The following is a 55,021-nucleotide window of genomic DNA, read 5'->3' on the forward strand; positions in this document are numbered from 1 at the left end:
TGAGAACAAACACATAACCAAGTAGTCAATATATATAGACTCAGATATTTCCTTAGAAATGAGTCATTAATTCATTTTGTGATTTTGGGGAAATTTTTCCTTCTGTCTCAAACCTAAAATCATTTGATATTAGTGTAAAATAATAAATGCTCAATTTACAAATTTATAAAATGGATCTGTATAACATTTTATACATTTCAAATTAACTTTATTTTGGTTTTGAATATTTGTTTCCTTTTTTTTAAGATAATTTTTATTGTGAACTTGACAATCATCAGCAGACAGGAAATATAAGTATAGAAACAGTATTTTATATGAAACTGAGTCTATTCACTCTGAAATAAAAACTCACTTGTTAAATAATAAGTACAGTCAAGTAAAGTAGATTTGTGTAGTACTGTTTATACTGGATAATGTATAACTTATTTTGCACCTTCAATTTTGCACCTTCTCTGACAATCAGTGGGAAGCATGTGCTATCATCAGTCTTTTGAAACTATGATTTGTCATTTCATTGATCATAGTTTTTAAGTTTTAACTGCAATCTTTTAGTCATTGTGCTAATCCTTTCTATAGAACTTTGTATATATGGTGCATTATCACTGGAAGACTAGAAAGTGGAGCAAAAACTTGTCCCAAAGACTATTTTTAAAGACTCAGAATTTCCAACTGATGTATTTCCCACCAGCTGCTCTGTTTAGTTAGCATCCCATGGGTCAGATACCCTCTGGCATCCATTCCTAACTCATTTTTGGCTTCCTTTTATGTACTGTCTTCCCCCATTAGATTTTAAGCTCCTTGAGAGACAGAGACTATCTTTTTCTTATTTGTAACCCTTGCACTTAGCACAATACTTGACATATAGTAGATAATAAATGTTTATTAATTATTGACTAATAGATGAATGTTTATTGAATATTACCTATGTGGCCAAGATTGCTAAGTGTTTTTAAAAGGTGATTTAAAAAAGTATAAGCAGTGATTCCTATCCTCATGAAGTTTATTGTCTAGTTGAGGCAATAAGACATAAAATGAGGGAAAAAGTGCTAAAAATCATGATAGTGATTATGAAATTTAACGAGTTTATTACTGAAGATATTAAAGTCAGGGAATTCTTGCTTATAGGACTTGAAGTGGGTGCTGAAAGATGGGTAAGAGGAGGGAGGAATGAATTTCAGAGAGGGCATATATAATATGCACAAAGTCAAGGAAGAAAGAATGAACATAGACAGTAAAAACAGTAATGTAAGGCTGTAAAGGGTGGGTGAGGGAGATTATCCACATGTAGTATGACTATGCCTTATAGTCCAGGCCTGAATCAGGCTGGCTCAGTGGTTTATGTTTGGGATTATAATGAATGAAGCCCCATTTTAGTTCTCCCATTTATTACTTGTGTGATGCATAAATTAATCTTTTTGGTACTCAGTTTCCTCATTTATGAAACAAGGGAACTGGATTAGATGGATTTCATGATCTCTTCTAGATTTAAATCTGTGATACTGTACATGTAAAATGGAGATAACCAAAGGACTTCCTTCATTCTTTTAAGACTAATTAGGAGAGATCAGGTGAGTCAGAGAGATGCTGAACACTAGCATCAGTATGATAGTCACTAGCATCATGCTGTTCTGCTCCCCACATTTGGGGATTAATTATTTTTAGGTTAATTATATGTATCATATAAAACCTTTTAATATTTTACAATACAAACCACATTATTATTTTGAAGTTTTCAATAAATTATTTTTGATGAAAATGCCATGTAACAAAGTAATAGTGATACAGGAAAATAAATGTCTCATCACTCATACTGCATTTTTCTAATTCTAAAGGTCATAGCTAGAAGGTGTTATGATTAAAAATATGAGTCTGGCCATAGGTTTTAATATTTTATTAATCAGAAAGGAGAAAATGATTTCCAAAGAAAGGGTATAGCCTCCATTTTGCTGACTAAGGTCTAAACCTTTTACCCCAGCAAGTGCCTAGTGCAGTGATGCTTTTTAGAGATGGAGTGTTGGGTCTGCCCCCACCCCAAAGACCAAGTACTGTGCCACTGGGCACTCCCTCCCCCTTACCTCACACAGGGGAGGGAGAAAATGCTCCCACTGAGCTGTTGGGCAGAGGCATGGGGCATGTGAAACTATGTCATCAGGCATGGTGGATATGGAGAGGGGAGCAGTTCCACTTGAGTCCTTCTGCCTTTCTAGTAAGGAACTCTGGTAGGGGAGAGAGCATTCTTCATGCCATCTTTGGCACCTGTGCTATAGGTTCATCATCACTGGCCTAGTGCATCCAATCTCTGTCCTGGAAACCCAGAGACTCAAATCCAGTCAGGCCTCAGTTTGTCACTTTATCTCTCTGCCCACTGACTCTCACATGTCACATCTCATTAGCCAATAGTTGTCCTTTCTTCTTTGCCTAGGCTGCCCAGGGAACTGCCCTGTGTCCTGCCTCGTTGTCCCCTACCTCAATTGCTGTTTTTTCCTACTGGCTACAGAGGGCACCAAAGTTTTGATACTATCCTTGTAATCAAAGTCCCCTCAATAACTTCCTTCATACAAAGGGATCTTATAGATCTCATCTATTTTCTCATTTTATAGATGAGGAAACGAGCTAACCAGAGAGAAAAATGACACTTGCTCAAGATAAACAGTAAGTGGAAAGACAGGGACACAAATCAAGGACCCCTATCTAAGTCAATCAACAGGAATTTATTTGCTTACTATATATCAGAGTTTGTGGTGGGCTTTGAGGAAACATGCAAAAAATGAAAACAGACCTTGCTGTCAACAACACATTCAAATAGGGGGAGATAACACATATATGATAAATGCCAAGAAATTTTGAAGGGGAGGGAGATTTCTTAGTAGCTGGGGGATCAGGAAAAACCTCAAACAAGAGGTGGAGTTTTAAATAAGCTTTAAAGAAAAGTCGAGATTTAAAGAGACCTAGGTAAGAAGGGAGGCTTCAAATGTTCTTTAAAAACCTCCATATCAATTAGCATTTATTGAAAAGGGATCAACAACAGAAGGGAGGAAAAAAGAATTGTTTTGAAACACTATGACTTTTTGAACAGTTAGATGAATCAAGATAAAAAGTTAAAAAAAACAGTTCTAAGCATTTAGATGGCATTTAGATGCTGCTTTGTATTTTGCATTTGTATACATGCTTTATCAATCCATTATCTAGGAATGCTGATAATTATCACCTTAGAGAACTTATAAAGGAATGTTGATTTTCAACTTGGATTCCATTGCAACTCTAACAAAAACTTGTCTTCTTGGAGTATCAGTTCCTGGAAGACTGTCCAAATGTGTTTACCAGGTATACCTGACCTACCCTGAGGAAACTGGATAAATACTTGGTCACCAAACCTTTTCCATTACTTCCTGAGTTTCTTAATTAAAGGTACTTAGATGGCTGTTCCATAATGGGCAGAAAACAATCTGGCTTTAAAGTCAGTCAATAAACATTGGGCCTACTATGCCAGGCACTGTGTTGTGCTTGGGGACAACTAAAGACAAAATACAGTCATTGTGCTAAAGACAAAATATAGTCATTTCCTTCTAGGAGCTCACAATCTAATGAAGGTTGAGAAACAAACAACTATATACAAATATGGCATAGTGAAATAAAAGATAATCAACAAAGAGGGAAGGCACTAGAATTAAGAGGGATTAGGAAAGACTTCCTGTAGCAAGTAGGATTTTAGTCAGAATATGAAGGAAAACAGAGAAGCCAGGACATGGAGTTGAGCAGGAAGAGCAGTCCAGGGGCAGCTGGGTGGCTCAGTGGATTGAGAGCCAGGCAAATTTGGCCCCAGACACTTCCGAGCTGTGTGACCCTGGGCAAGTCACTTAATCCCCATTGCCTTGCCCTTACTGCTCTTTTTCCTTAGAACCAACACAGTATTGATTCTAAAATGGAAGGGTTTAAAAAAAAAGGCAGAGCATTCGAGATATAAGGGACAGCCAAGTGAAATGCTTGCCTAGACGTGGAGTATTTTGAGGAACAGCAAAGAAGGCATGTATCACTGGGTCACTGGAGAGCAGAGTACGTGGGGAGGAGGGGAGAACTCTAAGATGAGTAGAAAGAAGTATGTATGTTTATGAAGGGCTCTGAATACCAAACTGAAGATTTTATTTTTCATGGTGGTCATAGGGAACTACTGGAGTTTATTGAGGGGGGTGACATGGCCAGAGTGCTTTAGGAAGATCACTTTGACAGCTTTGAATTGAGAATGCTAAGATGCTTAGATTGTGAGTGGAGGATGGACTGGAGTAGAGAGAGACTTGTGGCAGTCAGACCAACAGCAAGTTTTTGTAATAATCTAGACATGAAGTGATGAGGATTTGCACCAAGGTGGCGACAGTGTTAGAGGAAAGAAAGGGGGCATATTTGAGAGATATTGAGGGTAAAATTGAGAGGCCTTGGCAAGGGGTGAAAATAAGAATATCTAGATTTCAAATTGGGGGGTTGGGAAGATGGTATCACAATAGTAATAAGGAAGTTTGGAAGGGGATAGGAAAGAATGAGTTTAGTTTTGAAAATGTTGAATTTAAGATGTGTATGGGACTTTCAGTTCAAGATGTCTAATAGGAAGGTGGAGATAAAAGATTAAAGGTCAGCAGGAAAGTTAGGACTAAATAAGTAGATCTGAATACTGAATTTATTATATTGAATACAGCATAGAGATAATATAATTAAATTCTTAGAACTGATGAGATCACCAAATAAAATAGTGCTCTAGAGGGAGAAGAGAAGAGGGCCATGACAGAGCCTTTGTAAAATACATATTAATGATTGGATGAAGATTCAGCAAAAGAAATGGAAAAGGATACAGATGACCAAGCTGGGGAAAGGAAAAAAAACGCTAGTGCTAGTGTAATCTTAAGAGAGAACTGAGAAGTCAAGGTCAAAGTGGAATGTGAATAGATTGTGACAGAAAAGGGAATTTCAGAATTCATGAATGAAAGCTGTTCATTTGTGGGTGATGACCATTTTTATGGTAAGGTGGGGTAGAGTGTAAATCATGGGAACTGAGTAAGTTGAGACAGAGATATCTAAGTGAAGCTCAGTATATATTTTCAAGTTCCCTAGTATGACAGCAAGAGCTTCAAGAATTTGAGATTCTTGAACCAGGTACTGAATTGATTGAGATAGAGGAATGTCCTGGAAATCTGACAACAGCTGTCAGAATTTTCATTAGATAGCACACATGAACCGAGTGAATCTCTAAGAAGAAAAGGTTACTACTAACTGATGGTGGTAAAGGGGAGGACTTGGAAGTGTCAAGTATTGCAAATTCCTCCGCTAGAATCAGTGAGTGAATGGGGGCGAAATGACTGAAAGGAAGGTCAGGGAGGTTGTCAAATTTCAATGACCAGATGGAAGGAGTGAGAAAGGAAAAGATTTAAGATGAAAGAAAGCTCTTAGTTGGGAGCTTCAGTTGCGCGTTCTCCCTATTATCATATCTCAAACTATCCTGTCGCATGACAGTAATATGGGATCTCAAAACACCAAAACAAAGGGTGAGGCTCATGATCCGGACAACGAACCCCATTCGGATGAACACAATCATTCAGGTACAGCTCCAGACCCAGGTCGGAGAATCAACCCAGACCAACACCTATATTACCCCTTCTCCTCCTAATGACTTGTTTCCCTTGTAATTACGAGGTCCCTGGTCCCAAGCAAAAGGACGGTTCTCAAGGCGTCCTCCCCGAACCCTGGCATTCAATTTTCTACCCTACAGGAGGCCGTCAGCGTCAACAGGCTTCTATGGAGACAGGGTGAGAGAGAGGAATACCCTAGCACAGTGGGGGTCGGTAAAATAGAAGAGGTGACTCCAAGCACTCAGTCGGACGTCGCTTACTCCTAGCTACAGCAACACCTTTACCGTCAGCCTTTAAGAGCCGTACCTCTGCCCCGCCAGTGCCCGTCTACGCGCTCTCCCACAGAGCATGCGCGCGGGTCTTGGACGCCCTGGTTTCTCAGGGTATTGGGGGTGGGGGATGACCGGGAGGAGGTCTCGGAACTGAGAGGGAGTTCGCGCGGGCGCAGCCCGCCAGCCTTTGGCCTAAGTTGTCCTCAGCCAATCAGATGACAAGAAAGGAAGGGAGCTATTGTGACCTGAGAGGTGGGGTAGTCTGACAGAGGGGGATGAAGGCGGGATGTAGGAGGGGTGGGAAATGGGCGTCCCTCACTACCTCAGAGCTCGCGCCATGGACCTGCCGGAAGGGGGGGCCACCACCACCGCCCCTGTCCCGGCCGCCGGCGCCGCGCGCTCTCGATCCTGGGCGCGCGCGCCTGGTCGAGGGAGGGTCCGGGAAACGATCCTCGCATGCCCTCTGTAACAAGGCCGCCCTCCCCCATTCCCTTCCGGTTCCGAAGCTGGTTGTCGGTTGAACCCGGTGTATGTGTGGTAACAACATGTCGGCGCCGCTCCCTGCCATAGTCCCTGCAGCTAGGAAGGCAACTGCAGCGGTAAGTGTCTGGGTAGGTGAGGTGCGCGGCGCCGGGACGGCGGCGAGGAATTGGAGTTCCTGATCTGGGGTCTCATCTTTTGCCAAGTCTTGTGGGGAAGCTTCCCCTGGGGCGCCCCAGCCGCCGGACTTGGCCCGCTCCGACTGGAGCTGGCTCCAACCCCCGGTGTCTTCTGCATTGCGGAGGCGGGCGGGACTCGGTCCCCCCCCTTCCGACTAGCTTTGCTTTTTATTTTCTCGGGCTCTTTAGGGCGTGGGTGGCGGGGAAGGGGATTTTATTGATTTCTTATTTAATTGAACTCCCTTGGGCTTCTTCGAGTGGACTCTGGAGTGCAGTTTGTTCCCAGAACGAAGTCTCCCTCCCCTCTCCTGAGATTTTCACCAAAGTTCCCGGTAATAGCTGCCCGCCTCATCCCCAAGGGATAAATCAGCCCTCATTCAGGCTCTTCTTTCTCAACAAATCAAGAGGATTCTGGAAAGGAAATGCACTGAGTGAGACGAAGGAGTGCTGATTTGGCGAATTTTGTCTGTTTCTGAGAGTTTAAAACGCAAGTTGCCTTGAAGGAATGTGTGGAGGAAAATTCTACAGTTTGATGCGGAGATCTTTGACTGATAACTGTGGTTAATAGTTTATGTATGTATCTAAGTTGATATAGAAGCCAGAGATTTTTCTCCGTATAAATAGGGTGTTTTGCACTCAGGTGTTTTTTTTTTCTCATTGTGGGAAGATTTATCGCACTTTACAAACATAAATTAATTCTTAGTACTCCAGGGAATAAAGTAGACCAGAAGTATTAAGGGCATTTTAGAATGAGGCCCATGGAGCTTAATTAATATGCTGAAGATAATACAGTAAATTTTCAGGGGAGCTGGGAATAGGATTTGCAAGTCCTGGTTTTATACTCTAATCTTTGAAACAAAAAGAAAATGTGTTGTAATGATTCTTTGTGGTTTATTTAGGTGGTGCTTAATTTTAATTTTTGCTGTTTTGGTCTAGGTTATTTTTCTTCATGGATTAGGAGACACGGGGTAAGTACAAGGAATAATAATGAGTAATAAAACTGTAGCATACAAACTAGCTTGTTGCTTTTTAAATGTATAAGAAGTCTTAATATTCAGTGATTGTAATATCACATAGAATTTGTTGCAGACATTTTAAATGAGTAAAATAACATAAATATTTCTTTGAAGCAGTTGGTGGTGGAGTGGATAGTGCTGAATCTGGAATCAGGGACAACAGTTCAAAAGTGGCCCTAGACACTTCCTAGATGTGTGACCCAGGGCAAGTCACTTGAACTTTTTTTGCCTGAGTTTCCTCACCCCTGAAATGGGGAGAATAATGACACCTACTTGGGTTCTGAGGATAAAATGGGATAAAGTTTGTCAAGCTTTTAGCACTGTGCCTGGAACATTGAAAGCATTTAATAAATACTTATTTCCTTCCTGTCCCTTCCCTTTGTTAGTAATCATTTAATTCAGCAAACATTCATTAAATCCTTGAGATAAGCACATAGGAGCCATTCAGACTCTAGTCACCAGAAGTTTGTAATTTAGTAGAAAGAAGGGGCAAGCTCATAAAATAAGCCATGGAGAGGGGATGGAAGTACAGGATAAAAGTTCTATGAGAAATTTGATTAGGAAGTGATCCTTTGAAAGAAAGCATTATTGAGATTTGAAGGAAGAGACATTAAAAGATTGGTGGTGGTGGTTTCATGCCCTTTGCAGGCATGAGAACTTGTACTTAGAAGAAAAAAGAACTGAAGCTAGTCTAGTTAGGCTGGAATGTAGTTTATATAAAGGGAAGATGAGATAAGACTGGAACCAGATTGAAGAATGTCTTAAATGCTAAAATCAGGAGTTCAGCAGGAAAATGGGAAAGCTTCTTAACATTTCGAGCAGAGAAGTGGCATGATGTTGATACATTTAACAAGGTTACTAAGGTTACTTGAGTGTGGATGGTGGCTAGAAAGACCAACTAGGAGATCAATAAAAGTTTAAGTGAAAGTTGAGAGCATTAACTGTGGTGGTTACAGTGGATAAGGAGAAAAGGGGTTGAACAGGAGAGTTTGCAAAGGTAAGAAAGAAATGAATTTGGCAACTAACTGAATCTGTAGGGTGAAAGAGAGATAGAAAAGGATAAGATGAATCCAAGGTTACCAAACTGAGTAAGGAGGACAGTGCCATTAAGAGAAATGGGGAAAGAGAGAGGAGAATGTTACCAGAGAGTACTTTACTTTTAGACATTTGAGATACTTGTAGGAAATCCATGTAGAAATATATATATATATATATATAGCAGCTAACTCTGGGGAAGAGGTTGGGATTTGGGAGTCATCTCTACCAGAAGTGATAATTAAAACCCAGACAATAGAAAAACTCAATAAAAAGAAAAGAGTAAAAGATATACAACTGGGGCCTAGGATGGAAGCTTGGGGATATTTCCACACATAAGAGGCAGAATAAGGAGTAGTCAGAAGAAAACTTTGAGACTACAGAGCCATGGAAGCCAAGGGAAGAGAGTATTAAAAAGGAGAGAGGTGGTTTACTGTTAGTACTTCAGACAGATTAAGAGAAAGAAAGTCTCTTGGATTTCATGATAAAAGAGGTTATTAATGACTTCTAAGATAATTTTTTCAGTAGACTGATATGGAGAGAAGACAGGTTGGAACATTTATTCTCCAGCTGCATGTTTAACTTTTCATTCTTTTTTATCTATGAGGCATTCAGACTTTGAAAAAATTATTTTCCTGAAAGACATTGGCATATTGGAAGTAGTGTTTAGAAGAAAAGGCAGTTCTTTTTTTTTTTTTTTTTTTTTTTTTTTTTACACCCTTGTACTTCGGTGTATTGTCTCATAGGTGGAAGATTGGTAAGGGTGGGCAATGGGGGTCAAGTGACTTGCCCAGGGTCACACAGCTGGGAAGTGGCTGAGGCCGGGTTTGAACCTAGGACCTCCTGTCTCTAGGCCTGGCTCTCACTCCACTGAGCTACCCAGCTGCCCCTGAAGAGGCAGTTCTTATCTTGCATAGATGGAATTTCTGAGCAGATAAGAATGAAGGTAGTTATAGTAATGGTATGGGTCGAGGAAGATAAAGAGTGGTAGATTTGGAGAAGGAAAGGTTAGAGGCTATGTGTGACCCAGGATAATCCTAGAGATATTAGAAATAATGTTCTGATCTCAGGAAATAAAGAAGGCTTGTTTTAAAGAGTAGGAGAGGCAAACTCCAAATGTTATAACACTTAACATTATTGAGACAAAATTTCAGAGGTAGGAAGGATGAGACTACCTATGTATTGCAGTACAACCTTATTTTACAAATCAGGAAACACTATGAGAGTAACTTGAGGCCCACACAATCCATTGAGTCTTAGCTAACTAACTCTACTAGTTTTACCATTATTTGGATTTTCTGTTGTTGCTTAATTTATAATAGTAATAAGTAACATTTATACATAACCCATTAATATTTGCAGAAGAGTTAATATATATTATTTTATTAGATCCCTCACATCAGCTCTGTGGAAATATGTGATTATTATGTCCCCATTTTACAGATGAGGAAACTGAGGCTGTGAGAGTTTAAGAGCTAGTAAATGGAAGCATATTAAGAATAAACAAGGATAAGACTAACAAAACTGCGATCACAGAACAAAACCTTAGAAGAAAAAAAAATTAATAAAATTTGAAACAAAACAGCCCCTTAATCTTAATGCCTAAAGTGAATGGATTGAACTTGGTTAAGTTCATTAAGTTGATTGAACTTAAGGAACTTTCCAGGTTGAAAAAATTGTGTGTTTCCAAATATTCTGATGTGGCTACAAGAGTTAGGATTTACATAACCTTTAAATTGTCCTTTGCTTTGTTTTGGTAAAAGGACTGCCAGCTTTCTCCCAGTAGCCAGGTACTGTTGTGAAAGTGACAGGCTGCTTTTGTCAGAGAAGACCTCATGAAAAAACTAGTATAACTAAACTTTTATAATCAAAACCACAGGGTTTTGGGTTTTTTTTTTTTTTTAAACCTCTTGCCTTCCATCTTAGACTCGATACTGTGTATTGGATCCAAGGCCGAAGAGTGATAAGGTCTTAGGTAATGGAGGTTAAGTGACTTTCCCAGGGCCACACAGTGAAAAAGTATCTGAGACCAGATTTGAACCTGGGACCTCATGTCTCTAGGTCTGGCTCTCAATCCACCGAGCCATCCAGCTGCCCCTGAAACCACAGGGGTTTTAAAAAAATGGGAGGAATTTGTGATGAAAGGATAAGATTTGGCAGCTAATTGGGTTTGTTGGATAAAGGGGGAAGAGTCAAAGATGATTCAAAGGTTATATTCCTGGGTGAGGATGGTGGTGTTATTAATAAGAAGTAGGGGGAATTAAAATTTCTAGACCTTATGCATTGCTTTAAGCAACTTTATAAGACCATTCATAGTGAACAGAAGCAAGAACCTCTACTAAACTACTAACAGTTGTATGAGTGAACAAAATTTAGTTAGAGGCATAAAGAAGCTGGAAAAATAAGATGAGTCTACCTTTGGGTAAAACTAGTATGTTTCAGTGTCATGCAGTAGACAATATCCTGCCAACCCCCTTTCTTTGTTATTACTAGAGCAAAGCAGAGGGCAGAGAAAAGTGCATGTAGCCAGATACTGAAAAGGAAATAGTGACATGTTAATTGGTTTTTTAAAGTCTCTCACTAGTTCTATAATCTAAGTATAACCTTGTGATTTTGGAAGAGGCATCAGACATTCAAATTAGAAAAGGCCAGACTCAGCAATTTTGTAAGTCTGAAACAAAATATTCATGCTGAGTTAATATACTGTAACTTCATTTATTAGACTAAGTGGTACTGGTGGACCTGTTCTTGCTTATAATTTAATGTAAGATTTTAGGGGAGAGTACATAGTTTAAAATTTTAAATAAATGTAGTATATATCTTATTATATCAACTCTTTAAAATGAAGCATAATTTTAAAGATACATTTAACTTCACATGGGCTTTCTGTATAGCTGATTACCCATACATGTAAAATAAGGATAATGATAGCACCTACCTCCCAAGGTTGTTTTGAGAATGAAATTAGATAATTGTAAAGTGCTTTGCAAACTTTAAAGTGCTGTATAAATGCTATTATAATTAATCCTGGAGACATTTTCAGAAAGTAAAGCTTATCCATTGACTTAGTTAGGATTAAATCTTGCAAAAATCCTAGTATCATCACAGTTACTAATAAAGCAAACTTTGTTTCTGGAGGTCATAAGAAACCAGACCTAGTTGATGGTAATGCTAAATAAAAGTAATACTAGCCAGCATTTATATAATTCTGTAAGGTTTGCACATAACTTTAACAAATGTCTCATTTTATCCTTTCAACAACCCTGGGAGTGTTATCATCTCTACTTTTTACAGATGAGGAAACTTAAGGCTAAGGCAAACATGTTAAGTGACTTGCCTAGGGACATAGGGGAAGTGTGTATTAGTTGGGATTTGCATTTGGGTCTTCTTAACTCCGAATATAGCCTAATATTTGGTGTGCTATCTTTATGCTACCTAATAATACAAATATAGTTAATGCTGTACCAGCTCTTGCTTATTTTGTTTTTTTTGGAAAAAAAAATGTTCTTCAAGCTAAATCTTCAGTGCTGTGCCAGAGAAACAATTTCTATTTTCAGGAGTTATGCAATGTGTTGAATGGTGAAATTGTTAGTTATGTTTGATCAGCAGGGTAAGGCAAAATATTTGAAGGAAAAAAGGCAGCAAATAGTTTAGTATTTAAGTATACTAATTAAAGTACAGTTAACTGAGATTTTAAAAAAATTAACTTATTTATTTTGAATATTTTTCCATGATTCCATGATTAATGATCTTTCCCATTCCTTTTCCCTCTCCCCTCCTGGAGCTGACAAGCAATTCTACTGGGTTATACATGTATCATTGTTCAAAATGTATTTACATATTACTTATGTTTGCAATAAAGAGTGATCCTTTAAAGCCAAAACCTCGATCATATCCCCACTGAACTATATGATCAATCATGTGTTTTTCTTCTGCGTTTCTAATCTCACAGTTCTTTCTCTGGATGTGGATAGCGTTCTTTCTCATTAGTTCCTCTGGATTGTCCTGGATCATTGCATTGCTGCTAGTAGAGAAGTCTGTTACATTTGATTTTGCCAAAATGTTTAACTTTCTGTATACAGTGTTCTCCTGGTTCTGCTCTTTTCACTCTGCCTCAGTTCCTGGAGGTCTTTCCTGGACTTCACATAGAAATCCTCCAGTTCATCATTCCTTTCACCCCAATAATATTCTATCACCATCAGATACCACAATTTATTCAGCCATTCCCCAGTCGAGGGACACCCCCTCATTTTCCAGTTTTTTTGCCACTACAAAGAGCATGGCTATAAATATTTTTGTAGAGACTTTTTTTTAGTCTCTTTGGGGTACAAACCCAGCAGTGGTATTGCTGGATCAAAGGGCAGGAACTCTTTTAAAGCCCTTTGGGCATAGTTTCAAATTGCCTTTCAGAATGGTTGGATCAATTGAGAACTCTACCAGCATTAGTGTCCCAATTTTGCCACCTTCCTTCCAACATTTATTATTTTCCTTTGCTGTCATAGTGGCCAGTCTGCTAGGTGTGAGGTGATACCTCAGAGTTGTCTTGATTGCATTTCTCTAATCAGGAGGGATTTAGAACATTTTTTTCATGTGATTATTGATAGTGTTGATTTCTTCATCTGAAAACTGCCTATTCATATCCCTTGACCATTTATTGTTTGGGGAATGGCTTGATTTTCTGTAAATTTGACTTATTAACTGAGATGTTTTAAGGAATAGTTTGTTACAGATAATTGAATATTCTAATTCATTTGGCGCTTACTAGAAAAAACTTTATTTCAACCCATTTTTTTTGCAAATATTTCTATAAAAATATTAGTTACTATAGTAACATTATTACTTAGTATAATACCACAAAGTATTAGTTTTATGGTAGTTAATGTAAATGACCCTTCAGTGCTTCAAGGTCTTAATTTTGAAGATGAATACTTGTTCGAAACTGTAGATGAGAAGAATTAGGGGTTTTTACTGGTTATCTACTGACATTGTGCTCTCTTCCATAGAATATACACTGGAGGTTGACTAAATAATCAAAGTGAATTTGTTTTCTTAATGTTTCTTTTTCCTAGAAGGGGGGAAGTGAGAAAAAATTTTTGGATAGCAAGGAACCTTTTTGGTTTGGTTTTGGTTTTTTTATTTTTTGTTGGGGTTTCAATGTTTTAAACATCCTGCATTTCTATATTAAGCAGTCACTAAGAGTCATAAGTTAACCATATTTTGCCTATATAGTTGACACATTATATTTAGACATTCAGAACGAGAAGCAAAGTATCTTTTAATTAAATCTTGTGGACAACTCATGCTAAATTCAGAGCTTGTAGTTAATATTAACTTGTTTATGGTCCATTGGTAGTATAGTATAGTATAAAGAAGACTGGATTTATAATCTGAGGATCTGAGTTGAATCCCTTCTCTGTACTACTATCTCTAGGACCTTGAGTAAATTGCATTACACCTCTAGGCCTATTTCCTCATCTGCAAAATATGAGGAGTTTGTAGTGAATGATCTCTTAAGATTTCTTGTAACTCAAAATCTTATCATAACATGAATGTTTTTTGTTGTTAGCTACTAGAGCCTAGAAAGATTTGCTATCTGATAAGTAGTAATATTCAAGTAATTATTGTTATATAACATTTTTTGTTATTTTGATGCAGAACATAAGTTGACTGCAGATTGCTTCCACATTTATAATATATGAAGACAAGACTATAGAGTTGAAACCCCAACAAAAATTATTAAGGGTGATATAGTTGTTGACTACCCATAACAAAAATTTGACTATAATTTTTTTAGTTTAGGTTGATGGTACATATTTACAATGCAACCTTTTCAAATGAATGATAACTGTTTCAGGCACTTGATTTTGAAAGGAGAAGTGTTAGGTTTCTTATGAAGACAATAGAAGATACTGAGATGATTCAAAGACTAGCTTTTTAGACTTGTTTGGAATTAATAAGAGGAGTTTCCTATTAGTAATTCTGTAATGAGAAATTTTATCTTAATGTACATCTTAAGCAAGTTCATTTGAGATATCAAAGTTGGTTTAAGTTGCCCATGTTTAATGATAAGATTGCATTCGGGTGAAGGGCAGGAGGAAGGGAAAGGAATAAATATTTTTATATAACACCTACTATGTGCCAGGCACTGTGCTAAGTATTTTTAACAGATATCTCATTTGATCCTCACAACAACCTTCAAAGTAGATCCTATTATTGTCCTCGTTTTACATTTGATGAAACAAAGGCAAACAAATTTAAGTGATCTGCTCAGATTTGTACAGCTAGTAAGTATCTGAAGACACATTTGAACTTGAGTCTTCATGACGGCAGGCCCAGAAATCTATCCCCTATTGCCATCAGCGCTAGCTCTATAAGAATATGCTAGAATACTTTTACCAAGGCTAGATGAAATTTAGGTAGGTAGAGAATATTTTGCTTCTATTAAAAATTGTATATACAATAGAGAAGAAAGTTTAAGAATTAATTACTTAAAGAAGTAAAATTACTTAAATAATACAAATATGTTTAATTTTCAACCGAAAAAACATTTTAAGTTCAACTAGTATAATAACTGTAGCTAACATTACAAAGCATACTTACATATATTATTTGATTTGATCTTTGCAACACCACAATGAAATGGATATTATCTTCATCTCCATTTTATAGATGAGGAAGCTGAGGTCAGGAGAGGTTATATGACTTAACCACCGTCACACAGTAAATGTCTGAAATCATGTTTTCTTGATTCCAAGTCCAGCACTTTCTTGTACTTTGGCATGTAGCTGCCTAATAATTTTAGAACACTTAAAAAATAGCCAAACTTTCTTCGTATTCTTAGAGTGAACTATCTAAAAGATCCTGTGCTGTTTCTGAATAAGTTGGTGATTCTGGTGGCTCTTCTGATCTGTAAAATAAGTGAATTAGAATCTCAAGAGTTGAAGGGATTTCACAGCCCCTCCAGCTCTGCCTGAAAAAGAATTCCCTATTGGGAAATTTTATAACTGGTTATCTGGCCTTTACTTGAAGATTTCCAGTAAAGGGAAATTCTTTCATTTTTGGATAACTATGATTGTTAGCACTTTTTTTCTTTAAGCCTAAATTAGCCTCTGAAATTTCTGCCCACTTTTCCTGGTTCTGTTTTCCATAGTCAAGCAAAATAAGTCTCATCAATCTTCAGTGTGACAGTCCATCAAATACTTAAAGACATCTATCATGATTTTTCCTGTCTCCTTTTCTCCAGGCTAAAGGTCCCTTGTTCTTTCAGCTTCTTCTCATCTTAAAGCCGTTTTTTAATATTCTGGTTTTCTTCTTCAGATTATCAATTCATTCCTAAAATGATGTCCAGATGATATCATTTCCCTTCTAAAGCTCCAGTTCTTTAACTCTGTTAATTTCATTTTGGATAAAATTTGAAGTATGACAAAAATTCTGACTTGAAACCTCTTATTTATAAATCTTTGGAGTACCAAAAGCTGCTACTTTGACTTCAGTTTAAAATCTTTTTGCTGTAGAGCTGTTACCTTATTAAAAAAAAAAAAGAACAATGTGCTTTTATGGAAGGAAAGCTGTGAAAGGGAAACACATGGTTGATGGTTAAAAATGGCAACAGTAGTTAAAATAAATTGGACAGGATCAGATTAGGATAGGGGGTCAGAAAGGAGTGAAAGATATAAATGGGTTTTGGTTCTGCTTATACAAGTAATATATTTGTGAGAAATTCATCTTCTTAACCATGTCACAGAATATTGGTAAATATTTTAATGGACTAGTCATTGGGGAAGAAAAGAGTGTACATTTAGAGATAAAGGAAAAAAACAGGTATATTCATCAACCAATATGTTTTTTCTTTTTTAACATTGCTTCTTTCAGTCCTTTAAAGAATTAGCAGAGTGCTAATAGTTCGTTATAATTTAACAAATGCTCTATCTTTGTTGAACTCTTTGTAGGGAAACAATTATCTCAGCTTATGGAGAAATTTGGTTTCTGTAATTTACTACTATTTTTATGTGATCTCCATGCCCCCCCATACTTTTTCCTTTCTTGAAAATTATTGAACTGAAACTTGGAAGTATTACAGCGCTGTTAGATATTTTATAATACTATAATCTTGTTTTGTTACAGAGGTTATATTTCTAATAGTACTACTACAACAAGTGAAGTTTATAGGTGAAACAGAAAATATGATAATTTGGAAGGAAAACAATAGAATTTTTAACATTGATTTTTTTTCCATTTCTCCAGTATGGACAGAGACATGCACACATGTGCACGTGCTCACACACAAACACAAACACACACACACACACACACACACACACACTCTTTTATTTCTTCTATTCCCATCTCTGGTAACAGAATAGCTAGCCTGACCAGAACTGTGTCTTACCTACATATTTAGTCTGTTATTTCTTTGTCAGAAGATAGCATAGCTCCTTTGGAATTATGGTTAATCATTACATTGATCACAATTCTTTGAGAGTTGTTCAATTTCATAGTGGTGATGTGGTTATAGTATAAATCGCTCTGGTTCTTCTCATTTCACTGCACATCAGTTGATGTAAGTTTTTCCAGATATCTCTGAAAACCATACCTTTTATTCTCATGACATAGTTGTGATCTTTATATTCATAATTTGTTCAACTATTTTCCAGTAGATTGACACCCTCTTAATTTCCAGTTCTTTGCCACTACAAAGAAAGCTGCTATAATTTCTTTTTTTTATATCCTTTTCTGTTAAAATTAGGGATATTGACCAAGTAATATTATCACTGGATCAAAGGATCTGCACAATTTAGTAACTTTTTGGGAAAAGTTTCAAATTGCTTTCTAAGTTTTCTTTTGCTTGTGACTATATTTTGTTGTTTCTCTTCATTATCAGTAAAATAATAAAAAATAAGCAGTGTTTAAAGGTTTGTAAAATGCTCTGCAAATATCTATTCTCTTCAACACATTTCAAAAATCACTAATATGCTTTGAAATGAAACTCATTGAGTTTTGCAGGGACTAGCTAAGAGGTAAATAATGAGTAATTATCAGTGGTGTAACTAAAGCTGTGGCATTAAAGTAGATATTCAGTTTGTGGATGGGTGAGGATAAACATGAAGGATTGAGAAGAGATTAATCTCTTCTCAGGTGAAGTAAATAATGTATAGTGATGTTGAAAGGATAAGGGATGAGTTTAGAAAGTCTATATTTCTTCAAATGGTGAAGCTCTAAGATAACCTTGAGGCACTGACTATAGCAAAAGAATGAATTTGGCACTACCACATAGTAGGCCAAGATTAGCACCTCAGTGTTTGTTAACGCCTTGGTTGTTGTGTGCCTTGGCAGTTAGAAAAATAAATAGGTCAGGTTCTAGCTTTGCCTAAATACTATGTTAATTTTTTTTAAAAAACCCTTACCTTCCATCTTAGAATCCATAATATATATTGGTTCTATGGCAGAAGAGTGATAAGGGCTAGGCAAATGGGGGCCAGGGTCACATAGCTAGTAAGTGTCTTGAGGTCAGAGTTGAACCTGTGACCTACCATCTCCTGGCCTGGCTCTCTATCCAATGAAGTACCTAGGTATCCCTCACTTTAACTTTTAAGGAAACATTCTTGCTTATTATTTGATATTTAGTAACAAATGTTTATAGAATACCTGCTATATTTATTGTATGGTGATTTTAATGAAACTTTCTAGGAAACTTTTTTTAATTTAAAAATTTTTATTTTAATTAATTAAATTTGAGCATTTTTCCATGGTTATAGGATTCATGTTCTACCCCTCCCCACCTCCCATCCCCTCCCATAGCCGACACACAATTCCAAAGGGTTTTACATGTGTCATCGATCAAGACCTATTTCCATATTAATTATATTTGTGCTAGGGTGCTCATTTTGAGTCAGTATCCCTAATTATATTCCCATCTTCCCATGTGATCAAGCAGTTGTTTTTCTCCCATAGTTCTTCCTCTGAATGTGGACAGCATTCTTTCTCATAGGTCCCTCATAGTGGGTCCTGGATCATTGTATTGTTGCTAGTAGAGAAGTCCATTATATTTGATTTTACCACAGTGTATCTGTCTCTGTGTAATGTTCTCCTGGTTGTGCTCCTTTCACTCTGCATCAATTCCTGGAGGTCATTCCAGTTCACCTAGAATTCCTCCAGTTCATTATTCCTTTGAGCACAATAGTATTCCATCACCAACAGATACTATTTGTTCAGCCATTCCCCAATTGAAGGGCATCCCCTCATTTTCCAGTTTTTTTTGTATTCGACTATAAACATTTTTGTACAAGTCTTTTTAAACTCTCATCTCTTTGGGGTATAAACCCAGCAGTGATATGGCTGGATCACAAAGGGCAGGCAGTCTTTTAGCGCTCTTTGGGCATAGTTCCAAATTGCCATCCAGAATGGTTGGATCAATTCACAATTCCACCAGCAATGCCTTAATGTCCCAATTTTGCCACATCCCCTCCAACATTTATTACTTTCCTTTGCTGTCATTTTAGCCAATCTGCTAGGTGTGAGGTGATACCTCAGAGTTGTTTTGATTTGCTTTTCTCTAATTATTAGAGATTTAGAGCACTTTTTCATGTGCTTATTCATAGTTTTGATTTCTTTATCTGAAAATTGCCCATTCATGTTTGTTTTTTTTGTACAATTGATTTAGCTCCTTATAAATTTGAGTAACTAGACCTTTGTCAGGTTAACAAAAATCTTTGTTATAAAGATTTTTTCCCCATTTGTTGCTTCCCTTCTATTTTGGTTGCATTGGTTTTGTTTGTACAAAACCTTTTTAATTTAATGTAATCAAAATTATTTATTGTACATTGTGTAATTTTTTCTAACTCTTGCTTGGTCTTAAAATCTTTCCCAAAGATCTGACAAATATACTATTCTGTGTTCACCTAATTTGCTTATAGTTTCCTTTTTTATATTTAAGTCATTCACCCATTCTGAGTTTATCTTGGAGTAGGATGTGAGATGTTGATTTTAAAACCTAATCTCTCCCATACTGTTTTCCAATTTTAGGACACTTTTAAAGTGCCATTTAGACTTATTTATATAGACCAAGACCAGTATAGTTTGACCATGACATACTTGTATCATATTTGCCACTTTCATTTGTTCCTACAAACTTTTTATATAGTATATTCAGTAAAATGAATAACTCATAATTCAGAGATCCAAAGCATATCAGGTGCCTCATATATGTCAGATATTATGCTAAAAAGAAAGACAATAATCCCTAGTCTTGGAGCCCAATCACAGAATTTCAGAGTGAAACAAGCTTTACTGAGTCTTGTAGTTTAACCCATAATTTAAAAAGAGTTCTTTGTGCAGGTGGGACAGCTATTCACCTTTACTTAAAGGCCTCCCCTGAGGAGAAACTTAGTCTCCCAAAATAGCCCATTCAACTTTCTGATGACCTTGAGTAGTTAGGAACTTTTCCCTGCCCAAGAAACATTCCCAGAAACATTCCCCAAATGTTTCTCTTTGCAACTTCATCTGGAGGCAAGTAGAGATGAAGTTTCATTCCTTTTCCACATGATAACCTTTCAAATTTAATCAGGACAGCTCTCCTGTTTTCCCTAAGATCCAAGCCTTTTCTTTTTCAAACTCAATATCCCCAAACTCAAAGATGATGTAGTGAAATAGCCTTATAATTTCATATATCATTTTAAAAGCTTTTTATGAAACAGTTAAATGTCAGCCATTCAGAATCATTTTGGAAGAGTTGATCTAGATAAGCTGACCTTTTTATACCCTTTTAATAGAATTTTCTTAACTTTTTTTGTATCAGATCATTTTGTCAGTTTGCAAAGCCTATAGATAGACTCTAATCAGAATAATTTTTTAAAATTTCAGATAGAAGTTAGTGAAATTTTTATTTTTTCTATCCAAGTTCTTGGACCTTCTGAAATTTATCCATGTATTTATTGCCTCAGGTTAAGAATCACTATTTTAGGAGCAACTGCAAAGAGAGACAGACCTGGAGACAGGAGGCCCTAGGCTCAAATCTAGTCTCATACTTCATAGCTTTGTGAACCCTAGAGTCACTTAATCCCAATTGCCTTGTTCTTACCACTCTTCTTCCTTGGAAACAGGTACTTACTATTGATTCTAAAACAGAAAGTAAGGGTTTTTTTGAAAAAAGAGAGTATCACAATAAATTTACAGTTTGTCCAGGAGAGGTAAGGAGTAGAAGGATGTTCTTTTAAAAACAAAGGAGAAAGGGGCAGCAAAGTGGTTGACAGAACGCCAGGCCTGGAGACCAGAGAATCCTAGATTCAAAATGACTTCAGGTACTTGGGACCCTGAGTCAGTCACTTAACCCCCATTGCCTCGCCATTACCACTCTTCTGCCTTAGACCCAATACTTAGTATCGATTCTAAGACAGAAGGTAAGGGTTTAGAAAAAAAGAGAAGGGTTTAATTCTTTTTTTTTTTCTGACTGAATTATGTATAATAGTGTTAAGCGAATTGTGCTCATGTTTTCTCTTGATAAAGGAGATCACATGAGGTGAAACATGTATAGTAAGAGAATGTTAGATTTGGCAATCTTTCTCTCTGATTTGGCAAGTTAAACTCTTTGAGCCTCATTTTTCTAAAATAAGAGTAATAATTTTTTTCTTAACCCTTATTTAACTAGGTTACTGAGAATGAAATAAAAAATGCCCCTTTCCTGTGTTCTTTAGGTTGCCCCCTGCTGTTCTAGCTTTAAAAATAAACTCCTATGCCTGGCTTTTTATAATTGGTTCCAACCTACCTTTCCAGTTTTCTTTTATATTATTCCTTTTTATAAACTTTACCGCCTAGCCAGACTATAATAGTAATTATTCCCTAAGATGACATTGACTTATTTGAGTTCATGCATTTGCACAAAATTATCTTTCATTCTTGGAAAATACTTTATCTTCATTTCTGCTTTTCAGATTCTTATGTATCACTAATTTAAAGAAATTTAGGTTTGACTCACTCCTCCCACTAATGCTAATGATATTTTTCCTAAAGTTACCTTGAATTAAAAGTTTTGTCTTTCTAATGCCTAGCACAATGTTGTACACATAAATTTTTGTTTGAATGGAATTGAATTAATCTGTGAATATATTTTGGAAAATGGTAAAGCTGTAAGAATGTAAGGCATTTGTACATAATGATGATGTTTTGGATGCTATAATCCTTTTGAAGTGTTCTGTTGCTTTACCAAAAAAAAAAAAAAAAAAGACATTGTATAATCCTTTTGGTGACAGGATGGTGTTTCCCCTGACTGATGACAAAATTGGATATGTAATTGTGTACAAGTCATTTAACCTCTCCGTGCCCCAAGCATCTTTATGACTAGAAACAACACAAAAGTTGGTAAACTGCATTGATAAATGGGGTTTCCTCATTGGGAGTTCCACCTATCAATAGAGTTATAAGTTTGGGTAAACAGAATCTTTATAATTCTTATAGTAGTGAACTTGTTTTTAATGCTGAAATTTTTTTTTAGTTTTGGAAGTTTTTTTTAAGTTAAAAGTATATTTTGAAAGGTTTTTTAAAAGAATAAACACTTGTTCTTAAGACTGTTTTTAAAAGTATTGTTCTTGACATTTAACATAAAACATTGTTTATCAAATGACTTTAAAATAATTTGAAATTTTCTCCATCAGGCATGGTTGGGCAGAAGCTTTTGCAGGTATCAGAAGTTCACATGTCAAATATATTTGTCCTCATGCGTAAGTATTTTTACTTAAGCTTTTTTTGTTAATAAGTCTGGGAAAGGTTGGAATAGTTTGACCAGGAAAAAAACCAAAACAAAAACTAGAGTGTTTTCTCTATCATTACCCTGAGACTTCAGATTCATCTCACTGCCAGAATCAAAGGTTTGAACTGTGATGAAATTGATACTTTTCCAAAAATGTATTTTGAAGGAAAATTTTATCTCAAAGGAATTAAGCATAACACTAATACTTTGATTGTGTCTTTATAATATTTTGTTACTATACAAGAGAATATTTTAAAAGCTGAAATATTGCTTTTTTTTTTTTAAACCCTTAACTTCTGTGTATATTAGCTCCTAGGCAGAAGAATGGTAAGGGTAGGCAATGGGTGTCAAGTGACTTGCCCAGGGTCACACAGCCATGAAGTGTCTGAGGTCAGATTTGAACCTAGGACCTCCCATCTCTAGGCCTGACTCTTGCTTTCTTAATATGAAATAAAAAACCCTCATTAGATTGGGAAAAAAATTCAGCAATAACCACTTAGGCTCACAACTTGAGAATTCATTAGTAATAATATCTAGATTGTAAGTTTCATGCTGGCAGGGACAGTGTAATAATTATCTTTATATCTTTTCCTCCTGTTGGCATTTTAAGATTGAATATGCAGAAGTTGAAAGATATCCACAACTCCTTTTTTTTTTTAACCCTTACCTTCCATCTTAGAATCAATACTGTTTATTGGTTCCAATGCAGAAGAGTGATAAAGGGGTAGGAAATGTGGATAAAGTGACTTGCTTAGGGTCACACAGGTAGAAATTGTCTGAGACCAAATTTGAGCCCAGGATCTCCAGTATCTAGGCCTGGCTCTTTGCTGAGCCACCTTTCTGCCCCTACAATTCATTTTGACCTGATTTACAAAGTTAAGTTTCTTACAATAAAAGTATATCTATAAAAGATTATTGTCAAGATCACCTATATATTTAAAATAATCTAACCAAAGAATTTACGTAGGTCCATAGTGTCTCATTATAATGAGATTTGAAATGTACAGAAAACCTGATTATCTGACTATTTGGAAGGAAGGCAAATTTGAACTTCTAAATCAAAAGAGGTAGCATGGTATAGAGGAAAAAGCCCCAAGTTTAAAGGTAGAGGACCTGAGTTGAAATTCTAGCTCTTTAATTTACTGCTTGTGTGACCCTGAGCAGTCAGTCACTTCACCAGATCTTGGCTTCCTTGTGTGTATAGATTAAATAGGTTCCTTTTAGCTCTCCATCTATATACCCTTATTAATTTTTGTGATTTTTATTTCATTGAAATATAAATAGTAATGATTAGGGTGTTAACATATTGTTGCTTAGTATAATTCCTTCGTAAAAGTCCTCTCTATAAGCCTACGGGACTTGCTGTAGAAAATAAAGAATGATTTGCAGCTAGTGAATCATTGTAAGCTGTATGAAAATTTATTCTGAACTATATTAAACATTTCCTATAATTGTTTACATTTTTATTACATTAGGCAAACTATAAATTTAGCTTATCTTTCATTTGAATTATCTCCGATTTAGGATTAATGGAGATGGAATCAATTAACTTTCAACTATATTTTGTGTATATTTGAAAGATATTTGTTGAGTGAAGGATGATTTGTTCGTCAGTTGGTTTCTATGGTAATCCTAGTTCTTAGAGATATCTAAAAATAAAAATTCCCTCACATTTCAGCCAAAATCATTTCCCTTTTACAAGACATTTTATTAATATTTAGTGATGGTGCTTATGTAGTTTTAAGCCTTTTTTGGTATAGGTATACTTTAAAGCCAAGATTCTCAACTTTGTGTTATAGACCACTTTGCAGTCTTGTGAGACTTATGACCTCAGAATAATGTTTTTAAATTCAGAAAATAAAGTTCATTGGTTTACATATGTAATAGATTCCTTGAAATCTATCTCAGGAGCTTCAGGTTAAGTATCTTTGTGATAGAGCAATACCATTCAAGAGGTTTGAGCACTGTGGTTAAATGAACAAGTGAAAAAAATTTATTAAACCCTAAGTGCCATGCAGTGTGTATAGTAGTGATCTTAATAAAATAACCTTAGTATCTTACTATTTTTGTAATCAGATATTATGTCATGAATGAGAATCCAGAATCTTTTTGCTTAGTAGTTTGGCACAGTAACAATTGATTTCCTGTTGTGTTGGAGAACTTTTCTATACTTTTTAGAATTAATGGTTTCTATTCTATACTAACAAATGTTGATACTGTTCACAAATTAAACTTTTATTGTTCATTTGTTCATTTTATTTTGTTTTTCAATTCAGTAATAGCCTCTCATCATTAAAAAAAAACCTTGTAAATAATAAGCCTATTCAAACAAAACAAATTTCCACATTGTCCATGCCCCCAAATATATATCTCATTTGTCATCTTGAATTAATTACTTCTCTCTTAAAAGGAGTAGTATTGGTTCATCATCATTTCTTTGGAATCATAGTTGTTCATTGCAATAATCAGAGATTTAAGTCTTTCAAAGTTGTTTATCTTTACAATGTTAAAATTTACTGAGTTACTCTCCTTATTCTGCTTTACTTCATTCTTCATCAATTCATACTTTAGAGTTCATTTTTTAAAGTAATATTCAACTAATGTCCAAATAGACTTTGTCAAAAAGTGTTGTAGAGTGTGGGGACAGCTGGGTAGCTCAGTGGATTGAAAGCCAGTCCTAGAGATGGGAGGAGCTCCTAGGTTCAAATATGGTCTCAGACACTTCCCAGCTGTGTGACCCTGGGCAAGTCACTTAACCCACATTGCCTACCCTTACCACTCTTCTGTCTTGGAGCCCATACACAGTATTGATTCTAAGGTGGAAGGTAAGGGTTTAAAAAAAAAAAAAAGAAAGAAAGAAAAGAGTGTGATGGTTCTTGCCTGAAATCACAACAGCGAGGGAGGCTGAGGCTGATGCTGATGATCTCTGTGTGGCCAGCACCTTTTGCCTATTGAGTGTTCACAAAAAGTTTAAGCATTAATGTGGTGATCAGTGAGTGGTTAAGGGAGGAGGAGGAGACCAGATTTCCTAAGGAGAGGAGAGCCAGGTCAGGTTGTTTGATCCTGTATTGATCAGTAGTCAGTAGTAGGATAGTTTCCTACTGATCTGTGAATAGTTTCCCTGCATTCCAACCTAGCAGAACTCTGAGAAGATCCAGTCTTTAAAAAAAAATTTTTTTTTGAAGGGCCTCTCAGAAGTAACAGGAAATGCAAACTGTAAATTAATAATTATGGTTTTTTATTGTGCAGAATAGACTTTAAGTAATTCGTTGTAATTGATAAAAATTAATAGTTCTTACTTTAATATTGAAATTACTGTTTTAATTGAAATAAAATTAATTTAAATAAAAAATTATTTATTTTTTCTTTTTCCTCTCCCCCCACACACCTATTAAAGACCGGTTATGCCTGTTACCTTGAATATGAAAATGGCTATGCCTTCTTGGTAAGTATATTCTTTAATAATAAGCTTGTCTTATTATTTAGATAGCATGACATAGTAGATCAGGAACTTGAAGACCTGAATTCAAATTCTCCCTCTTTATAACCCATTACTGGCTGTGTGACCTTGATCACTCAAGGCTCCAAGTTGCAGAGAAAGTACAGTTTGCATTGATAGAGGAAGTTATCTCCAGGAACTCCTTACACTAAGGATAGAATTATAAGATGGGGCAAAAAGAATAGGTAGGGGAATGTTCTATCAGAATAATTCAAGGATGGCTTTGTTTTGAATAGTTATCTATTTAAACATAAACATTTTTTTCAATTCTTTAATATAAATTTGGAAAGTTTTATGCTTTGGACATATGCTTAAGAAGTAGTATCATAGTAGCTCCAGAAATAGTTGAGGATAGGTGAGTACAGTGTCATGGAAATTGCTTTAATTATAAGTTACAACATAGATTGAATACTTATAAGAAACAACGTTGGAAATTTGTGTTGGTTGTTGTGCTATGAGTATAGTTAAAGAGGAAATAGGGGCAGCTGGGTGGCTCAGATAGAGCCAGGCCCAGAGATGGGAGGACTTGGTTCAAGTCTGTCCTTGGATATATTTCTTAGTTATGTGACCCTGGGCAAGTCACTTAACCCCCATTGCCCTAGCCCTTACCTTTCTTCTGTCTTGGAACAAATACACAGGATTGATATTAAGACAGAAGGCAAGAGTTTTTATTTTGTTTTGTTTTTTTTTTTAAGTGGAAATGGTTGATTACTTGGTAATAAATCAACAAATTAAGCTTGAAAGGTATGGGAATCATGATGAGGTTTTTAAAAGTAGATTTTCCTGAAAATCACACATCTGTGACCTAAGAAAAGATGAACAGACATAAGTAGTTCCTCTGCTGACTTGGAGAAGGAGGAAGCTATTCAACCTAGAACTATGAACACCAAGCACTATTGCAGTAACCATCAGTTTTTTTGTTTTTTTAAAATTTTATGTTCTTATTCTGCCTGTGGTAGTCAGTCACTAATTTGTCTTTCAAATATAAGTGGATTATCTTGCTAGAAAATGGTAATAGAATTGAGAAGAAGAAAATAAAGGGGCTTGAGGAATATTTCTATATGTTCTGACTTAGAAAAGAGGAAGAATTCTTTGACAGAAGAAAAAGTTCACAAAAAAAACCCAGAAATTAAAAGTTTCTGAAGGAATAAAAATGTCTTGATTTTTTTTTTTTTAGCTATTCTCTCCAAGCATTGTATACATATTTTGTTTCCTACTTTTTGTTAAAACAAATAAAACCGATATTTACATATTGGTTTTATTTGTGTGTGTGTATATATGTGTATATATATATGTATATGTTTTTTCTTGTCAGTACCCTTCATGAATTCCAGAAATGGAATTTTATGATAAAAGAACAGTGGAGTGATTTATTTTGCATAATTCTAGATTGTTTTCCAGAGCTATTGAACCAATTCACAGCGCCACCAGGTAGCATCTTTGCTAGTATGATGCATTTGAGGTGAATTTCTTAAGGGTTAATTTGTATTCATCTGATAGGGATTTTGAACATTTTTGAGTTGGTTGTTGAGAGTTTGTATTTTTTCTCTTGAAAACTTCTTATATCCTTTGACCATTTGACTAATGAGAAATGGCTTTCATTTAAGTATGTATATGTATCTATGTATATAAATGCTTGTACTAGTTTTTGGTATATTCAGATGACAATCTGTGATATTTAGTACAGAAATATTTTTGTTCTCTTAATGTCTCCCTCTGATTTTACCTTAGTTTGTCATGTAGAAGCTTTTTTTTTTTAAACCTTTACCTTTTTAAACCCTTACCTTCCGTCTTGAAGTTAATGTTGTGTATTGGCTCCAAGGCAGAAGAGTGGTAAGGGCTAGGCAGGGGGGTCAAGTGACTTGCCCAAGGTCACACAGCTGGGAAGTGTATGAGGCCAGATTTGAACCTAGGATCCTCCCGTCTCTAAGTCTGGCTCTCACTCCACTGAGCTACCCAGCTGCCTCTTTTGTAGAAGCTTTTAAACTTTATATTGTAATATCTATTTTGACCAAGTAGTTGTAGGACACACTGGCGATAGAAGTCGCAAAGTCAGGTCAGAAAATCTCTAGTACATTTTGGTTCAAGGACTAAAGGGGCTGTGACTGTGTTTGAGAGCTCAGTCCCCTTTCCCTTATCTTTGGGGAGAGTGGAAACATTATGAGCTATAAGAATTGATCAAGGGCACTTTGGGGAGAACATGAGATCCTGCAGCATTATGCTGGGATGTTTCTGCTGACCTTTACATTGCCACTGAGAGAGAATTTGTGTGCAGAGCTGAAATATTGTAGGGAAACACAGAACTGTCCTTTATTCTAGCCATAACATTTAAGGAATTTCAGTTGTTGTAGGGAGTTAGGTTAGAATCATGCTATCTCATTTTATTATGTTATTAGGACTGATAATCAAGACTGAGGTTAAGTCCAACAGAATGAGGCAAGATGCTGTACCTGTTGTTCTGTAGATAGACCCTAGTGAATTCTACACTCTCATCCCTTAGTGACATTGTCCTCCTACCCTCTTGTGGGCAGATGAATCTTTTTTTTTTCCTATTATGCTTTCTTTTTTTTTTTTAATTTGAAAACTTTTATATAATTAATTTATTTAGGATATTTTTCCATAGTTACATGATTCATGTTCTTTCCCTCCCCTCCTTCTACCCCACTCCTTTAGCCAATGAGCAGTTTAATTGGGTTTTACATGTATTATTGATCAAGACCTATTTCCATATTATTGATATTTGCACTTGGGTGATTGTTTAAAGTCTACATCCCCAGTCATATCCCCATCGACCCATGCGATCAATCAGTTGTTTTTCTTTTCTTTTCTTTTTTTTTTTTTTTAACATTTATTAACATTTATTTTTTAGAAAAGTTAACATGGTTACATGATTCATGCTCTTACTTTCCCCTTCACCCCCACCCATGGCCAATGCGCATTTCCACTGGTTTTAACATGTGTCATTGATCAAGACCTTTTTCCAAATTGTTGATAGTTGCATTGGTGTGGTAGTTTCGAGCCTGCATCCCCCATCATTGTCCATCTCAACCCATGTGTTCAAGCAGTTGTTTTTATTCTGTGTTTCTATTCCCACAGTTCTTCCTCTGAATGTGGATAGTCTTCTTTCTCATAAGTCCCTCAGAATTGTCCTGGATCATTGCATTGCTGCTAGTAGAGAAGTCCATTACATTCGATTGTGCCACAGTGAATCTGTCTCTGTGTACAGTGTTCTCCTGGTTCTGCTCCTTTCACTCTGCATCAATTCCTGGAGGTTGTTCCATTTACATGGAATTCCTTCAGTTCATTATTCCTTTGAGCACAATAGTATTCCATCACCAGTATATACTACAATTTGTTCAGCCATTCCCCAATTGAAGGGCATCCCCTCATTTTCCAATTGTTTGCCACCACAAAGTGTGGCTATAAACATTTTTGTACAAGTCCTTTTCCTTATTATCACTTTGGGGTATAAACCCAGCAGTAGTATGGCTGGTTCAAAGGGCAGGCAGTCTTTTAGCGCTCTTTGGGCATAGTTCCAAATTGCCATCCAGAATGGTTGGATCAGTTCACAATTCCACCAGCAATGCATTAATGTCCCAATTTTGCCACATCCCTCCAACATTCACCACTTTCCTTTGCTGTCATTTTAGCCAATCTGCTAGGTGTGAGGTGGTACTTCAGAGTTGTTTTGATTCGCATTTCTCTAATTATTAGAGATTTAGAGCACTTTTTCATGTGCTTATTCATAGTTTTGATTTCTTTATCTGAAAATTACCTATTCATGTCTCTTCCTTATCAATTGGAGAATGGCTTGCTTTTTTGTACAATTGATTTGGCTCCTTATAAATTTGAGTAATTAGACCTTTGTCAGAGGGTTTTTGTTACAAAGATTTTTTCCCCAATTTGTTACTTCCCTTCTAATTTTGATAGCATTAGTTTTGTTTGTACAAAACCTTTATAATTTAATGTAATCAAAATTATTTATTTTACATTTGTAATATTTTCTAACTTTTGCTTGGTCTTAAATTTCCTTTCCCTAGATCTGACGGGTAAACAATTCTGTGTTCACCTAATTTACTTATAGTTTCCTTCTTTATATTCAAGTCTTTCAGATGATTCTTTTACCAGTCCTTATTGCTTAGTTGTCTGTTTTCTTTGTACTTGCTTTAAATAAAGCAGTTTTATGTTAAGACTTCTTTGTTATTCGTGTACTCATATGAGCATGATTAAGATTTAAATGCTGCTAAGACAGATGGGGAATGGGGGATAGAGAGAGACAGGCTGGGAGGGATTTTTTAATAATGGTTTGAAGTACTCCCAGCTTAGAGACTTGAAACTAGATAGGAAAGAGCATTTGTTGATCTATAACATAACCCCTAAAGCGGAGAAAGATCAAGTGAATTGCAATCAAAAGAAATTAAAACACAACTGAATGTTATAGGAATACCTGTGGTAGAAGTATGGTGGTTAGCTCTGATGGAAGTCTATTGATTTAGGGTACTATTAGTTTCTTTCCCCACTTCAATTTATTAAATGTCTACTATTGTGCCAGTGGGTATATCCAATGAGCTGGTATATATCTTGGGCTCCAAGAGTTAACAAATCTGGAAATGAGAGAAAAAGATATATAAGAAAGATAATATTTTTAGTGGAGGGAGAGAGCAAGAAGATACTAGCAGCTAGGTAGTCAAAGGCTTCATATAGATGTTGATGCTTGCCTGACCCTTGAAGGTAAGTGTTTCAAAGACAGAGGTGAGAAAGGGTTTGTGTTTTGTGCATGCCATGGGGATAACCACTGCAAAATCATCATGGAGATGGAAGAGTAAGAAGGTTAATTTGGCTATATTCCAATGTACATAAAAGAAAATAAGAGGAAAAGGACAGTTTCCCAATGATAATCCATCCTCCTCTTCCTCAATTCATGAAATTTCAGAGGAAGGGAGCCATTGGAGTTAAAATTGGGGAATTATATGTTTAAACCTGTTCTTTAAGAAAATAACTTTGGCAGCTGCGAGGAGAATCTTGAGGTGCAAAGATCAGCCTTAAGGCTTTTGGTGTAATAGTCTAGGCTTGGATACTTAAAGCCCCTGAACTAGGGGCATAGTCATGTAAGTGGAAATAAAAGGTATGATGTCAAACTTACAAACCCATTTAACTGGAAGGATTGTAGTGCCCATGAATTTTCCTCTACATATAATTGTGAAATTTTTCCTTATAGATTGTTTAGTCTCTTAGGATTTATTTTGGTATTTGATACCTCTGTATAGACACTTGCAGTAAAATGTCCTCCCACCCATACGTTAAAATTATTCAAGATCCCTGGAAGATAATAACATAAATAACACTGTTGAGCAACTCTCTTATATTAAATATCAACTGAATTATAAAATTCATAAAAAATTCATAAAAAAATTATAAAACCAGGGATATATACTTACCAGTATTTAACACTGTGAGGGAAATCAGGCAGGGTCCAGATCAACGAGGATGGAGGAATTATCCAGATATTCTTGTTTGACATTGTACTATTCCCATAAAGCCCTAGAACTCTGCAAATCCTCTTGAAAGAGATCTTTCAAAGGAATTTAACTTCACCATCTACAGAAGGAAGACCAAATGTTTGAAAAATGTCTTTGCTCATACAACACATATTGACAACCTATAGAGCTTGTCTACCAGTGTCTGTATGGGGATATTTATGGTCAGAGAGCAGTTAAGGGCAGGGAGGTGACAGTGGATTGACTGCTGGATCACGAGTCAGGAAGATCCAAGTTAAAATCCAGCCTTGGACACTAGCTTTGCCACCCTGGTCACCTCCCAAGATTGTTGTAAGGATTAAATGAGATAATATTTGTAAAGTGCTTAACCACTTTGGCACATTTGAAGTGCCATATAAATAAATGTTAGCTATGATTATTGTTGTTATTACTAGGACAGATAGTGCAGATGGACAAGTTAGGCCCAGAATTGAATAAGTGAGGAAGAGTGAGGTGGATTGCTTTGGAGCAATTATACATCTCCTTTACTGACTTCTTAAATAATCATAACATTCTACCACTCCACTGCATCACGTGAGATATGGACTACAACTCTTTAAAGGGGTATCGTACAGATGTAACCCAGAGGTACATGGTTAGGTAGGAGTGTTCAATATATGAATAAGCAGTGAGAAATTTTACACAAGAATAAGAAAACCCATCAAGGAATTGTCCAGTGGAAAGAGAAGGTGACCAATCAAATGGCAAGAAAAAGGGATGACTATTGGGCAACTAGAGGGTGCTCTTACAGTGTTGGGAGAAATTAAGGAAGACCTCCAACATGTAGAGTGCTCCCTACTACCCCCAAGTCATGAACTTATAGGAACATGTGAACAGGAGTCACAAAGAATGGGCACACTTGAAAGATCCCATCAATGAAAGGAACTGCCATGACAAAGATGAGATAATAATTTAGATAGTGCCTTTTTTTCTGTTTGGTAGGAACTAGCCTGGAGATTATCTACAATTATTCAGGTCATGCTTTATTTCTTGATGCGGCTAGGTGGTTCAGTGGGTAAAAGTGCTGGATCTCAGAAACTTCCTAGCCGTGTGACCCTGAGCAAGCAGTTTAACAACTTATTGCCTGACCAAAGAATCCACTGGGTCCACTGGGGAAGGAAATGGCGAACCACTCTAATATCTTGCCAAGAAACCCAAGGGATAGAAAAGTCTGACATGGCTGAATTTTGTATTTTATTCATATGGTCATTCATATGGTCCTCTATGTATTTTGGTAGATTAATCAGATATTTGTGATATTAATTGGAATATTATCATAACTCTTCTGGGTATTGTTAGAAGTAAAGAGAAAAACTAGTGATTTCTTTTGTTTTTGTATTTTTTTAGATAGTCAAAACTATTAATTTTTTTTCATTGACTGGGCTTTTCTAAGAAAAATATAATATATGTAAGTGGGAATAATTCTAGACTTCTCTTTCCTTAGGCTCTTAGTCTCTTTCTATTTCTTGGCCAATCACTTAAACTCACTTTTCTGAATTTAAGCAACTTTTTTTTTTTTTTTTTAAAAACCCTTACCTTCCGTCTTGGGTGTCAATACTGTGTATTGGCTCCAAGGCAGAAGAGTGGTAAGGGCTACGCAGTGGGGGTTAAGTGACTTGCCCAGGGTCACACAGCTGGGAAGTGTCTGAGGTCAGATTTGAACCTAGGACCTCCTGTCTCTAGGCCTGGCTCTCAATTCACTGAGCCACCCAGCTGCCCCCTAAGCAGCTCTTAAATTGCAAAGGAACTACTTTTTTTTTTTTTGGAGGTGGGAGGTTTGTCATCTGGGTGATCTCTATGCCAGTAAAATCATAGTTCTAACCCCAATAGTCATCCTAGTATAATTAACCTTTCTGTCCCTATGTTAAATAATTGTGGGGGCAATGGATAATATCCTTGTTCTTCTTATGATCTTTTTGAGAATAACTATGTTTGACTATTACAAATAATGCTATTTCTTGATTCATTTAGATTCTTTTAATCTTTGTCTTTCTATGCCTACATTTTAAAAATCATGAAGGAATGTTAATTTTTTGATGAGCCTTTTTTGTATCTAGTGAGACTTGGAATCCTTTATCTACAATTTTTTTTTGAGAACATGTACATACGTCCAAGAGAAGAAACAAGCTTTTACTAATGATATACTATGGTAGACATACTATGGTAGACCATCTCTTTGTAGTCGCATAGTTTAGTGAAAAGTCCAGAGAATAAAAAATCCTGTTCTGAATATTATATGGCTATAAAAAATCATTTTACTTGGTAACTCAAAATTCAGTTTGAAGGCTTTTCTCCAATGTGTTTTCCATGCTTACCAATTATACAAGATTGTTTTTAAGATGTAATAATAGAAAAAATGATTTTATTAATATAAAGTGAGTCACATGCTTGTCTAAAAGAGAATATTATACTCTAATTTTTTTTATAAAAATATTCTTATCATTTAATTTTACTTTTTCCTCTCAGTTAAAAGTTTCTGAACTTAAAATCCCATTCATGTTGTTAATTTGTTTAGTTAATGATGAGAAATACTTTATTAGTGGAAATAAAGTACTAGAGAATTCCTATAATTATCTCTTCAAATTGGGCATATATGGGATTAGATTAGAAAAATTGCTAGAGTCTCTTGCATTGGGCTAGGCAGTCAGCAAAGACTGTATTTTGGAAGTGGTTGAAAGAATTTTGAATTAAATAGTTTGGTAACTTCTTGAATCTAGTCTTTGATGTGCCACTAACTGGCAGTTTTACCTTGAACAAATTACTTAACCTGTTAAGGACATTTTAATCATCTACAAAACAAGGAGGTTGAACTAAATGAGTATCTTTTAAGGTCACTTCAGGTTCCAAAGATCTGTGTTTCTTTATAGCCAGACATGTCTTTAGCATCTAAGATGTAGATCATGTCTCTACTTTGCTTCTGTCCACCATAAGTTTAGTATAGCATACTTCATGAGTATAGTTCCTAAAATCTAATAATAGCCTTATACTTATTAACATTAAATACTATTTTTTAGGTTTGATATTATTGGACTCTCTCCTGACTCACAGGAGGATGAACAGGGAATAAAACAAGCGGCAGAAAATAGTAAGTTGACAAATGTATCAGTTTAAATATGAACATTAAATGTGCTAGGCTCTGGGAATACAAATACAAAATTGGAATAATTCTCAAGCAGCTCCCATTACTAGAGAGATACAATATGTTTACAGAAAAATAAATGCAGGTTATATGTATACTTTTAAAAAACAACCAACCAACCAATGAACCCAGTGATTTGTAGGTATCACAAATAATTGAGTGAATCAGGAAAACTCTGAATACAAAGTTTGCCAACCTTATTTTGTGTTACCCATTAGCTATTTGGTGAATCTTATGTATCCCTTCTCAGAATAGAATGATGTTTTTAAATGCATAAAATAAAATACAAAGAATTACAAAGGAGGAAGCCAATTATGTTGAATTATAGTTATCATTTTTTTTTAAATTTATGGGCTTTAGGTTAAGACATTCCTTTTTTTAATTTTATTTATTTATTTATTTAAATTTTTAAACCCTTAACTTCTGTGTATTAATTCCTTGGTGGAAGAGTGGTAAGGGTAAGCAATGGGGGTCAAGTGACTTGCCCAGGGTCACACAGCTGGGAAGTGTCTGAGGCCGGATTTGAACCTAGGACCTCCCTTCTCTAGGCCTGGCTCTCAATCCACTGAGCTACCCAGCTGCCCCCAAGACATTCCTTTTTTTAGAAAGCAGTAGCACTGAATCTTCAGATGTCTTAAATTCAGTAGCTGAGTTTTCAATAATAAAAATTTTTATGAGTTACTTGGGCTTAAAAATGGAAATGGTGCTCCTTCCATTTGATGCAAGCTTTATGCTCAGATCTGTCTATTGTACTTCCAATACCTTTAATCTTAGACACCTTGAATATTTTATTAGTGTATTATACTTTGAGGGGGGGAAATTGTACTTTTTAAAAGAAAACAGTGACACCACCCTAGATTTCAAAAAATGGCCTAATAAAACACTTTAAAATCATTGTCCCTTGAGAGGATGTTGGATACTTTGCTTTGTTAACTTGCAACACTTTAAAAAGATTTATCAGAAATTTATTTTGAAGTCCAAATCCTAAAGTTAGAGTTATTCCTCTAAAAAATGTTAGCATATAACATTAAATTGTTGAATGAGATTACTTGCCAAAATTATTCATTTTTAAAATTGGTGACATAGTTTGCTTAGCCTTCTGGGAGCATAAAGACTTGATCTTTAGGAGACTAGAACAGGTTGATCCTGTGAAATAAAGAAAATTTTCTTTGGGTATAAGTTGATTTTTATTGTTAACTTTGTATTTGATCATTATTGCGTTGAAAGTCCTTAAGATAAGATAGTTATGCTTCCATGATTTCGATACTTTCTCAGATCTGAATGTTTTTGTCCAGTTCAAAATTAATTGAAATACTAGTACTTGAGAATGTGGAAAAAATCCATTAGACATTAGAGATGGATCCACATAGTATAGTGGATAAAGGGGTGACCTCAGAATCATGAAAACATAGGTTCTAATAATGCTGACATGAGCTCTGTGTGACCATGGGTAAGTCATTTAACCCCTCATTGGCTCCAGTTAACTCTGAGACCAAAAGTTCTAAAACAATTGTTGATATGGTAGAAGTAGTTTCATACACTGATGAAATAACATCTCTGCACCTCCCTTTTCCCCCGTCAGAAAAACCAGTTAGGCTATTTTGTAGAACAGATTATCTCACACTTAATGCTAAAGTGCAGAGAACAGAATTCTTTTCTGAATCTTTACTAAACTACGTATTGAGCTCATTTTGAACTCTGGCTGTGGCAACTATCTTGAATCTTTTCACTTAGGTAGTAGGATTGTCAAGATGAAATCAAGGCTCTGATACTATAGGAAAAACAAATTTAAATGCAAAGAAATTAATCCTTGCTTAGCTGGATGCTGCTCTGTCCTTCACAACTCACCCAGACTCCAACCAAGTACCTAAGCCATCTCAAGTGCTTTGAGGACAAGAATTTGTCATAGTCCTTTGCACATTGTGTGTGTGTGTGTGTGTGTGTGTTTATATTTGTTAAGTTCATTTAACTTGGACCTGCTGCTTGGTGCTTTCCTTTCACCAAGGGCTTGTTGTCTCCTAACTCAGACACTTTTTGCTGTACCTGGCACACTTGACCCTGATTATTGTGCCCATGATTCTTGCCATTACATGTAAGAAATAAAATTGTATTGAAAAATTAAGAAAATCTTATTAGGATTCATAGCATAGGAATGAACTCTTCCCCCCCCCCCCCTTTGTTAAAAAGAAATCAAAAGATGACTAGTCTGACTTGGGGGGGGGGGGAAATTAAACTGGACAGTTTGAACTCAAGTCTTCCTGATTCTAAGCTAATGTTCATATCTACTGAATCACCTAGCTGCTCCCAAAGACCAGAAATAAAAACTTTTGGTTTAAAATCTAAATTAAAGAACTTTTTGATAATATTAGAAATATATCAATTATTATATTTTTAAAGTATAGGTAGCAAAACTACAAACTTGATTATTTGAAAATGTTTTTAAAATTCACTTTAATCCAAGAAGTGTTTATTACAAGCCTACTATACGCACAATTTTTGAGAATGCAAAGACAAATTGGAGAGTGTTGTAAGCCTAGAGGGAGCAGCTTATATTCTATAATATATAGGTGATAATTTAAAATAGAGAGTAATTAGGTTTTGAGGTCAACTGGTTAAACAATTTAGTTCTTAATATACCTGGAGTACTATAGAGCCTAACCATTCTTATATAGCAGTTCTTCTGAGGGAGAATATGGAATTCCAAGTTGGGATTCTAGGTACAAGCAGTTCTGTTATAACATGACATGTCTTTTCAAAAAGCACTGTGCTATACAAAATTTTCAAATGAAAATCACAGAGCTTATGGAGAAAATGGGATTGGGGCTTAACACTTAAAAGCTTTATCAGTGACCCATTTTTAAAAAGATAGGAACATAATAAAAATGGTAGCATGGTTATATACATGTTCAATAGTTAAATACATAAATAAGTACTATAATACTGTAACCCTGGGCTGCTGCATGGCTTATAGCTTATAGCTCTGGCTACAGGAGCAGGTTAGATAGGAGATAGGCATGGTAGTTGGGGTATGGATGATGAGGACCAGCCCTTCTCCTTTTACACTTTTATTGCACCAGAAAAGATAATCAATAAATATGACACTTGACCATGACAAAGGCTGAAGTTTTTGGAAGTGGGCATTAGAAGGATGTTATTACTCAAAATGTTTCCTAATATATCAATCCCATTAGGACAAATAGAATTTTTAAACATGAATTTTAGCAGATCTGACTTATATATATATATCTTCCTATTTAATCTTTCTCCCTTGTGTCCTGTCCCCTTTCCTCCCAAACTTGATATTAAGGGTTTCCTTTTCCTCTTCCTTTCTTCCCACTTTCTGGCCAGTGGGAGTGGGTAATATTGTGTCTAAAAGGCAACTTATTGGGGCTTCCAGTGGTGTACAGAAAGTTTAGAGAAATTGTTGAGAAGGTACTGGAAGGTTTGGGATTCAGGGTGATTAAACTAGGGAGGACCACAGGACATCCCTTCTGCTCTCTCTCTAACAAAAATCAGATATGAGTTATGAGATTTAGGAGTATGTTCTAGTTTTAGAAAGGGGGACTATAAATTGTGTTATTTGTGAGGGAAAGGCAATTCCTATGGCTGTTAGGTCATTTGACTAGTGCAGCTAATATAATCCTCACAGCTAAAGATAGCAAATGTTAAAACAAAACAAAACTACAGAAATGAAAACAGATTCCAACCAGTAGCTAGGCCATCTCAAGTGCTTTGAGGACAGGAATTTGCCACATTTGTCAATTGGGAGAAATATTTTCATTTCTTTATATTTATTTACAGGGGTCTGTACTGGTTGGGGTCTGTTTTTTTTTTTCATCCATGCTTGATTTTTGCAGGAAGAATGTTATTTTGTTATTATGTTTAATAAAATTAATAAGTATCAATATACATAAATCATAAGAAAACTAGCACCTGAAAAATTATCAGTTTGAAAATGACTTTGAATATATTCCCTGAAATTTTAGGTTCTTAAGTTTCAGAGAATGTCAATAGGAACCTGTGTGTGTCATCTGTAAAAGAACTAATAGAAAATTTTATTTATTTTTATATAACTAACTTTAAAATGTCAATGATTTTATTGTTGTGGGACCTCAGTTGCAGCTTATTAATTATAATTAGTCTTTGTGCTTTTTTGTTTAATTATTTTTTCATGATTGAAAAATCACATGCCACCTAGTTTTCAATATCTATTTACATTAGCCTTTCTAAACTTAATTAGGTTGGCATTCATATGATAAACTATTAATTTATCTTCAAAAAATCTAGTTTATCTCTATAACAAGAAGTATCAGAGTGTAAGACTTTTAGCAGTAGCAAAAGATGATCCCTTGATTTAAATTATGTAATATATTTGGTAGCTGTGCCCCAATTTAGTTTTTGCCTTTAAAATGTTGCATTTAAAAAAAACTTGAAATAAGTTTTATCACTCATTAATATTTCTAGTGGGCGCTTAAGACAACAATAAAACAAGCATTTTGGGGAAGAACCTGACTCTCACTTTGCCAAAGCCTATTTGGTGATCTTGCTGATTAACTCTTACTTTTATTTACAGTTAAGGCTTTGATAGATCAAGAAGTAAAGAATGGAATTCCATCTCATAGGATTATTTTGGGAGGATTTTCTCAGGTAAGATATAAATTGGCAAGGGCCTTTACCTTTACATGAGAATTGAGAATCTGTGGTGTTCTAATGCTTGTTGAACTTATTTCTTGATCTTTATTCAGATAATGTCATAGTATTAACAGTCTTTATTTTTAATCATTTGGATTTTGAAGAAACTTGGAGCGATACTTTTTTGTTTTAAGTTTTATTGATACCTTTGGGTTTTCACACTATGTTCATTTCCTGATATAAGATTTTAAAGGTTTTGAAATTAACATGTTAGAAATAAAAGGATAAAATTATTGCTAGTTGTAGTTCTGAGTTCAGTCATCTTTGAAACTTTTTCTTAGTTGACTTTGTATTTTAGGAAATATGGAATGGAAAATAGCTATTTTTTTAAATGTTGTATACATTTTGTTTTTCATTCTTTGTCACTTATTAACCCCCTTGTAAATCTACCATAGAACTCCTCTTACCATAACAAAGAAAAATAATTAAAACAAAACAAGATTGCTTTTTAACAGCATATATAATTATCAACTTAACTACCTTTCTTTTTTAAAAATACATTATCACTAATATCTTTAGCTTTTATATTATCTACGTTAATGTGCCCTTCCCCTCATTCTTTCTGAGGCAATCTTCGTAGTAAAGAATAACAGATGAGAAAGGCAAAACAAATTTTCAGCAAACCTAGCATATTCAAGAAGTCTGATATCATATACAGTGTTCCATTTTCATGGTCTACAACCTCTACAAAGATACAGGAGGAGGCATCTTCATGTCTTTCTTTTGTCCCTTCCAAACTTCCTTAGTACTGTCAAGGGCACTACTATCTTCCTAGTCCCCTAGACAGCAACCTAGGTGTCATCTTTAGTCTCTTACTATTTCCATCTAGCCAATCTGTTGCTTGTCAATTTCATCTTTTTTCTGTATCTCTTCATATCCTCCCTGTTTTGCCACCACTCTTCTGGTGTAGGCCCTTATCTCCTCACACTTAAGCTACTGCAATAGCCTCCTTAGTGAGCTGCCTGACACAAGTCTTTCTCTAGTCCATTTTAGTCTTCATTCAGCTTTTCAGTCTTTTATTTGGCATTCAAATCTCTTCATAAATTAGGCCCCCCCCTACTCTTTCAGTCTTATAATTTAGAGTCCCAGCATACATTCTGATCCAGACACTGGCTTCCTTGTTGTTCCTCAGACATTCCACCTCCAGACTCTGGGCATTTTCTCTGGCTATCTCTCTCATGCCTGGAATATTCTTCTTCATCTCCATCTCATGACTTCCTTGGCTTCTTTAATTTTTTTTATGATTTGAAAATTTTTATTTAATTAATTAAGAATATTTTCCATGGTTAACATGATTCATGTTCTTTCCCTCTCCTCCCACCCCCCTCCCATGGCCAATGAGCAATTCAACTGGGTTTTACATGTGTCATTGATCAATACCGATTTCCATATTATTAATATTTGTATTAGGGTGGTCGCTTAGAGTCTACATCCCCAGTCACATATACCCATCAACCCATCAACCCATGTGATCAAACAGTTGTTTTTCTTCTGTGTTTCTACTTCTACAGTTCTTTCTCTGGATGTGAATAGTGTTCTTTCTCATAAGTCCCTCAGAATTGTCCTGGCTTATTCCTTGGTTTCTTTAAAGATCTGGCTAAAACCTCAGCTTCTAAAGGATACCTTTTCTAAATCCCTATTAATCTTAGTGCCTTCTCTCTATTGATTATTTCCTATTTATCATTTATATAGCTTATTTGTACATAGTTATTTGTATGTGTGCTATCTCCATTAGATTGTGAGTTCCTTAAGGGCAAGGGCTTCTGGCTTTTCATTTTATTACTAGCACTTTAACATACTAGCACATTTTTAGTATAATTAATGCTTACAGAGTGATTGGTCAGTCCCTCAATTCCCTCACAATTTTAATCACCTCCAGTATGGGTCTCCTCTATATATACTGAATCCATTCTGGCTACTTTTTCTATTTTTCTTCGCTTTATTGCCATTTCTCCTTCCTCTATAAAAACCTCTGGGATTGTAATGGTCCAAATGTGGTGGTTTTATAATAGGATCTTATATCCTCTGCAACTCTGTGAGTTAAAAAGCTTTTTTATAACCTTTCTCATATCCTGGATAGACCATTCTCAGAGATTTCATAGTACGTAGTGAAGCAAGTAAATGGACTAGAAGCTGCTAATAACTTTTTGGTGGCCTTTTTAAATTCTTTATTAATAGAAGCATTTCCCAATAAATATAGGAGTAAAACAAGAATCTCTTCTCATTGTTATCTGACATAGTTCTAGAAATGATGGTAATAAGAATAAAAAAAAGAAATTCACTGCAAAAGGATAAGCAAAGAGGAAATAAAACTATTTCTATCTGTTAACAGCATGACGGTTTATGGAAAAAACCCTAGGAAATAAACAAAATAATTGAGATAATTAATAGATTCAGTAAAGTTGTAGACAACAAAATAAACCCATAAAGAACAAAAAGATTTTTATTTGACAACAAATTCCAAGAGATAATAATAGAAAGTGTTATTTATTGTCATTCAATATATTCAACATATTAGAAAATGCTTAAAAATATCTGCCAAAACAGTCTACCAAAGCAAAACTCAACATCTGTATAATATAATTAAAAAACAATCCTTAACAAAGTAAGGAATAATTTTTAAAAATAGAGGAATATTTAGCATTATTTACTCTGAATATTTTTAGCCATGTTTATATAATTAAAATGACAGTTCTACTAAAATTAATTTGTAAATTTAGCACTATGACATTAAAACTACCAAAGGACAATCTACATTGAGACATAATAAAAATAATTCATTTGATAGACTAAAAGATTTAAAATATTAAAAAAAATAATTTTTAAATGTAGGAATACCACTTATAGATCTCATACTATATTCATAATAAAACCATAGTCATCAAAACTATTTGGTACTGGTTAAAAAGCTTAAAAGACCATTGGAATGAATAGGCTCCATAAGGAAAAATCCAAAATAGGCTATTTATAATAGTTAAAGGGTGAGTAGATAAGGCCTGCACAGAAGAGTGGTGGCAGTATAGGGAGGGAGAGATAGGTTCTGAACTGGGATGAGGTTATGCAAGAGATACAGGAAAAAAAAGATGAAATTCACAAGTGACAGATTGGCTAGATGGAGATAGAGACTGAAAATGATACCTAGGTTGCTGTCTAGGGGACTAGGAAGATAATAGTGCCCTTGAGAGTACTAAGGAAATTTGGGAAGGACATATGGATGGGGGAAGATAATGAATTGTTTTATATGTGCTCAGTTTAAGATATCTACTGGACACCCAATTTGAAATGTCTAATAAGCAGTTGGAGATGTGAGAGATCATTAGAAAGGTTAGGGCTAGATAATTTGATCTGAAAATCATCAAGGTAGCTGATGAGATCACCAAATGAAATAGTATAGAAAAGGAAAAGAGCATTCAAGACAGAGCCATGTAGGACACCCATAGTTGTTGGATGTGACCTGGATAAAGATAGAGCAGAGGAGACTGAGGAAGAGGAGTCATTGGATAGGTAGAAAGATAATCAAGATAGAATACTATCCTAAAAACATAGAGAAAAGAGTATCCAGGAGAGGAGGGGGTAGACTGCGGAAAGGCTAAAAAGATAAGGATTGAGAAAAACCCATGTAAAAGATCATTAGTAATTTGGAGAGAGCAGTTTTAATTGAATGATAACACAAGCCAGATTATAGAGAGTAAAGAAAGAGAGCCCAGAGGTGGCTCCATAGATAAAGAGCCAGGCCTAGAGATGGGAGATGCTGGGTTCAAATCTTGCCTCAGACACTTCCTAACTATGTGACCCTGGACAAGTTACTTTACTCCAATTGCCTAGCTCCTTCCCCTTTTCTGCCTTGGAAATAATACTTAGTATTGATTCTAAGGCAGAAGATAAAGGTTTAAGAAAAGAAGAAAGCCAGAAGAAAGGAATTGGAGACACCTGTTTTAGATAACCTTCCCAAGGTGTCCAGACACAACAGGGAGGATAGATATCAGATAATATAGTGGCTCCTGAGGGATCAGGTGAGACTGAGGGAGAGACATAGTCATTGTTTGTGGCTAGAAGGGAAACGATCAGTAAGTGTCCAATAGATATCTTAAACTCAACATCTACAAAACTCTGAATTATCTTTTTCCCCATACCCTACCCTCTTTGAAACTTCTTTATTACTATCAAGAGCACTATCATCTTCCTAAGTCCCCCTAGATGACAGCAGTGAAGCAGCCAGTGAAGACTTCTCAGGTCATGGGGTAATTGAAGATAATAGATATGATGGAGGGAGCAGTTTGCTGTAGGAGAGGGAATATAATATGTTTATTAAGCAATTATTAAGCAGTTAAGCTTGGTGGCACAGTGCATAGAGCACCAGGCTGGAGTCAGAAGACTTGAGTTCCAATCTGGCCTTAGGCATTTAACCAGCTGTGTTACCCTAGGCAAGTCACTTAACCCTGTTTGCCTCAGTTTCCTCATCTGTACTAGGCTTGGGGAAAAACAAAAACAAGGATTATTTTCCAAGACATTGGGTAGAATTTAGTATGAGCATGTATGTGTTCATATGTACAAATATGAAATATATATGTGTATATCTATGTTGAGACTAGCAATTTAACGGTAAGACTAGTATGAATTATTGAATTATCTTTCCATGTCTTTCTTTTTTCTTTTTTTTAAACTCTTACCTTCCATCTTATAAATCAATATTTTGTATTGGGTTCAAGGCAGAAGAGTGGTAACAGCTGGGTAATGGGAATTAAATGACTTGCCTTAGGGTCACACAACTAGGAAGCATCTGAGGTCCTCCCTCCAGATTCCCATCCAGAATCCTCCCATCTCTAGGCCTGGTTCTCAGTCCACTGAACCACCCAGCTGCCCCCAATATTTTTCAGTACATTATATAATGTAACCAGGTACAAATGGGTAATAATGTAAATTTGTTAGCATTTATTAGAACTTCAATATAGTGGTACCTTGACACACAAGTTTTAATTCATTCTGTTGTCAAGTTTGTAAATCAATTTGCTTGTGTGTCAAATTGAATTTCCCCATTTAAATTAATGGAAATGCAGTTAATCCATTCTGGCCCCCCAAAAACACATGAAAATTTCATCTGATAGGTTTTTAAATATGAAAATGTACTTTATAAATAACAAATAAGTATATTTATAGATAATGTTATAAAGGGACTAAACAGGCTGGTAATTGGGTAGATGGTGGTACCCCTAAGTCTCCTGGGCCAGGGAGCTAACAGCTTCCCTATATTTAGATTTAGGACAGCCAGGGATGTGAGGTCCTTGAATAGAGAGGACCAGTCAGTCTTCCTGCTGTCTCTGTAGGCTCCTTTAAGGTGAGGAGTGAGGAGTCCTTTCCTGCTGGTGAGAAGCTGGAAGCCAACAGGAAATGAACCTGGTTCACTTCCTGAGCCAAGATGGATGCCTGATTTAGCCCTCAGGAAACTAGTGATAAATATCTTCCTTCTTCTCAATCCCTGGCCCTAGTTGGTGATATAAATGAATCACTGAAGCTCTCTGAATAAGGCCAAGGGTAAGCTGAGAGAAAAAGGTTAAGGTCTGGGAAAGCAGTTGCTAAGGGTGAAGGCCAGTGCTGGCAGAGGGTCTCAGAAGGTAAGATCAGGCTGAGGGAACCAGCCCCTCAGTCAGGGGTAAATTCCACTGCCCTGATGTAGTGTGGTCTATCAGATTGACAAATGAAGGGTAACTATTTGGGTTACTGTGTCCCTGCCTGGCTAAGTAAACTAATTTCCCATGTTCCACCTCCCTCCTCCCAGGGCCCAAGGGGGGGGTGGTCCAAAGGGGGATAGCTGGATGTCTGGGTCAGGTCAAGAAAATCAGAACCCCCAGGTTGGTTCTCTAGGGATATTTATAGTGCCAGCTTCAACGGTCTGGTCATGAGACCACCGGATTTGCTGGGTCAACATTCTGTTTCCCTAACTGCCAGGATTGCCTCAGGTGAATTTGCAAATGCAGGAGAACTTGCCCCAATCCTGCATTACAATAATAAGAAATAATATAAAGGAATAAACTTCCTTATGAAATGTTATTTATCTTCAAAGGCCAGGTGAAGATGCTGGCAGAGAAGATTTTCATTTCATGTGCTATCAATAGCTTAACATAACTCACTCTCTACACATATAATTCTACATTTAAATGCAAAATTGGCCTTACACATTACTTTAGATATGTAACTTTATTGCTAAACTTAATTGCTTATTTTTTTACTTTACTTAATTATCATCATTTTCTTCATTGAATTTTGGCCACACTTTCCTTGATTTCACTAGACAGTTTAAACAGAAACCTTTCCATGGAAGTTTGTTTCTTCCTTCAGAACATTTTGATAATGTGTAAAACAAGTATTGTTACACAGCTCTAACGTGTGACCTGTTGCAACTTTTTCTGGGTGTCTTTTCAATAAACTGTTTAATTTTTTCCCAAATCCTCAATATTTCCTTAATCTTGCTTATACTGATTACCTCATCCACCTTGTGCTCCTTCCCACTAATTTCTTGCAAAACTTCTGTATGCTGCTGCTGCTGTAACTCCTTCAATTCCTCCATCATCAGGACCCATGGTTAAAAGTTAAGAAATTGCCAAAAAAACTGATATTAAAGACAAAAAATAAAGAAACAAAAGCAATTCAGTACAGATGCTTGCACAGCCAGAAATACTGAACTAAGAGACAGCCTTGTGTAACTTGTGAAACCAAACGTTCGGCATGCTACCTAGTGGGGTGGTGGAAGCTCATGATTCAAATATCCTCTCGTGGCTTAAAGCAAAAATCCCATTCATGACTGCTTGTATCTCAAATTGCTTGTGACATAAGGTACTCGTGTATCAAGGCACCACTGTGTATGTAATCCCATGTCATAAAAATTAATTGCTAGAGGGTAGCTAGATAGCAGAGTAGATAGAGTGCCATGCCTGGATTTGAGAGGACCTGGGTTCAAATTTGGCCTCAGATACTTCTTAGCTGTTACTCTGGGTAAGTGATTTTGCCATCTCTTTTAGTCCTTATGACTCTTCTGTCTTGTAAATTCTAACAAGATAAAGATTAAATTTTTTTTAATTGTTAGACATTGAAGACAACCCCTAATGAATCTTTTTATTTTTTGAGTAGTTTCAAAAATTAATTATCTTTTTTATTATTTTTTGAAAAATTATTTCTCTTTTAAACTACATTCCTCATCTCATCAGTAAAAGATAATTGGAGATTTTCAGAAGAGTAGATGACTTTCAACTTTTACTCAATGAGAAACATACTGTTTCTAAATCCATAGGTTCAGTATTAATGTTTGAGTTTGTGAGATTTTACTCTATTTGAACTCTTTAATCAAATACTTGACTGGTGAAGAATTTCATTATAACAATAATTATTTAACTAGTATTTTATGCTATTTTGTGAAAGGGCAATGTATTTTTTAGAAGTATAGTATTTGTACTGCTATTCTTGCAGTTTTGATTACATTGATGAAATCAGTTATTTGGCATTGTATAGGGAGAGACATAGCTTATAAAGAGAAGCCGATAGTCAGCAGAACTTATGTTTAACTTGTATTAATTTTGACATCTCCTTTTGTATAGGGAGGAGCTTTGTCTTTGTATACTGCTCTTACAACACAGCAGAAATTGGCCGGTGTTATAGCTCTCAGCTGTTGGCTTCCACTTCGATCTTCATTTCCACAGGTAGTGTATTTAAATGTAACTGACAGTATGAAATAATCAAGCATATAATACTAGTTAGAAGGTCACTAATATCTTTCAAATTTATTACTAGCATTTAAATGTACATTGTGGTAGAACACCATACTTTGGTGCTGGGATTATCTGTAGCATGCCATCTTACTGGAATAAAGCATATTTCATGTCTTGAAGAAGCTTTTTTTTTTACCTAAAAATCAAAATTGGTTAATTGTCAACAAAATAAAAATATATACCCAAGAATAAACAGTAGCCATACTTGAAAAGGTAAATTCCGAATCACAGAATTTGAGAATTAAAAAAGTCCTCAGTGATCATCTAATCAAAAATTGGCAAACTATGACCAAATCTTGCTCTACCACTTGTTTTTGTATGGTCAGTGAGCCAATAATGGTTTTTTTACATTTTTAAAATATAATGGAGCTTTATTTAAAATAAAATCTTAAATTTAATAAAAAGTTTTAAATGTAAAAGCCATTTTTTTGTTTGTAGCTAGCTATATGAAGGATAAGTTGGAAGTAGAGAGAAATTGGAAGCCTAAAAAATGTTTAGAAGATGGCAAAAGTCATGATTATATAATGATTATATGGGGAAGAACAAGGGGTAACAGAGGTTTTTCTTGGCTAACTAAAATTAATAGTGTTTTCTATGTTTATTCTAAAATTGTAACTACTTGATTCTTGACAGAAGAATGACCGGGGGGTGTCTATATTTGCTTTGCTTCCAAATTTAATTGTTAATTATAAAAGCATTTTTGGTAAAGATTTCATTTAAGTACATTTGAATATTTTGCCACTTCCTTACTGACTTTTGCCTTCCTTGCCCCACTAGGATATTCCTTTGTAAAAAAAATCAGTATAGCCAAACAAATCAACACATTGGCCATTTCTAAAAACTTGGGCTTTTTTCACATCTAATATACCACATTTTTGCTGAGAGGTGGGAGGGAATGTTTCATTAATTCTTTTGAAGCTCTGATTCACTGCTTTTTTAAAATTTCTGAAATCTCTTTTCCTTTTTTAAAAATAAGTTCATATTAATATTTTTTACATCAATACTTTTTCATATATCCCTTTAATTCTCTCAGACTGCTATCCTTTGGAGCAAAAATTGAAAAAGAGAATAAAAATAGTTCAGTAAAACTAGTCAACACATCAGAATCATTTGATATCTATGTGAGAAAGGAAGTGATATTTTCTTATATTTTCTTTGAGGCCAAGCTTCATCATTAATTTTGTGGTACTCATTTTCAGTTGTTTGTGTTCTTTCTATTTACATTGGTATTTATTTATATTTACATATTTATGTATAGTTCTCTCTCTGTACACACACACAAATATGCATATATATGTACTTTTTTCCCTAGTTCTGCTTATGTTCCATCAGGTTAAAGAATTCTTTCTATCCTCTACATATACATCATATTCATTGTTTCTTATATCACAGCAATATTCCATTATAGTTCTGTACCACAACTTGTTGTAGCTATTCTCCCACTGATAGGCATCTACTTTGTTTCCACTTCCTTTGGCTTTACAAAAAGTGCTACTATAAATATATTGGTGCATGTGGCCTTGCTTTTTATCATTGACCTCTTTTATATATGTGACTAGCAATTGATTCTTTGAGCGAGAGAGTTTGGACATTTTGGTTACTTTCTTTGAATAATTTCAAATTGGTTTCTGGAGTGATTGGACCAAATTACAACTCCAACAGTTTGTTAATATGCCTGTCTGTATGTCTGCATCCAACATTTACTCTTCCTATCCTTTGACATCTGTGCTAAGTTACTAGACATGAAGTAAAATGAGTTGTTTTGATTTGCATTTCTCTTACATTAGTGATTTTGAAACATTCTTTCATATGGTTGTGAAATTTTATACTACCTTTGAAATCTATTTGTTCATATTTTTTGACCCTTTGGGTTTTGTTTTGTTTTTTTTTAAACCCTTACCTTCCACCTTATAATCAATACTATGTATTGGTTCCAAGGCAGAAGAGTGGTAAGGACTTGGGCAGTGGGGGCTTAAGTGACTTGCCCTGGGTCACACAGCTGACCCTTTGAGTTTTTTTTAAAACATATCTTTTTAATTTGCTTAGAGCTTTTAAAGAGGAAAGCTGCCATTGGGATAGGAATATAAGAAAACAGTAAGAACAAATAGCTTAGGTATAATCTGTGTTCTATGTGGACATAAGCTGGATCAGTTTAAGCATGATAATGTGTACAAAATAATATATTCATTTCTTTAGCATATATAGTCCATAAAATACTTAATACTTATTTATCTTAAAGTTGGCTGAAATGTGATCTACATCTGAACATTTAATGAGTCAAATGACTTTTTTTTTCTTTTTCTTTTTTTTTCTTTTTACAGGGCCCCATTGGTGGGGTTAATAAAGATATTTCTATTCTTCAATGTCATGGAGATTCTGACCCTTTGGTTCCCCATATGTTTGGTTCTCTCACTGTTGAAAAGTTGAAATTATTGGTAAATCCATGTAATGTAAGCTTCAGTACCTATGAAGGCATGATGCACGGTTCATGTAACCAGGTAAATGTTTGATTTTACTCCTTTATTTTTTCCTCTGAGGTGATTATTTTAAAGAAGAGAAGACTAAATGGCTCCTGATGCTTATTTTCATGTGACTTTTATAGAGGTGGGAAAGCTTCAGTGAATTTATGTTAAATCAAAAGTTACCTAAGCTTTTTTTATTCTTTATTAGTGTTTTCTATATTATGAAAAACATGCATCTTTTACTAATATCCTATCCAGTTGCCCATTGGATATGAAAGCATAAATTCTGACAGTTCTTATTAAGCAGAAAAGAGACTTTAAGTATGGCAGCAAAATACAAAATGATGTCTCAATAGATGGAAATGAAAGAATTTGAATATATTTTATGGGGAAACTTCATATGATACTAAGAAAACTAGACATTCACCATAACCACTTAAAAAACAGTATGAATTTTTTTCCCAAGGCTACTGATGATATTTCATGAATAATACTTTTCAACTAGAACTTTTTCTGAAAATGTATGTACTTGTTTGATTAATAATTAATTTTGTTCTCAACAGGAAATGTTGGATGTTAAGAACTTCATTGATAAAGTCCTACCTCCAGTTGATTGACATCATTTTAGAGGCCTTCTTTAGAAGTACACCAGCATCATTGTAGTCGAGTATAAACTTTTTCACATGCCCAGTCCTGAAACTTTAATTCTACTATAGCAGTGTTACTACCAATTTGCAAATACATGCCAGTGATATAGATGAAATAATGTCTCTTCTTGGGAAAATTATGGTCTTTCAAGTTTCTATACATATATTTGTATGATATATGTTATAAAGTATACAAGTGTTATAATAAATGAGGCAGCTGGGTTTTCTCCAAATGTAATTCAGCATACTAAGATAAAACACTGCAGTCTGACTTTTTTGATTAAATCATTAAAAAATGTGTTAGTATGCTTAATGAAAATTTGTTCAGGTATAAATGAGCAGTTAAAATATAATCAATTTTTGCGTGCTGTGACTTAGTATAAGGATTTGCTCCAAAATTGCTTTGTCACCATGCATCTTCTGTATTTTTATATATGTATTCATATATATGTGTGTAATCCATAATAGGAATGAGGTGGTATTACATTATCCCTGAGAATATGGGATAATAATTTTAAGTGTCAATGTGTAAGTAATATTGTGCTCTTCCATCTTAATGGCCCTTGTGTTTAGGGACCAGGCTCTGTTACTTTTTTTCAAAAATCATTTTTGTCTCATTTTTCTTACTAATCATGAAACTCATTCTTCTTGTATTATCCCTCCTAGCAGACCAAATATTTCCTTCATACCATGGCTATTTGGTGTTAATATATTGCTTTGAATTGATACCCTGAATCAGATATATGGATTTATTATACAGTATAGTCAGTAGGAAGAATGGAGACATCACTCTTACCTTTCAAAATTGCTTATTGTTTGTTAATGCAAACTAAGATCTGTTTAGTGCAACAAATTTTATAGGTTGGTTAATGAGTAATTTCAAGATTTTATTTTGCTGTAATCAACTGGAAAGTATGTTGTTATTCTATGTCAGATAGTTTAAATGTTTTCTGGATTTTGATCCTAAAGGGGTTCCTTTACTTTGTTAATTTGAGACTATAATAGAATGGGAATAGTTTTCTTTGCAAAAGGTAAGGTAATGGTTTGCTTTGTGAGAGCAAGTTTCTTACATATCTGAGGAGTATGCCTTTAAGAAAACTCAATAGAGAAAAATTACTGAGGACCTTTTATATTTAGACCTAATTGTCCCAGAATATTAATCATTAATTTTCAAATCTGAAGATTCCTTGATGACTGGCCTTCAAATTGATAACTCTCAAATTTGTGATGAACATAAGCAAATTATTTAATTTCAGCTATTTTCCTATTTGTCATGGGTATAGGAATGCTGGTTTCAGTAAGATTAATGGATTTGGTTTTGAGGGTACTTGTTTTTTATTGACATAGTCTAAACCAAGCACTGTGGAAAATTCATTAGCCAATCACCAGAATTTGCTTTACTTTTTTTCTGTCAATTGAGCAATGTGAGATTCTGACTTTTCAAATGCCTTTTTAGAATTAATTTTTGTGCAACCATAAAAGATATAATTGACTTTTATACAGACAGAAGTCTCAGATCACTGGGAAAATTATTGGGAGGCAAATTTGTTAATGTATAAATAGGGTTGTTTGTAACTAATCAGAACCCTATAAAGTAAGCATTCTATTATTGGAATACTTTTTAGACATAGCAGAAAAGTATGCTTGGAGTGTTAGAACTGTTAGTAATTGTTCTACTGTATTGCTCTGTTATCAATGCATCTTTATTAAAATAGGTGCTAATTGACACCTAGTGGATATAATTTAGCAATGTACTGTATAGAATATACTGTATAGGTTTTAAAAATTTTAAACAATCATTTACTGAATCACTTTTCTTTAATTTGAAGAACATAAACTGTTTTAGTTGTTATGAAAATCAGCAAGATATTACTACTTTATTTATGGTAAGAAATCTCTTATATTCCGTTGAAATGTTTTGCTGTAGATGGGAAGATGTACATCTTTTTCACAGTTTCTATCAATGTGAAATAAAGTTTAAAGCTGACATTTTTGTGAATGCTTTTAAAAGTATTTTCTTTTCACACTCTGTCTTTTAACATTTCTGTTCACATTTTGATGGGTCCCTGGCAAAGAGAGGGAAAATAACATATAACAATCATGAGAAATTTATTATTAAAAATTATTATTATTATTTTTTTTTTTACTGTTTTAGACAATGTATACAGATGGGCCTGGGTATTAGAATGTCTTATCCCTAACTCATAGTCTTGTTTATTGTTTTGCTTGCTCTTTTTCTTTTAAGAACAATAGCAAAAAAATTTTGTTTGCATTCCCTAGGGATTTTAGACCTTTTTTAAGTATTAGGAGTTTTTTGATTCTTGTTTATTCAAATCCATTCATCATATTAACATAGTGGGTTATCCAGAAACACCTTTTATTTTCAGTCTTCGGTATTATTTAATCTTTTTTGAAAGAGACATTTATGACCATTTAGCCAAATCATTAATAATTGATCAGTTAGCACCTAATAACAGAGACCTCTTCCAGAAAATTTATGATACTATAGACTACTTGAGTACTAAGATTAATGGAAAGCTCACTATTTTACTATTTCATTTCATTTTTTAATAGTTGTTTTTTGTTTTTTGAGTTTTTTTTGGTATTGATTTGTAATCTGCCTTCCTGTGCTTTCCACTCATCATTATTATGTCCTCTAGAGCAAACATGGAAGAAGTATCTTTTCCTTTTTTTTAAAGCCCTTTCTGTCTATGTACTAATCATACTGCTAACCCCATGTAGAATTTTGTGTTCAGATAAAAGTCCTCCAAGTTTGTTGTAGAATTGATTTGACTTTAACATAGTTATCATAAATGTTTTCTTGTTAGTTTGGGCCTATCATTATAATGTAAGAAAATTTAGGATCTTATTTTTTGCTTTCTTCATATTAGCTATTTTCCCCAGATTTGTTTCATCAGGAGATTTGATAACCATGCCTTCCTTCTATAGCTTCATCTAAATGATTATTAAAACAGGACCAGATAAAGAGCATTGCTGTAAATCCTCATCTTATCCATAAGGATTTGAGAAGAAACGTCAAATTCTTTACTTGAAATCAACCTATATCATACCTTATTCTTTTTTCTGCTTCTATCTAGAAATACTATTTTAAAAAAAATTGGCTAATCCATAATTATTTTGGTTCCTAGTTAGTTCAACAAACCAAGTTTAATAATTCACTCTAGAATTTTGGAAGTATCTATATTTTTGTAATCTATCTTGTTTATTTGTTTTCCTACTTTGTCAATGATGAGGAAGATGAGGTGGCTTCCTGATGTAGTAGATGGGTCTAGCCTTGGAAACGGGAAATTTTGTGTTTAATTTCTGCCTCTGATGCTTACTGGTTGACTACTATCAGTGCTGTAGGCAACTTAAGAGTTTAAGCTGCATATCTAAATTGGTAGAGGAAATTCTTCATCTGGAGCTCCTTATATCAATGAAATCAGTCCTTAAATTTTGTTGGATCACTAAGAAATTTTTTCCATTTGCTAAATCATGTTGCTTCTCTGCAAAAATATTTTTTATCTTTTAGGTCTTGAAGATTTAGGTTTTGGAAAAGCACAGACTGATTCTGCATGTACAAAGTAAAACAAAGTACAAAATACATTTAATATTTAAATAAAATATAAATAATATGTAATATACATACACATGCACACACTTTTAACATCTTCACCCCTCTTCAGAACTCTTCTTCAAAGTTCCTATGACTTTTTAAGTGAATGCAAAGGAGAGTATAAAATTATTTTTCTGCTTGCATATTTGTTAGAGGTTTCAGAAATTCACAGTCTACCATGTGGAATGATTTTCCTTAAACAGTCTTCTCTCCATGTTTTATCATAAAATATTTTTGAGGAGGAAAGAGGGTTGGAAAGAATTATGTTAGCATTATTGAACTCACAGCCAAGGTTTTGTTTTTTTTTTAATCAACTTTCATGGATTCCTGAAGTTTTTTTGCAGAGAGCGATTTATTGACATCAGTGGCTAGTGAAAAAGATGATGGTGGTATAAACATGGCTGTTAAGTAGAACACTTTGAATTTGGAGCCAGAAGATGTGGGTTTCTGGACAAGTTGTATCATCATTGACTATGTGATCAATCCTTCTAGTTTTAAAATTTTTTCATTCTGGCTGCTGCTTTTAGCTTATATCCTCTACTGATAATCTCAGGAAAGCATGGAAGAAGTGGAGAAAGATGCAGACATGGGACCAAATGCTTAAGGCAAAGAATTAGGAAGTATATTTCTTGAAACCATCAAAGCAGAAAATGTATTAATGAACGTTTTTCTTGTTATATACATGGGTAAGGTCTTGTCATTTGTTAATTGACTCTTCTACAAATTAGCTGTTAGTCTTTGGCCCAGTCTATTTCTCTGTTAACAGAATCACAGAATTTGGATAGACCTTTAAGGCCCTTTACATTTCTAAAATTATGTGAAACAGAATCAAGTTAAAAAAGGTAGGTGACAGCAGTTGAGATTTAATTTGATAAACTTAACATTTCTAAATACTTCCCTGCAGTTAGGGGATACTTATACTTTAGTTCCATTAAATTCTGAGATTTCTGAGGTAACATGATAACACCCAGTGCATGATTTCCAATCTTTTTTACTGTATTTCTGTGTGCAATTAAAGGACCAGATTGATGTTTTGGATATTTCATTAATAATGTGTCTTTTACATATGAGAAGCCTATCCAAACCAGCTTTACATACTATTCAGAGAAACTCAGTGGGCTTTTTTCAAAACTTCTAGAATGTATACCAAGTAATTGTGAGTGGGGGGAAAGAAGCAAGTTAATCACTTCTTCCAAGTAGATCCACCATTTATTGGTATGTTATATTTTAAAAGATATCTCTTTATTCTAAAGGATACTTCTACAAAGCAGTTTTCACCCTCATCTGAACTTAGAACATTAGAATTTGGGCATTGTCAGGGATACAGATTC

The 55,021-nt window shown here is 35.0% G+C and overlaps 1 protein-coding gene across 4 annotated transcripts; it reads left to right on the plus strand.

Moving 5' to 3' along the window:
- The first annotated feature begins 6,363 nt into the window (after positions 1-6,363).
- LYPLA1 (lysophospholipase 1) lies at positions 6,364-52,084 on the plus strand. 4 transcript variants are annotated; one of them, XM_044666272.1, is made up of 9 exons: positions 6,364-6,486; positions 7,483-7,514; positions 22,244-22,309; positions 25,736-25,783; positions 34,389-34,459; positions 39,087-39,160; positions 46,795-46,896; positions 49,287-49,463; positions 49,991-52,084. In XM_044666272.1, exons 1-9 carry the CDS (start codon positions 6,418-6,420, stop codon positions 50,042-50,044), a joined length of 693 nt encoding a protein of 230 aa, XP_044522207.1. In that variant the 5' UTR covers positions 6,364-6,417; the 3' UTR covers positions 50,045-52,084. The 4 variants fall into 4 exon arrangements, with proteins under 4 accessions (XP_044522207.1, XP_044522215.1, XP_044522231.1 ...); XM_044666280.1 differs by having other exon boundaries at positions 46,795-46,892; positions 49,325-49,463; XM_044666296.1 differs by lacking the exon at positions 46,795-46,896.
- Positions 52,085-55,021: the final 2,937 nt, after the last annotated feature.

This window comes from Gracilinanus agilis, chromosome 1, assembly GCF_016433145.1.
Source record: "Gracilinanus agilis isolate LMUSP501 chromosome 1, AgileGrace, whole genome shotgun sequence".
NCBI classification, from domain to species: domain Eukaryota; kingdom Metazoa; phylum Chordata; class Mammalia; order Didelphimorphia; family Didelphidae; genus Gracilinanus; species Gracilinanus agilis.

What these genes read in the sequence shown, in the direction of transcription:
- LYPLA1 (XM_044666272.1), top strand. Translation starts at nt 6,418, where the DNA reads ATGTGTGGTAACAACATGTCGGCGCCGCTCCCTGCCATAGTCCCTGCA. An exon ending in AAAATGGCTATGCCTTCTTG is followed by an intron (nt 25,784 to 34,388) that starts GTAAGTATATTC and finishes ACTATTTTTTAG; the next exon opens with GTTTGATATTATTGGACTCT. An exon ending in TTCGATCTTCATTTCCACAG is followed by an intron (nt 46,897 to 49,286) that starts GTAGTGTATTTA and finishes TTCTTTTTACAG; the next exon opens with GGCCCCATTGGTGGGGTTAA.